Source organism: Diospyros lotus, chromosome 11, assembly GCF_014633365.1.
Source record: "Diospyros lotus cultivar Yz01 chromosome 11, ASM1463336v1, whole genome shotgun sequence".
In the NCBI taxonomy this organism is placed as follows: domain Eukaryota; kingdom Viridiplantae; phylum Streptophyta; class Magnoliopsida; order Ericales; family Ebenaceae; genus Diospyros; species Diospyros lotus.
The window spans coordinates 16,595,060-16,667,148 of record NC_068348.1 but is presented as its reverse complement, the minus strand read 5'-3'; the positions used below and the strand labels follow the sequence as shown (position 1 = coordinate 16,667,148).

General features: G+C 37.0%; 2 protein-coding genes across 4 annotated transcripts; one reads left to right on the top strand and one right to left on the bottom strand.

Annotated features, from left to right (window-relative positions):
* The first annotated feature begins 5,509 nt into the window (after window positions 1-5,509).
* Window positions 5,510-6,827, top strand: LOC127813316 (uncharacterized). The gene has a single exon (XM_052354237.1). The coding sequence runs from the start codon at window positions 5,750-5,752 to the stop codon at window positions 6,587-6,589; it is 840 nt and encodes a 279-aa protein (XP_052210197.1). The 5' UTR covers window positions 5,510-5,749; the 3' UTR covers window positions 6,590-6,827.
* A 32,930-nt stretch (window positions 6,828-39,757) lies between these two features.
* Window positions 39,758-69,951, bottom strand: LOC127812614 (adenine phosphoribosyltransferase 3-like). 3 transcript variants are annotated; one of them, XM_052353051.1, is made up of 7 exons: window positions 69,695-69,951; window positions 69,479-69,589; window positions 67,457-67,549; window positions 65,377-65,526; window positions 41,776-41,834; window positions 41,128-41,205; window positions 39,758-39,815 (listed from the first exon to the last, which is right to left on the bottom strand). In XM_052353051.1, the coding sequence occupies exons 1-6, from the start codon at window positions 69,774-69,776 to the stop codon at window positions 41,152-41,154; spliced, it is 549 nt and encodes a 182-aa protein (XP_052209011.1). In that variant the 5' UTR covers window positions 69,777-69,951; the 3' UTR covers window positions 39,758-39,815; window positions 41,128-41,151. The 3 variants fall into 3 exon arrangements, with proteins under 3 accessions (XP_052209011.1, XP_052209012.1, XP_052209010.1); XM_052353052.1 differs by lacking the exon at window positions 39,758-39,815 and adding an exon at window positions 40,096-40,366; XM_052353050.1 differs by lacking the exon at window positions 39,758-39,815 and having other exon boundaries at window positions 40,891-41,205.
* Window positions 69,952-72,089: the final 2,138 nt, after the last annotated feature.

The window sequence follows — 72,089 nt, the reverse complement described above, 5'->3', positions numbered from 1 at the left end:
GCCTCAAGCAAGACCGCAACCCACCCGCCTACCATCCATACGCCTCACTTTGCTAAAAACTAGCGTATCCCAACCCCTTGTCTTTTGTCATTAGCCACCACAATCATCTACCTCATCCACTACTGGCACCACTACAACCCAACCTTTTTTCTTCCTCCACCAAAGGTTACCAAAAATCACACATTCCACAACCTTCTATTTCATGTGCCTAGATCTACCAAAAATTGGCACGTCCCAACCCCCCTACTTCTACCCTCAGCTACCATGACTATTCATCTCCTCTGTTACTGGCACCACCAGAACCCTTTATCTTCCTCTACCTCTTCACCACCGTATTCCATTGCAAAACCACCATCTCATTCTATTTTTTACTTAATTTTAATTGATTATTTTTATGTAAAGAAGGCTAAAAATAATTGTTTTCTCACATATTTGGTAATTATATGATTATTTTGAATTAAATATCTTTTTACAAGATTTTGTTATTTTTATAATGTAAAATGACATTTTCATCAATTGGTTGATTTATACCATTTCATTTCATAAAAATGAAGGTGTACCAAACATAATAATCAAATGAAATGGTCGTTCCATTCCTGCTTGTATCGAACATAGCAATGGAATGAAGTAGCCATTCCATTTCCCTTTTTCCTTTCCCTCCATCTAATCATGCCAAACGTAGCCTTAATAAAAATACTTAGGCTCCATTTGTTTGGAAGAAAGTGTTTTCTTTAAAAGAATTTTCCTCAAATGTGTTTTATATTATTTGGCTATAACTTGAAAATGTTGCTAGAAAACCATTTCTAGTGTTTGGTTGATACTTAGAAAATTATATATTTTTATCATCAAATATATAACATAAAAATAAAAAAACATAATAAATAGAGAGAGAGAGAGAGAGCAAGCTAGATGGCATATGGCAATCGGCAAGAGGCGAAGCAAGACAGAGAAGGTGACAACAATGTAAATGGAGACTGAGAGAGACAGAACGCAAGTAAGACAAAGAGAGGTGGAGCACAACAGAGACAGATAGAGAGTGACAGGGTTGGAGATAGGTGAAGCATGTCAGTGATAGAGACAAGCGAAGCTCGATGGAGACAACAAAGTACACAACAACATATACTTAGATTGAGAGAGCCAAAGTGCAATGAAGTCAGAGAGAGATGGAGATGGCAAAATGTACAGTGACACAATTGGAGATTGAGAAAGGCGAAGCATGACAAATATGGTGATGCAAATGGAGAGAGGCAAAGCGCGATGGAGACAGAGAAAGGTGGAGCGATGTAGGTAAATAAAGGTAGAGACAAGCGGATAAAGGTGTAGCGGGTGGTTGTTTCTAGAAAATTATTTTCTTTTTTGGGGATTAAAGGTCATTTTCCTAAAAAATGCATCATTTTATAACTTGCTTTTTCATTGATTGGAAACCATTTTCCGTTGAGTTCTTTGTTTTCCTATCCCAAACACAAGAAAATAGGGAAAAATTTTTCTCCCAAACAAACAGAGCCTTAAACAATTTGTAACTGTAAAAAGGTTAGGTGACAGGATAGAAATGTCATTAATATATTATGTTGTTTCTTAATTTATGTGTAATTTTTGTTAAAGATATCATTGTCTATTATGGCTATTTTAGGTTGATTGTTTAAAAAGAATAGGAAATTATTAAAGATTTCATTCATAGAAATAAGAAAAAATGGTTAGAAGTGAGAAAATGTCTAATATTTTATCCGAATGTAAAATTTATTTTTATTTAAAAATTTTATTTAATAACTATAACCTCTTTATGTTTTGGTTCAAAGTTTTAAGTAATAACATTTGCAAAATACAACAAATTAAAATGAAAAAATGTTGCAAGGAGTGGTGATTATACATACAAAAAAAAGAAAAAAAAATGAAGATAATAATAAAAACAGGAATATACTTGAGAAGGTTGGATCGGAGATTATTAAAAATAACATGTGATACATAATTAAAATAGTTTAAACAATAATAACAACAATAATAAACTAAGTCCCTATTTCACTTTACGATGATTTGGTATATAAATTTTAATTTTTTCCTCTCGTTTCTACCAATCACATTATTTTGTAAAGCCTATATAACTAATATGAAACTTAAGTGTCTCTCGTCGTCAAGTTTTTTCGTGATCTTCTTTGGTTTTCAATAGTATTATGTAAAGGGTAAATTGTAAAGAAAACTCTTAAAATTTGCAAGACATTCCTTGATATTTGAGAAATGACAATAACCATTCTTACTATTAAATAAAGAGATAAAATAACTAATTTATTCTTTATCCTTCTCTTATATATCTCCTCAAATTATATTTAGTAGAATAAATCTAAACCCTAAATCAAATCCTAAACGCTGAATCATAAATAAATAGAGGCAAATTAAACCCTACCTTGCAATCTCTGAGTTGGACCCTTGAGTTGTCGTTGCCAATTGTCTACCATAGTTACAATCACCACCAATCAAACACAATTCAAAACCTTCTCTTGGTGATTTGAAATACTCTTCTATCTAGTAAAATTTGAATTTAATTTAAGATTTACATTTACTTTCAGTAATAGAATATAAACATTATTGAATGACACTTAAATGTTATCAATCGGCCCTTAATCTTAAAATATGATAATATAATTGACTCTTTTAAAAATAAAAAGACTAATTTAACCCTAAACCACGATACATGCTAACTTAGTACTTTGCATAAAAATACAAAAATTGTGAAAGAAGAGACTTTTATATGAATTGATTTTTACGAATAAAAATAAAAATTTTAATTATTACTATTTTAATATAATTGTCGTGCCACCTAACACACATCATAAATCAAAAGGACTTAACTACAAAAGTTCTATTTGAAGAGAAGTGGAACAAATAGATTGAAAATCTAAAGAAAAGAAAAAAAAAAAAAAAAAAAGGTTATTTAGTTGTGACAAATTATTTTTAAATAAAAATTTCATTAAACAGAATCTCAAAATATTTACAGATTGAAAAGGTTTTCAACAAGTAAACAGAAATAAAGTGAAAGAAGAGGTTGAAAGTGTAGGCTTAGTGTGCTAAAATGAGGGGCCGAAAGAGAAAATTTGTCCCACTAACACTACAGATTGGGTTTCAAAAAATCAGGCGGCCTTTAAAGTCAAAATGACAAACAAATATTTATATTGGGGAACTAAATAAATATTGAGCACGCGCGCCCATAAATTAACACGTATCACTGTGCCCTTAAATTAATGCATAAGTTTAAAGACCGTTTTGCCCTTGCACTGACACGAGTTGTTGCCCATTAAGATATGGACAAAACGGTCTTTTTCTTCACACATTAGACCTGCGACTACTATTCGACCGCACTATTATTTTTTGTTTTTTTTTTGGGAGCGATTCATTCAGTGCAACATAACGTGGGTTTAGCAGATTCCAATTCCAAAGCTGTCGCCTTGTGGCGAAACAGCCAGCCCTTGCCCCAATAAAAATAATACGCGCCCACGTCTCGCGTTGGGAAGAATGAAGAGAAGAGCTTCTTAGCCCCGAAACTGTGTCGTTCTGAGCTGCTGCTGTTCCTGTAAATGCTATGGTATGGTACAGTTGCCTGCAGCTTCCATTCTCTTCCGATTTCTGTTCTCTTTCTTCTATTCCGCTCCAAACTTCAACGTAACCTAAGATTCCTCCGGCTTTATAATCATCCCAATTCCCAGCTTTGGAGCCCTCCCTCGTTGGACTGCCAATAATGCCCTTCTTTTCTCCAGTAAATTACGAGATTTGAACACCACATTGTACGTAGAAATACTATAATTAAGAAGACTCTCGAGCCTGAATAATAATATTTATCTCCTTATTTTTTATGATGGTACATGTAACTAAGTGATTAATCTTAAAACCACATGACATAAGCTATAAAATGTATGATTTTTTTAACCCACAGTGACGTGGTATAATGATAAAACATTTGAAATTTTATATAAAATATTGAAGTTCGAATAAGTGTAGTAACTTGAAATATAAAATTATTATTAAAATTAGTATTTAATTAGAAGACAACAATAAAGTTAAAGGCAAATTCTATATGATTTGTGTTAAATGTCCAACTCTAAATGTGTATAAATTATGATTACATATGAATTTATTCGGGATGCATCAAGGGGGAGGTCATCTGCCCCTGAGCATTGGTCGCGTAAATTTTGGACATTTCGAGTAAATAAATAAACGAACGATTTTAACCGCATTAAATGTGATGAGATATTTTTTTAATATTTTGAATATAAGTATTTATTTTTTAAGAGACTATGGGACCAAGTGAAAATAAATGCTCTCCACCAGCCTCGTTTTGATTAGACGACTAAATGAATTCATTGACAGAGAGAGAGAGAGAGAGAGAGAGTTTTTCAGTTGATTTGAAACCTAAATCTTACCAAAGTGGAGAGAGAGAGAGAGAGAGAGGCAACGGAATGGTGGTGGCTTTGGGCTTAAGGGAACACTTAGAGAAGGGGCGGAGGTTAGTTGGAAGAACCAAACAAACGCTTTGGTAACAAAAAAACAAAAAGCTCACTTAACCATTGATTTGGCTCTCCCACCAACCAATCTTAATAATAATTTCTTATGATTGAAAAAGGTCATTTTTATATAATTTTTAATTATTTTCCCACATAATAAATATAAATATATATATTTTTATCTAAATCTCTATTTGTTTTTATGTTATATGTGGACAAAGCTAACTTTTATATTACGCTCAAATCTAAATTTAATTTGGTATAATTGTTATTTATCACATAAAAAAATTTCCCAAACAAAGCCTTATAATAATAATATAGCACGACAAAAAAATATTTTCTTCCGTTGTCTCCTAAAGTAAATTAATTTAGGATAAATTGGTTGAGAAGAGCCGAGCCTATTCATTTAAAATTAAAAAATATATATCTTTAAAAACCCACAAAGAAAACGGAGCCCCGACCAACGTGGGGAACGTTTGTTTACTCAATTACAACAAAGGCCATTAAAGTCATTCTCGTCAGCTGGCATAAAGCCACCTTATGAAATAAGACAAAACCTATATACAAACCGTTATTTAATATATATTAAAAATTGCATGCCCACTATTCTTATAAGAAATTTAAATAGTGGGTCATAAAGGCATATATATGCGTTTAGTCCAAATAATAATTAAAAAAATGGGGCTCTCAAATAATTTTTATTAAAATAGTCGAATGAATAATATAATATAATATAATATAATAATAATAATAATAATAATAATAATAATAATAATAAAAATAAGTTATTTGTACACCATTGTAGACATCTAGTGGAAGGTCAAGCAGTTAGTGGGGTTATTATAATTAAAGATGACATATTTAATGTAATTTTGATATTATATTATAATATTAATTATTATTATTATTATGTTATGTGATTTGTGAAGACCGAGAATATTAGCAGTAAGTATAATTGGCAATTAGGCAATAATAATAATACTCTTTGGGAGGATGGTGGTTGTGCAGCCAGCCAGCCAGCCAGCAAGCATTAGAGGCTCATTTATTAATATCGCGCCATCTTCCCCCTGCGCTTCCAAGTTCCACTTCCATTCTATTATTATTGCTTCTAGCTCTCCATCTCCCCACAAGGCTCAAAAGCCATACAAAGACAGAATAACCAACCCAAATTCTCAAATATATGCATCCCCACCGAGCGAGCAAGCGAGTGAGAGTTGTGCTTAATTAGTGGCTGCAGTTGTTCTGCATTGCCGTCGTTCATGGCGAACGGGTGGTGGGTGAGATCGTTACAGTGCAAATTAAGAGCCTTAGACGACGTCGTTCCCCACAGCCACGCAAACTCGAAGCTGCTTCCCCTCTTACCCGCATCCTCCGGTTGCAGAAAGAGCGCTCAGAGCCTAAAAGATGTCGTCCAAACCGCCAACCAGAATCAGATCAACCCTAGAAGAAGGAAGCACAAACACAAACGCCCGCTTCCACGACCGACCTCCATCCAACCCGAACCCGACTCCCACCCCACCACACGCCGCTCCCGTGTCCCGGATCCAACCTTTCCGGCGCTCTCCGAGCTCCCGGGCGGCCACCCTTCCCGCAACGTCGTGGAGATCATCTTCCACACCAGCTGGTCCCCCAAGGCGTTTTCCGGTCGGATCGAGATGGTCTTCAAGGTCGAGAACCTGCCCCGGACAGTCGCCCGGTTCGAGGAGTACCGGGGGATGGTGAAGTCCCAGGCGGGTGGTGGCGACGGCGGCGAAGACCAGGCCCGGTGTGTGGCGGACGGGAACGAGGTGATGAGGTTCTTCTGCTTGGGCCCGACGGCCGGCGGCCAGGGGTACGAGTGCGGTGGGGGGTGGGCGTTGCAGTCCGGGAAGGCGGGGATTTGCACGTTCTCCGGCAGCGGCGAAGCCCACGAGAGCGCCGGCGGGGGGAGGGGCCGCCGGGCCATGCTGGTGTGCCGGGTCATTGCGGGTAGGGTGCTGAAGGGGCTGGGGTTGGAGGGACGAGTCGGGTTTAACTCGGTGAGTGGGGAGAATGGCGAGTTACTGGTGTTTGATTCACGCGCGGTTTTGCCTTGCTTTCTTATCATCTACAAGTTGTAAAAAACGTAAATTACGGATTGGCTGTAGTCAAAGTGAAAGCGAAAGCGAAAGCGAAAGCGAACATCTCCTCCTAATTTGCAATTTGCATTGCATTTACCAAATCCAATTTCTTTTTTCCTTTTTGTCTGTGTGCTTAGTGTTTACACCAAATTGGTATCACAAATCTTATTTCTCACATTTTATTTTTTCTTTTCAGTCCAAATATTTAAATATATTTTCACAATCAAAGGGGAGATCGGATGACTAAATGCCATTTGTTATTTTTTATTTAAATTTTTTTTCTTGGATATGAAATGAAAAAAAAAAAAATTCAAAAACAAATGTGATTATGTTCTAGAAAAGTTCACCTAAGATAAGATAAAGTGTCAAGTTATTACGCTAGAAGTCAAAAATACTTGGTCAACACATTAGTTGACCTCTAAGGCCTGGTTACATAGAGGAGTTTGGGATAATTTGGATCCCAAACGAATAATACTCCCTAATTATTGGACATAAGCAATTTGAAAAAGCCTAATCGGAGAAAAAGATAGGTACCTTCTAGGTTAGGATACAAATAACCTTTACAAAATATAATTCAAACATAATAAGGTCTCTCGATGTTCTTATCTATGAAGCCCTCCTTTAGAGACAAATTCAATAGAATAAATCCTTAAACACAAGACAATCCCTATAATCTAGTCTAGGAAATAAATAAACCCAAGTCTAAGTATGGAGAAATACATAACAGGCATCTAACTCTCTTGCTGTCACCTATTCCAATCTTGACAAACCCAAGACAAGATATCCATACTCACCTTATAGTCCTAACTCAAATATTTGTGAAACCAATAGGAATCAACTTAATTTGCGAGACAAACTAATTCTCACTATGTCCCTTATCATGAAACTCAACCTAAAAGATATAAAAAGACTCAAGGGGTAAATCGAAGATATGACATTTTACCCTACAGGGGTGGAGCCAGAAATTTTAGGCAAGGTGGGCGAAATTTAAATCTTAAACTCTAAATTATGTATATAATTAAATAATATTAAAAAATTAAAATAATATAATATTAAAAATATATATCAATAAATTATACAATCGACGCATTTTCATATTTTAATAACGTCATATAATAACATCATTATCAATTTTATTAAATTTATATTTTTTAATATACACAACTAAATTGTCTTTCAATCATTAATCTTCAATTCGATTGCATAGTCGAGTCTTGATAAGTTTCATAACAGACTTTCGTTCAATCATTAATCTCCAAAAAATATATTTTCTCTTATAGTTTCATGACAAAATATATATTTTCTCCTATAGTTTCAAATATGTAATTAACAAATTTGTAACAAAAATGAAAAAAATTAATCCATTTAATTAAAACACAGTTATAGAAACGATTAAGAAAGATTAACATACATAAAAGAAAAGTGAGTCAAATTTTCATATATATTATTTTTAATTTTTGGTTAATACTGAAAAAAGCACTGGTAATTGCCACTAGCTGCCATGGCTGATCGTTTTTGGCAATTAGAGGCAACCACTCGACACCCTTGTTCCCATCGACCAACATATCAAAAAATTAGTAAAATCTAACGGCCAAATTTCGAAAATCTAAGCTTAAACTTCTGACCAAACCTAACACGCGTAAACACACTGGTAGTTGCCACCGACCACGGTGGCCGGTGGTTTTCAGCAATCAGAGGCAATCACCAGACACCCTTATTCCCATTGACTAATATACCCAAAATTCAAATTTTTTTAAAAATTCAAGGTAGGCAATTAGAAAATAAAAATTAAAAAATATTAAATTATTATATATAATAATTTTTTAAAAAATGCAGGGTGGACAACTACCCACCCTTGGTTGTACGTGGCTTCGCCACTGTACCCTACTCTTTTAGGCCTATAAACTATCTTTGAAATTATTTGTTGACTTTAATATTGGTGTAACACCCCATTTTTTCGGGTATGTTATAAGTTGAGAATCTTGAGATTTTTTTTTTGTATATATATATATATATATATAACTCAACATAATATAACTCCCAAAATTTTTACCTATCTATCTAGCATGGTAAAGCATTATACAACAAATAAGCTAGACTAGGCATTCATAAATAGCGGAAGCAAAGATCGAACCTAACATTTCAACATTGATCATAAATTAATTCTTACACCATCGACTTTCAAACGTTTAGAGTTCAAGTAGTAGAAATTTAAATACATCACTTTCATTATCAAATACATTTTGTACTTAACAAGTGTCGTCACATGCATCTTCCGTATCTACATCTGCCTCAACAACATCTGGAATGTTTGAATATTCCAGGGACAAACCCCAAGTTAGATGATGAATCATCTAAGTAAGGAAGCAATAAACATATCTTATGCATGGATCCAATTATGCAAAATATCTTATTTCTTATCTTAATTTGAGTCGACCACACCCAACTGCTGCTCCCCATTTTTTTAGCTTTCTTGTCAGGCCGAGATGTATGGGTGCACCCTTGGTAGAGCAGCGATACCAGTCCATAATCCCAAAGCCTTATGCGATGCATGATCAATAATATCATCGTGAACATATGCACATTTCATCATCAATACATGTAAATGCAATCTACAGGATGTTGTTGCACCTTTTTGTATATTAGTTTTGATGATGAAAAATATATATTAAGCTTAATCCCTAAGTCATAAGTCAAGGTTGTGGTTTTCAACATATATCAATTTCAATATCAAGTATCACTTTGTGAAAATGAAAACCAAATGAATTTCAAGTATCAAGATTTCAAAACCCTGTTTTAACTAAGTCTGGAAGGTTAACACCTTATAAGGAGTCATATAAAAAAATATTTTCTTTTTAGAAAACTATCTCCCGGTATTTTGATATCTAACATTCATTGGTGATAAAACGATTTTTAATGAATTTTTCATTAAATAAAAAGTATGTGTTTTGGAGGTGGTAATATTGCTAAACCTTGAGTTTGTACTAAAACTCAAATTCTACTTTTTTATTCTTATGGATTTTAATTTTCTAGATATTTTTATTGAATCCAAATATGGGGTACTTTGTTTCAAAAAAGTACAAACTCAAGCTAGAAAATAACAAATTACCCCACATTTGGATTCAATAAAAATATCTGGAAAATCAAAATCCATAAGAATAAGAAAGTGGAATTTGGGGAGATACGTTAACCGTGCCCCTCTTAAACTAGGACCGTGTTGTGTCAATGTGTTGGTGTGATAATGTTGCCTTTAGAGAGATTGCCCTTTCCCCGTGGTAGGGTTAAGTGGTGTGAGGGATTCTCGTCGGGATATGTTGGTTTATTTCATGTCTTGCATACATTCATGAAAACCTATTTTGATCTCTCACTTAGATGATTCATCATCTAATATGGACTTTGTCCTTGGAATATTCAAACGTTCCAAGTGAAAATAGCGGTGCAAAAGGAAAAAAGATTATCGAGGAGTGACGACGATTAGTGGATAGTTTATAGTATATCGTTTTCAATTATGTTGTGTATTTTGATGACGTCATGTAAAACGATGGTTGATTTTAAGTTATGAATAAGATGGTTTCGGTTGGATACCATTTGAGGTTTCGATCTACCTTCTGCATTTGAGATGATTTACTTGTCTTAGTTTATTAATAATTATGAGTTAATATACTGAGAAGGTGTAACGGGATTGTCGGGGAACATTTTATGCGTTGAGTTTCTGTTGGAAAAAAATATATCCTTGAAATCTTACCTTATCTAATGCCTTGGGAAAGTGGGGTGCTACAATTGGTATTAGAGCAAAGGTTATTTGAGGATTATAGATTCCGTTGGAAATTTAGAAACTATTAATTTGTGGTCAATAGTTGAAATCCTTACACTGAATAATGGGATAACTGGTGGTTATCGAGAATGATCGAGTTAGGAATGATTTGGTTTGGATCGAGGATCCTAGGGATATTGAACTTAGGATGATTCGATAAGTGTTTTTGAGAATAGAGTTTAAGGATTTTGAAGATCGATTTTGAGAATAGGGATCTCGAAATGGATGTTGTAAGGATCAAGGAAAGGTTACCTCAAGGAAATGACTCACGGGAACGAGTCAAGTGTTTTTTGTTCAAATGTTGACTTAGAGAATGAAATGGCCAGGATGTAATATTGAGTCTCGTAAAGGTTATTGGAGATTAGAAATTTTGACTATTCATGATTTGGGATTCGGACATGGTACCCCTAAAATAGTCGTGGGACCTAAAAGAACCATTAGCAAGATTGATATTACGTGGGTAAAAATGTAGTTAAGCAAGGAACAAGAGAAAATGTTGAGAAGTTAATTGATAATCAAGCATCGACATACTACCTTGAGAATTAAGCATGGCTATAGTCAATTAATATTGAGTGATGTTTTGAAGATTAAAGATGAGAGGAATAGTTTGATAATGCAGAATATTGAGGATCAAAGAATGTACGAATTAATTTGATGACAAATAATATTATTTTGAGGAATCAATCCGAAAAATGTCTTAGAGATAAGAATTTAAGATCTCTTGATGAAATAGTTATGCGAGAACGACGCAAGGATATTGGTTAGATTTCGGTTGATATTGGAAGTTGAATACAAAATGAAGATTTGGAGACAGATGGAGTCTATCAATGAATTTTAAGATCTCTTGATGAAATAGTTATATGACATGATTAAAAGATGATTGTAGACAATTAACGAAAACTTGAGGTTATATAGGGTGATAAATATCTATAAGAAGGAAGAAACAACAATTTAGAAGAAACCTCGAATAGATTAACACAAGTAAAGATCAAGCAATGATTAAGTTTGAGGTGACTTAAGGTGAGGCATAGCTAATTTTGAGGACAAAAATCATTCGAGGACTTGATGTAATGCCTTGAGTACAAGATAGTCGACAAAGCAAAGATTGTTCCCGAGGTATTGGGGAGATGCGTTGACTTTGCCCCTCTTAAGCTAGGATTGTGTTATGTCAATGTGTTGGTGTGATAATGTTACCTTTAGAGAGATTGGTCTTTCCCCATGGTAGGGTTAAGCGTTGTGAGGGATTCTCTTGGGCTAGGGCTTGTCAGGATGTGTCGGTTTGTTTCATGTCTTCCATACATTCATGAAAACCTGTTTTGAACTCTCATTTAGATAATTCATCATATAATATGGACTTTGTCCCTAAAATATTTAAACATTTCAGGTGAAGGCAGCGGTGCAAAAGGAAAAGAGATTGTCGAGGAGTGACGGCGATTAGTGGATAGTTTATAGTATGTTATTTTCAATTATGTTGTGTATTTTGATGACATCATGTAAAACGATGGTTGACTTTAAGTTATGAATAAGATGGTTTTGGTTGTATACCATCTGAGGTTTTGATCTGCCTTCCGCATTTGAGATGATTTACATGTCTTAGTTTATTAATGATTATGAGTTGATATACTGAGAAGGTGTAACAGGATTGTCGAGGAACGTTTTATGCGTTGAGTTTTTGTTGGAAAAAAATATATCCTCGAAATCTTACGTTATCTAACGCCCTGGGAAAACGGGGTGTTACAGTAGTTGGGCGAGCATTTAATACACCAGAAACTAGCCATTATATGTTTCAGAGTAACAAATTGTCGACAAATAAATTAGTTAGCACTTAGTCGGCAGATCCTAAGAAAAATCATGCACCTTGTCGACAGCTTTAGAGTTTTTTTAAGATACTTCTTTTAATTTGATTCTTACAAAGACTCATGTTTCTTTGATAAAACTTGAAGCATCATTTCTCATGTTTTTAGAAAAGTTTGAGTATTCATACTTTGTTTTCCAATCTCTAAAACATGATTTAATGTTCCTTTTTGAAAATCATGGTTGATGCTCTCTTTAGAAGAATTCTTTGATACTTAAAGCAAGTATTTTGAGTTTGAATTCTTTTGGCATACAAATTGTTGTTATCAAAACACTTCTTTACAAGAGTAAAATATCGATCTCCCCCCTTTTTGATGATGACAAAATATTTTAAGAAATCATTTCATTGTTACAAAATCAATTTCATTGTTATCTCCCCCTTTTTGTCAAAACAAAAAAAAAAAAATATGGGAGACTCCCCCTTAAGCTAAGAGTAAAATATAAGGCAATACACAAAAATATTAATAGCAATTCATATAAGGCAACATAGAGAGCAAAGAGTAAAATATTAATTCATCCATGACATTCATAGAAACCATCAAAATAAAGTAGTCATTCATAATGCATAGCCATTCATCTGTGGAACAACAGAAGATCCAATACACAAAAACAACCATGTGTTAAAAAATAAATTCAAGCGAAAGACATATAAACATTCATAGACATTGAAAATATATGATAAGGGCAACAACTATGGACCAAGAGAAATGGATGATGGAGAAAACTAAGCTGATGTAGGTGATATTTTACTCTTGAGTATTAAAAGAGTTTTGATAATGACACAAGTTTTTCAATATATGAAAATCAATCTTGAAATCAAAAGAAATAAAATTAAGTGTTTGAATTCAAAATCAATCTCATTTTGATAATCTCAACTTGCTTTCAAAAGAAATAAAGTTGAGAGAATTCAATGTTAAAGAATTTTATGTTTGGAATCCTAGTTATATCAATCAAATATTCTTTTTCATGTTGTCAACTAAGTGTTAAGTTTTTCTAAGAAGATAGTTGACTAAGTGTTTTTGAACTATCGACTAAGTGCTTTATCTGTCGACCATATGTTATGCATCTGTCGACTATGTTTTGATCTGTCGACCAGTCTCATGGTTCTATTGACAGAATAATTTGATCTGTCGACTATCAGTGTGTATTTTAGAAGAAGTTTTCTTCATATTTTTTTTCTATCGACTATGTAAGGGTGGTTGTTGACTATAAGTGAAGTTAGTTGGTTTTCTGTCGACTATGCTTCTGGCTCTGTCGATTATGTCTTAATTTTATTCAAATAATTAGTCGACTAACCTCTTGAGTTTATCGATAGTTTGTTTTACAGAAAGTTATAATGGCTAGTTTTTGGCGCATTTAATACTCGCTCAACCACCCCAACGGTTCGATTTCTGGAAGTATCCATTGGTAACTATATATATGGTATTGAAGAGCATTGAAGGCGATTTTTTAGATCATTGATTGCTCAACGATTGTGCACTAAATCTTTCTATCGCGCTTAAATTTTGTGTTCTCTCATTTACTATTGTATTGAGGCTTTATACTTAATCGATTTCATTCATTTCAAGTCTCAAGATTATTTGTAGAGAGAACTTGTAACTAAGAGTATTCACTCTTAGATTCTCTTATTCATTTTCTTGTATTTACCTAGCATAAGTTAGAGGGCCTATTTGAGTGGGAGGCTTGTAATCTTCTTAGTCACGGACTAGAAGACCTACCTGGCTTAAGTAGGGGGTTTTTAGTAGATTAATTTCAAAATTCTTAGTGGGAAGCTAAAGTAGTGAACTAGGTCTGGAAAGCCGAACCATTATAAATCACTGTCTCTTATAGTTATTTTTTATTTCGGTATTTTCCTTAAGCATTGCCCATTGATTGTCATCTTCATTTTATTAAGCATCATTATCGATCAAGATTTTAAGTAAAATCAAAATTTTAAATTATCCCAATTCATCCCCCCTCTTAGATTTTTGTGCCATTGCTATACATTTATATCAATAGGAGAAGTGGCTGAGGGAAGAGAAGATGATGAAAGAGGAGGAGGGAAGTGAGAGGTCATTAACTGCATGAGGCGTCCCAACTGTGATGAAATCTCCTCTTGTTGCTGATGAAGACTTTGCAAGTCAACTCGAACCTCTTCTCTGAAATTAGAAAAATTTGTTTCTACCCTTGAAAGACTTAACTTAAGATCAACTAAGCCTTGAACCACTAAATCATCTTGAGAGTCAGGTTGAGATGCTGATGATGTTCCTTCTGACTTCATGTTTTTCTGAGGTTTTCTCTTGTTTTTCAGCCTTGACCCATTCCCCATCCTTGTTCACATATCCAATTCTAATGGCCGTGATTCCAGTGATGTGTTGGGATGGGTTTAGGTAAACTTTTCTGGCATGATCCAACTGACCTACCGCTTTATCCAACAACTCACTTACAACTATTCCATATGAGATTGATATGTTCTTCCCAGAAAATGACTCTATCATCAAATTTATCATTAATAGGCAAATATTTGGTCTTCTCTTAACCTTGATACATTGAAGAAGCCATAGATCCAATCTAGTAACAAGAGAGAAACTTTCACTTCTAGGGTAAATCATTTGACAACATATAAGATGAAGTATCCTAGTGTTTAGATCCATCCTATTTGTATCATTGATGTGAGTGGAAATGGTGTCATCCCCAATGACTTACTTACTAGCCTGGACAAAGTCTTGTGTCCAAGAAGCATAGTCTTCACCTTCCAATGGAATTCCAAAATAATTATGGATCAATAAAACAATAACTTCAAAATGACTCGCTCCAATGTTGGTTTTGAATTTCTTATCAGATTTTCGCTTTTGATATGTATTGTTGGCATTGGAATAAAAATCCCTAATGACATCTTCATAAATGCTTCTATGGATAGTTAAGAAATCCCACCACCTGGACTCCTTGATGTTTGAATATATGGGAAATCATTGGATTCTAAGAATGTCAAATCTAAATAGCAGCCTTCTAAGACTTCACGGGATTCAAAATAGACGTAATACCTTTCTTGGAGGCCCTCAGAGTCGAACAACTAGATTTAAGGCCTAGGTTGAGGCAATGGTCCACTTGAAGAAGCTGGTTCCTTATGTTTTTCTTTCCCTTTGCCAGAGTTCTTCATCCTAGCCATTGATTCTCTTGAAATAAAAACGAGAGACTTAGATTTGATGGACTGATTGATTGAGGGAGAGGGAACAAAAGAGTCAAGAAAAAGAGCGAGAGAGAGAGAGCGTGAAATGAGGTATAATCGGCCAAAACATAAATTTTCTAGGGCTTGGAACACGGATGGTTGCCCGACTTATATATATAGATCGACCTACTTAGTCGACAAAGGGATGGGTTTTGTCGACTATCAGAATAATAAAATAGGCTTAGTCGACAAAGGAAGAGCTTTTATTGACCTATTTAAAAGAAAAACAAGATTTAGTCGACAAAGAGAAGATGATTTGTCAACAAAGATGTGCCCAATCTCACTTGTAAATTTTGGCCTAAATACATTCTGTTGACAGATCATTTGATTTGGTTGACAGATTAAGTGCTTAGCCGTAGAACAAGAATAACATAAATACATATATATATATTTAAAATTCAATAAGCTGAAGATAATGTCTAGTCAAATAACACATAGTTAATCATGTAATAATTAACCCTAGCTCTCTCCTAAAAAAATCAAACTTTTATTTGTCAAGGGGCTTTGTAAAGATATCTACTATTTGATGATTGGTATTTATGAATTCAAGGTTTATGTCTCCTTTTTGAACATGGTCTCTAATAAAATGATGTTTTACTTCTATGTGCTTAGTTTTGCATGAAATACAGGATTTAAAGTTAGAGCTATATCACTTGTATTGTCACATTTTATGGGGATATTTTGAAGCTTTATGCCATAATCTTCTATTTGATATTTCATCCATAGGATTTGAGCACAACAACTACCAGTTGCAACATAATCAGCCTTAGTAGATGATAATGCCACAGTATTTTGCTTCCTACTTAACCAAGATACCAAGCAATGTCCTGAGAATTGGCATGAGCACTTGTGCTTTTTCTATCTATTTAACAACCATCATAATCAACATCAGTGTAAGCTATTAGATCAAAGTTATTTGATTTAGGATAAAATAATTCTAAGCTTATAGTTTCTTTTAGGTATCTCAAGATTCTCTTAATTGCTTTTAAATGAGATTCTTTGGGATTGGATTGGAACCTAACACATAAGCATATACTAAACATAATATCAGGTCTACTAGCTGTTAAATAAAGGAGTGATCCAATCATGCTCCTATAAAGTTTGTTGTCTATAGCTTTGCCTAACTCATCTTTTTCAAAGCTTGATGAACCATTCATAGGTGTGGTCACAGGTTTGCAATCTTGTACATCAAATCTCTTAAAAAGATCTCTTATATATTTTTGTTGAGAAATATAAATACCCTTATCTTCTTGTTTTATTTGCAATCCTAGAAAGTATTTCAGTTCACCCATCATGCTCATTTCAAATTCTCTTTACATAAGATTTGCAAATTGATCACATAGAGATTTGTTTGTTGATCCAAATATGATATCGTCTACATACATTAGAATTAACAATGTATCCTTGTCATGATTTCTTATAAATAAGGTTATATCTATTTGACCTCTTTTGAATCCTTTATCTAAGAGAAATTTACTAAGCCTTTCATACCATGCCTTAGAAGCTTGTTTTAGACCATATAAAGCTTTGGAAAGTTTAAACATACGGTCTTCATACTTATGATTTTCAAAATCAAGTGCATGTTCTACATAAACTTCTTCATTGATATATGCATTTAAGAAAGCACTCTTAACATCCATTTGATATAGCTTAAAGTTTTTGTAGCAAGCAAATGCTAATAATATCCTTATAGCCTCTAGTCTAGCAATATGAGCATAGGTTTCATCATAGTCAATACCCTTTTCTTGGTTATATCCTTGAGCCACTAACCTAGCTTTATTTCTAATGACTATACCATTTTTATTCATTTTGTTTCTAAATACCTATTTTGTGCCTATAGTTGGATAGTCTTTTAGTCTTGGCACTAGTTTCCAAACTCCACTTCTTTCAAATTGATTTAATTCTTCTTCATGGAAATAATCCAATTTTCATCATCTAAAGTTTCTTTAACATGTTTAGGTTCAACTTGAGATAAGAAAGCGGCATATTGGCATTCATTTCTAATGGATGATCTAGTTCTAATGCCTTTAGATGGATCTCCTATGATTTCATTTTCTTTGACATATTTTGTAACACCCTCATTTCTACAATTAATATTTATATATCCTTATCTAGGGATGTGACGCCAGCACGGCCACCAACAACTCATAGCGACCTCTTCCTTGGAAACCATAGCCGAGGAATTCAAGGGGAAGCGTCAGAATAGTTGGCACTAGCCAGAGTCTTAATGAAAATAAAACAACTAACATATTTACTTCTGAGATCAAAACTCTTCTATTGCCTCAACAATCCACTTAATACACTCTTAGCATACATTGAGATTAATTACATTAGGCAATACCGAATGTAACACGATATCCTATTACAACATCCATGACAAGAAGACACCACCAGGACCTTTTGGTTGGGACTACTCTGTACACGTTAACCTCGCCTTGAGTATCGCCTATCTCGCCCTTGCCTAGTACCCTGCTCTTACCTAGAATGACGCAAGCAACGTGAGTCACAAGGCCCAGAAGCATAATAGTATGAAGGAAAAAGGTTAGGAATAGCATTTTCCCCATACCACATGTATTCCATGCCAATGTAATAACACATCATGACGTGTATTAGTTATAAATGCATAAACATAAAGTAACTGCACATAGAGGGTTCTTGGGGCCCACATAGGATACACATACTAGCGCCTAAGTTCCACATACAAACCTGCGAGCAGCCCAATATAGGCTACCATATAATCATTCCTGACCTGCCTATTCCTGACCTTAGTTGGATTTTCCTGACATTCATAACATGTTTTTCCTGTCATACATAACATATCGCCATAATTGGCCTTTCCTATCATACATAACTTATCATCATAACATGTCGTTGTCGTGGACCCGTTTCACGGACTTACACCGTGGGCATAATCCACCTCTCAAAACCACTCATCCTCACCATGCAATGGAACACATAAGAAATGTAATGGCATATGCAGCATAAATGTGATGTCAAGGCCCCCATAAACCGAGTATCATGCCATGCTACGCCCACATAAGAATACACACATGAAAAATGCTCTAAATGCATATGCTCACCTAGAGTACCAAAACTGGCTCTTAGGCCAACTAAGTCATGCTAATGCTCACACATCCCATCACGCACAAAACATGTTTCTCCCAATGAATGCAATCCCAATCCCATGCATCACACAATACCATGATATGAACAAGTCAAGGTGGGAATCCAGTAGTACTAACTCTTCTGACCCATTTTCTCGCTTATCTTTACAGCTGATGACAGACGTCCATACATCCAGCCATCGGCTGCCATGACCCACAGTTAATAGTCAGTGGCTTTATACCCCATACCCTTTAATACCTATGGCCAACATTTACTTACATTTTCTTTTAGACTTAGCATTTCATAAGCTTCCCCATGACTCTTCATGCACTTTTCCCTTTGAGACACTTAACATGACCATCCCTTTTGCAAGAAGACATAATTCCTTGCGTACTCTGATCTTAACAATAAAATTTTATTCTTGAAGAATTTGAGGATGAATCAAACCCTCGTTTAGAGTATGAACATAACTCCACCAGAACTTATGTTACAGGTCAAATAAATAAACCGAACTAAACCGTTCATATCGAAGTGAATAATACGAAGAAGACTCGCAACAGGAACTTACACATAGTCAAAAGAGAGAATACATTTAGGTAAGTTTAAGAGTTTTCATAAAAGAAATAGAGAAGGGAAGCTTGCATAAAGGAAACAAAGGAGTAGAAGCTTGCCTGTTTAATGGCGAATTTGACAGTTTTCTACAGAAAACACTAGTTTTTGTAAGCCAAAAATCAAATAGTTTTACACAGGGTTGTAGGGAACTAAAATTTGAGTTCATAAGAAAAATGTTAGACAGAAAGGGGTCATCACGCGCCCACATGCACCTGGGAAAGGTGGCCCACGCACCACCCTTATTTTTCTGCCAACCTTGTGCAATTTTCGTATTTTGGCCATAACTCCCTCGTTTTAACTCTAATTCGACCCCCATTTTTTCCTACACACTCCTCTTTAATCCCCATATAGTAATATCGAGTTAGATCAGAACTTACCTCGCTGCGTTTTGATTGGTTTGGTCTGAACTCCGATGAAGCTTCTATTTTTCTACACAAAGCCCGTTCTCCCTCGCTTCTTCTTCGTTTCTGCTCATTTTTGCAGAATCTCTCCCTATTTCTAAAGAAAAAAATCCTCTCTCTCTTTCCTCCCAAATGACCCAAAATTTCCCCAAAGTTTCCCTATGAAAATGCCTCAAATCCTTTCCCAAGAGCCTTATTTATAGAATGTTCTGGCAAATCATAATCCGCCATGTGTCATCGTAATTATTTGGGATTCATCATTAGTTCCATGTGTTTCCATCCAAATGGTGCCATGTGTCCTATATCATTAATATTTCCATGTGTTTCCATCCAAATAGTGTCATGTGTCCCATATAATCATTACTTCCATGTGTTTCCATCCAAATAGTGCCATGTGTCTCATATAATCATTACTTCCATGTGTTTCCATCCAAATGTTCCATGTGTCCCAAAGTTGGATTTAAATTGGATTTGAAATCCAAAGCCACATTTAAATAGATTTAGAAATCCAAAGCTATATTTAATAAGAGTTTGAAATCCATGACATTTAGGTCCCTAGGCTATTCTCAAATTCCACCAATTTCCAAGACTTTTAGACTTACACTTCTACCCATATTTTGAAATTACGATTTTACCCCTAACCTCCTATGATTCTATTTTCTTGAATATGAAAAATCTCGGATGTCACATATTTCCTTTCTCTTGAAAATGTTGGTTCTTTTTCTTCTTGATACTCTTGTTCTCTTTCAACCGGATCATTCTCTAGAGTGTTTCATTCATTTTGATCTAATGAAAGTCTTTCAAGATTTTGAGTAGCCTCATTTTCACAATCTTCTCTAGGTTTTGGAAAATCAATATTTATATCATCAACTATTACTTGAATTGTTTCTTCTACAACTAAAGTTCTTGTGTTGAATACTCTATAACCTTTGATTTGGGATGAGTAACCTAAAAATATGCCTTCATCACTTTTGGCATCAAATTTGCCTAGAGATTCTTTTCCATTATTAAGAATATAACAAGTACTACCATAAACATGAAAATGACCTATATTAGGTTTCCTTCCTTTGTATAATTCATAAGGGGTTTTCTTCAAAATTGGTCTTATAGAGACTCTATTTAATATATGACAAACGGTATTAATGGCCTCTGCCCAAAAGTATTTAGGTAGGTTTTTATCATAAAGCATTGTTCTAGCCATTTCTTGAAGAGATCTATTCTTTCTTTCTACTACTCCATTTTGTTGAGAAGTTCTAGCACAAGAGAAGCTTGGTCTATACCATTTTCTTCACAATATAATTTGAAGGATTCATTTTCAAATTCTCCTCCATGATCACTTTTAATTTTTGAAATGCAAAAACCTTTTTCTTTTTGAACTCTTTTGCTAAATATTTCAAAAGACTTCAAAGTTTTATTTTTGGTAGCAAGAAAGATTACCCATTTGAATCTAGAATAATCATCCACTATGACCAAAACATATTGCTTTCCTCCTAGACTTAAATTTCTCATTGGACCAAATAGATCTAAGTGTAGTAGTGTTAGAGGTCTAGATGTTGAAACTTCATTTGTAGGTTTGAATGAGACACTAATTTGTTTACCTTTCATGCATGTACCACAAATGTGGTCTCTTTCAAATTTAAGCTTTGGAAAACCATTAACAAGATCACGTTTTACTAGCTTGTTGATTAAGTTCATACTAGCATGCCCTAATTTATTATGCCACAACCAAGTATTTTGAGAAGAGTTAGTTACTAAGCAATTTTTTGTTTTAGATGATTCTAAAAATGTAAGATAAACATTTCCTATTCTATTTCCAATTAGTTTTACTTCTTTTGACAAAGAGCAAATAACTTTACAAGAATTAGCATCAAAGCAAGCTTCATAATTCATATCATATAATTGACTTATATTAATCAAGTTATGTTTAAGACCATTAACAAGAAACACATTATCTAACACAAGATGTTCAAAAGAGATAGAACCCAAACCTATGATCTTACCTTGAGAATTATCACCATAGTATACCTTACCTCCTTCTTTGAAGATGACATTGTTGAGAAGCCCTTGATCTCCCATCATGTGCCTTGAGCACCCACTATCAAGGAACCATTTGCTCCTTGAGCTAAGAGTAGCTAATGCAACCTTGTCTTCAAATTTTGTCATGAAGCAAACGTTGACCACTTCTTCATCTTGAGAATCATCACTTGAGGATAAGTACTCTTCCTCACTCCATGCGGCTAGAGCTTTCTTTTTAACTTTCTTTTCCTTACGATCCTTCTTCTTTAATTGAGGTCATTCGTTCCATATGACCTAACTTTTTACACTCAAAACATCTAATTTCATTAGAAGAGTTAGTATCCTTTTGATCTTTTTCTTTTCTAAAGTTTCTTCTTTGATTAAATTTACTCTTTTTCATGAATCTTTTGAATTTCCTAGCTAGTAAGGCAAAGTCATCATCTTCACTCTCTTGTGAATCTCTATCATTATCTTTTATTTTAAAAGAAACGTTCTTATGTTTCTTTGACTCATCCTCATTGTTTCTTTTCATCATGATTTCATGAGTCATTAAAGAACTTAGAAAACTTTCAAAGGGCAAGTTATCTAAGTCTTTTGCTTCAGTTATGGCAGTCACTTTAGGATCCTATGATCTAGCTAAGCTCCTTAGAATTTTCCTAACCTTTTCACTGTTGGTGTAAGTTTTTCCTAGAGACTCTAAGGTAGAAACTATATCATTAAACCTAGTGTACATGTCCTTAATAGTTTCATCTTCTTTCATGGTGAATAACTCATAATCATGAATAAGAATATTAATTTTTGTTTCTTTTACCTAATTTGTACCTTCATGAGTTACCTTGAGCTTATCCCACGTTTCCTTTGTTGTTTTTCATGTTGAGACACGATTGAACTCTTCTGAGCTAAGAGCACAAATTAATGTGTTCATAGCTTTGGCATTGATTTCCATGTCTCTCATTTCTTTCACTGTCCACGTTTCAATCTTCTCTATATCAAACAACTTTATTTGCTTTTGAATAGCCTGCATCAAACTAGAGTTTTGCATTAAATAAATTTACATCCGTGTTTTCCAGTAGTTATAATTTGTTCCATCAAAAAATGGGGGACGAGTGGTACTTTGACCCTCGGTTTGGGATGTAGATGCAAATTGTGCCATTCAAAAAGATCTTTTTTCCTAGGTTGTTAAACCAATGAAAAATAGAGGGAATCAGGCTCTGATACCAATTGATATAATTGTATAGCAATGTCACGCACTAAGTGGGGGGGTGAATTGGTGTATTAAAAAAAAATTCTTACTAATTTGAAACCCTTTTTCAAAGAGAGATTAAACTATAATAGAAGATATGGATGTAGGAATAGGTTGGAAATGATAAATAATGAAACAAAGATCAACACACAGAAAACACCAACAATTTATAGTGGTTTGGCTAATATGGCTTACGTCCATTCCCTTAGTTACCCACTAAGGTATTTGCATTCAATTCACTTAAAAATAACCCCCTACTTAGCCAAGTAGGTCCTCTAGTCCTCAACTAGGAAAATAAATACAAGCTCCTATCACTTGGATTGGCCCTCAAGCTTACAAGCTTGGAAGAGAAAATACAAGGGAAAATGAAATTGAAACTCTAAGGGTGTGTTTGATTGCATTACATAGAATTTAATTCTAGGTAATGACTGCCTAGAAAACAAAAATCACCCCACCCCCTTGGAAAATGAATTCCATGGAAATAAACTTTAAATGCTTGTACCATAACACATATTTTTCATAGAAAAGTTAAGAGTGTTTGATTGCTTCCATAGAAAATATGTGTAATAATTACACATTTTCTATGGTAAATGTGTGCAATCAAACACACTCTAAGAGCTTATGCTCTTAGTTACATGTTTTCTCGAAATAAAACTAAGAGGCTGAAAATGAGTTTAAACAAATAAGAACAAAACCTCAATATAACAGAAAAATGAGAGAACAAAAATTTAAAGCGCGATGTATCTTGAATGCTCGGTAGGTAAGAATTGAATATTCTTCAATTGCATTCAATGTTTCTCCAACCTCATATATATAGTTGATGGTTCTTGGAGACAAAAATCGAGCCTTTGATGGTAGTTGGGCGAGCATTTAATGCGCCAGAAACTAGCCGTTATATATTTCAGAGTAACAAACTGTCGATAGATAAATTGGTTAGTTGACAGATATGAAATACAATTTTAAGACATAGTCAACAGATAAGAACCATTTGTTGACAAATTTGATGTAAGAAATCTATTAGTTAACAAAGCAAAGAGCTTAATCAACATCAACACAAAATAGTCGACAAAGCAAAGGCCTTAGTCAACAGAACAAGCAAGAGATCAATTTAAGCATACTGATAGTCGACAAATGCAAACATCTTTGTCGACATATCCAAGTTTTGGAACACTATTAGTCGACAAAAGCTTAGCACTTAGTCGACAAATCCTAAGCAAAATCATGCACCTTGTCGACAACTTTAGAGAATGCTAGATTTTTTAAGATACTTCTTTTAATTTGGTTCTTATGAAGACTCATGTTTCTTTGATAAAACTTGAAGCATCATTTCTCATGTTTTTAGAAAAGTTTGAGTATTCATGCTTTGTTTTGCCTATCTCCTAAAACATGATTTAATGTTCCTTTGTGAAAATCATGGATGATGCTCTCTTTAGAAGAATTTTTTGATACTTTAAAGATTTGATATATGAGTTCCTTTTTTATCAAAACTGTAATACCCCAAATCTAAATATGTAATATATCAAAATATCCCATATTTCGTGATGTTAGAGGAGTTAAGTTTAAGGATCTAGGAGAGTTTAATCTTTTTAAATAGCCGAATCAATGGAAGGAACTTCCCCGAAAAATAAATATCTAAGGAAAGTGGTAATACATTGACAAGCGTCTTGAGATGAGATTTATGACGTTGAAAGAAATTAAAATGGAGACAGTATCCGATACCGCTTGAAAAATCGAATGATCGTAAAGTATTTTCGGAAAGCTAACAAAACCCTGAGGGGGTTTCGATTTTATGTAAGGAACAACACTGAAGTAGTTTCGGGACAAAGCAAAGGTCCTGTGAGGACACAGAGATGAAATTGATCATGTTGAGTAAGCCTTGAGTTATTAATTATGGAAATATTTGGAGATTTAAGGAAAAATAATGGTTATATATTCCGGTATTTGAGGTCAATATTGAATATTTAAGGGAAATATTAACTTATATTGACTTGAGGAAATAGGTGGATATTCGGTAAATCTGGGGTACAAGTGGAATAAGCGAAAATGGTAGTTCGGGGTGTAAGTGGAGTTTTCAGAAAATTGGGAGTTGAAGTGTGAATTCGGGAAAGGTTCGTGAGGTTCCTTTAAATATAATAGGGTGTATATATATATTAAAGGAAGGCGTAGGTCTTGGGTTCGAATCGCGCGCTGGGAGGAAAAATGGTTGCATTTTTGCCAGCCACCAGGTCCCTAAAACGGCACCCAAAACAGAGGTTGTGCAGCCTCGCCAAGCGGGCGCTGGCTGCGCCACGCAAGGCCCACCCGGGCCTTACTGCTGCTACCACACGCAAAAGCTTCCACCAGGAAGCTTGCTACCACGCCAAGTGATGCGATCTCGTGCTGCCACGTGGCATTTTGTCACCACTTGCTTCCTAATAGCCTATATATAAATGGGGAGGTTGAGAAGGAATGGAAAAGAGAAGATGGAGGTGCCAATAATCGCAAGTAAGGTAGAAAAGGAAGGGAAAAATAGAAAAAAGAAAAGAAAAGAATAAAAAATAAAGGAAAAAATAAGGAAAAATTATGGAAAAATAGGAAAATATGATATTTCGGAGATTTTGGTCAGGAAATTATTCGAGCGCATATCGAGAAGGCTTTAAAAGTTAAGTCAAGGTGAGTGTTTTTATCTAAACTTGATTTATTTTGAGTAGTTTACTCTAACTTGGTATGACTTTATGTGAAGATTATTTTTCAGATAATGCGCAAATGCTTTATTTGTCATATTGTCATGTGTTATAATGCCTCATACATTTAGAAATGCATTCATATGATGTGTTGTGATGCATATATGCATTCTTAATATGTCTTGGCATGCATCGCATGGAATGGTGATATCGCTAATCTATCACGGATGTTGTAAGCACATCCCGCTCTTGTAAGTAGAGTTGCATAAATGATGATTAGCCACGGAATGATGATATCATGATGTTGTAAGCACATCCCGCCCTTGCATGTGGGGTCGTAAAATGATGAGTAACATGTAAGGAAAGATGATGCATTCTGCATTTGGCATGTCATGCATAAGATTTTGTTAAATAAAACCTCACTTAGATAATTCAACATCTAACTTGGGCTATGACCCTGGAACATTCAAACGTTCTAGATGGGGTTTGCAGCAAGATGGATGAGAAGTAATGACACGAGTTGTCATGTCCGATGAAGTTTTGGCAAGTTATTCCTGCATTTTTCTTTTTCATGAAGATTCGAATATGTTTTAATCATGTTAAGAAACTTATGTTTCGCTGATGATCAATCTTGTAAAATAAAAGAATATCATGTATTACGATTTATGTTTGAGCAACAACCGTGTAATACTGTTATGGTTCAATGTTACTTTGAGGTTCGATTCTTAGCTTCCGCACTTGATATTTATGATGATTCTCATTCGAGATAGATGAATGGTAATTGGAAATTTTGGGAGTATTGTGTTATTGTTTAACTGGAATTTTCTAAGTTATAACACGTCTGGAAAAAATGGGGTGTTACAAAAACACTTCTTGAAACTATGAAACATGACAAATACTCTTTGAACATGTAAACCATATGAAATCATTGAAATTGATTTTTGAGACACTTAGAAGCAAGTATTTTGAGTTTGAGTTCTTTTGGCATACAAATTGTGTAACACCCCACTTCGCTGGAGAGTTAGATAACGTAAGATTCTGGGGATATAAATTTTTTTCAATCAACAGAAACTCAACACAAAACCGTTCCCCGAAGATCCCGTTACACCTTCTCAGTATATCAACTATGAACCATTAATAAACTAAGACAAGTTCACCAACACAAATGCAGAAGCTAGATCGAAACCTTAAAAGGTCATAACTGAAACCACTTTATTTATAATATAAAGTCATACCAACACTTACAATACGTCTTCAAAATAAACAACATTATTGAAAGCGACATATTACAAGCTATCAACTAATCGCCGTCACTCCTCGGTAATTCCCTTTCCTTTTGCATCGCTGTCTTCACCTGGAACATTTGAATATTCCAGGGATATAGTCCAAATTAGATGATGAATCATCTAAATGAGAGTTCAAAAACACATTTTCATGAATGAATGCAAGACATGAAATAAACCAATACAGTCGATAAGCCCTAGCCCAAGAGAATCCCAATTGCTTAACCCTACCACGGGAAAAGAGCAATCTCTCTAAAAGCTATGCCACCATACCGACTTGATGACACGACGACGCGACGTGATTCTAGCTTAAATGGGGCTACCAACGTATCTCACTAGATTACGTTCCCACCTTAAGCATCAAAGAACCACCATGCAATCCCAACTCCAAAATTTCACATGGACCACCTAATCATCCTAGTGCAACTTCCCTGGCCAAACGGCCTGGCACGGAAACCAAGGCGGCTATTCTGACATGCACACCAGCATCAGATACCCCTATTATTCTGTCACGCCCTTGGAGAATTACGGCTACACTATCCATACAACATCCTAGGCTGACATCCCATATGAACAACACAATATGGACCACCTAGTCGTCCTAGTGCAACTTCCCTGACCAAACGGTCTGGCATGGAAACCAAGGCGGCTATCCTGACATGCACACCAGCATCAGATACCCCTATTATTCCATCACGCCCTTAGAAAATTATGGCTACACTATCCAGACAACATCTTAGGCTGGCATTCCATACGAACACACAAAACGCAAGACAATGCCACATTTCACAATTTAATGCATCATATAAACAACAGTTTATAGAATGCAATACACAAGTTCAAAACATTTAGGGACGAACCTCCCTCATGAAAACCAACCGTCACCGGTTACCGTTTGTACCCAACAAAATCATTTTGCATGAAGTCACAACACATTTAGATAGAACAAACACCAAGTTTTTAGGATAGAAGCACTCGTAGTAAATCAAGTTTTGGGGGTGAACACTCACCTCGACGTATTCAGATCATCTCGATCCTCGTGCACAACCTCGTTTTAGGAGTGTCGTGGCTCGAGGTTGAGTACAAGTACAAGTATTTTGCGTGTCCTCTAGAGCAATACGTAACGTAAGATTCTGGGGATATTGTTTTCCAAACAAACAACAGAAACCCATCACAAAACCGTTCCTTGAAGATCCCGTTACACTTTCTCGGTATATCAATTATGAACCATCAATAAACTAAGACAGGTACAGCATCTCAAATGCGGAAGCTAGATCGAAACCTTAACAGGTCATAACCGAAACCACTTTATTCATATTATAAAGTCAAACCAACGTTTACATGATGTCATCAAAAGTAACAACATAATTGAAAACGACATAAAGTAAACTATCCACTAATCGCTGTCACTTCTCAGCAATTCATTTTCCCTTCGCACCGTTACCTTCACCTGGAACGCTTGAATATTCCAAGGACATAGTCCAAATTAGATGATGAATCATCCAAGTGAGAGTTCAAAACACATTTTTCATGAAAGAATGCAAGACATGAAATAAACCAATACACCCGATAAGCCCTAGCCCAAGAGAATCCCAAGCACTTAACCCTACCACGGGAAAAGAGTAATCTCTCTAAAAGCTATGCCACCATACCGACTCGACAACATGACGATGCGACGCGATTCTAGCTTAAATGGGGCTGCCAACGCATCTCACCAGATTACGTTCCCACCTTAAGCATCTAGGAACCACCATGCAATCCCAACTCCAAAATTTCACATGGACCACCTAGTCATCCTGGTGCAACTTTCCTAACCAAACGACCTAGCACAGAAACCAAGGCGGCTATCCTGACATGCACACTAGCATCAGATACCCCTATATTATTCTGTCACGCCCTTGGAGAATTACGGCTACACTATCCAGACAACATCCTAGGCTGACATCCCATATGAACAACACAGTATGGACCACCTAGTCGTCCTAATGCAACTTCCCTGACCAAATGGTTTGGCACAAAAACCAAGGCGGCTATCCTAACATGCACACCAGCATTAGATACCCCTATTATTCCGTCACGCCCTTAGAGAATTATGGCTACACTATCCAGACAACATCTCAGGCTGACATTCCATACGAACGCACAAAATGCAAGATAATGCCACATTTCACAATTTAATGCATCATATAAACAACAGTTTATAGAATGCAATGCACAAGTTTAAAATGTTTAGGGACGAACCTCCCTCATAAAAACCAACCGTCACTGGTTATCGTTTGCACGCAACAAAACCATTTTGCATGAAGTCACAACACATTTAGATAGAACAGACACCAAGTTTTTAGGATAGAAGCACTCGCAGTAAATCAATTTTGGGGGGCGAACATTCACCTAGACATATTCGAATCGCCTCGATCCTCGTGCACAACCTCATTTTGCATATCAAAACAAATACTCGTACTTGTACTCAGCCTTGAGCCACGACACTCCTAAAACACCATATTTAATTAAAGGAGTATCAAAATCCATTTTTCTCAATTTTTTCATAATTTCCTCTAATTTTCTCCTAATTTCCACCTCGATAATTCTAAAATAATTATTTCCTCAACCATTTTTCAAAATATTTCAACACAATAAATTCTAAAATAATTAAAGGAAATTTCTAGAATTAAAATTACCAAAAAGCCCTTTGTCACGAGCCTTCACGCACTCAGCGCATGGGTGCGGGTGGAAGCTAGCTCATGGCTGCATGCGCCACCATCTTCTACCTTTTTTCGGTTGCTAGCGGTTGCTCCAATGGCCACGAAATCGGTACCCTCTTAAATCCCTTGAAAAATCGATCACAATGGCACCAAAATCAGGCCGAAACAACACCGAAAAGCCTTCTAAAAATCGATTTACAAGCAGCCCTAGGCGGTCCGCCTTCCACTCATAGCCAAGCTTTGATTGGCCACCAAATGAACACGAAAATGACTCAAAATTCTCCCAAAATGATCCTTGATGCCTCCCAACCAAAGGCCCTCTATCCCTTGCCTTCGATTCTCACCAAAACGCGAGCTACTTGATGCCAAAAACTCGAAACTCTCAGCCTCTATTTATACCCGAAATTCGATCACCTCACGACCAATCAACGGCCAAAGCTTGGTCCCCAAGCTTCGTACAACCGAATATGACCTCCCCCAAGCCACCCTCGGTCATCCCATCACCGGAAACGGCGGCCATGTGCATGGCAGTGCGGCGGTCGTCTTCTCCCCTTGCGTTCACACTGCAATTTTTTGTTTTATTGCACTTTCACCCCATGTTGTCATCTAACCTCATTTTGGCCCCTTTCATGATACCCTTGATCTTTCCAACACCATCACTAAGGCCCACCATTTTAGTACTATCCATTTCATCCTCGAAATTCCCAAAAAATTACCATTCTGACCTCCCTTGGGCAAATTTAGAAAATTACACTTAGGCCTGGTTGATTGATTTGACATTAAATTCATTCGTTTTAACCCGAAATCACTTAAGGGTTGTTCTATACATAAAATCTAGGTCCTTGACACGCTCCGTTGACCTTCTGGACGTCTCCTACGTCGATTCAGTTTTCTCAGCCCGGTCGACAGTTGTACCGAAACCTGTTCCCGATCCAATTTCTTTTATCACTAAAAATCATAACTTAAATAACTCATCGATACTATACTATTTTCCTTAATCGTCTAGGGTCCAGGATACTCCCTTCGACTAATTCGATCGTCTAAAGATTCGTTAGTGTACCCTATAGTCTCACTTTTCTGCAAATTCCATTTATGCCCTTCATTAAATACCGTTCATATTCTCAAATCATTCCTGGGTATTACAAATTGTCATTATCAAAAAACTTATTTACAAGAGTAAAATATCACTCTCGACATAAGGATAGACACTTGAGGAAGGACAACCTACACTCTTAGGAGGAAAAGGCATGACTCTAGAAGGGAATGCCAATCCCAAAAAGATTATTGTGCCTCCCAAAAAAATGAAGATAAGCCCTTTTAGAGGGAAAAACCTTGACATTCTTAAGAAGATGATCCCAAATATCAACGCTCGAAAAGTGCATTGTACTAATTTTGATGATGATAATTGGTTTTACAAATATTTAATAAAACATTCATTTTGGAGTCAAAACGGTCGACCATATTTTTAAGACTGTCAACCAATCTTTGCAAACTATTGATCGATTCATAAAAACTATCGACTAGTAATTTTGCATACTCTCAATTATTTGTTGTCGACTATTATTGCATCATTTCTAGTCAATGGTTCAAGAAATTGTCGATTGACTTTTGCAATCTGTTGACATGTCCTTTTAGACGTTTAAGAATCAATTAACCAGTTCTTGAAAACAATCAACTAGTTTTGTCGCAGAAACTCCAATGACTAACTGTACTTGGTTTTTGTAGGCAAGATTTCTCTATCTCTTTGTCTCTAATAGTTACATCTTTAGGAGGGGACAACGAAGCCTATAAATAGAAAAAGAATTGAAGCTTGAGAAGAGATTAGACAAGTAGGCTTACAAAGTTTTTCATCATTTGTTCTCAAGTTTTATTGTGCTTTTTTTTTACTCTCATTTTTCTATCAAGGCTATTTTATTCATTGTAAAGATTTATCCAAGCCTTGTTCTAGACATATTTTAGAGAGAGTGTTGAGAGATTTATAACTCTTGTTTTTGTATTTTTCCTAGTGGGTTGTGCTAGTAGAAGTAGTTTGGAGCTAGTTGGTATAGAGGGTTATGGTTTGCAACCGATTTTATAGTGGATTGGAATCTATAATGGGGAGGTAGAGTAATCGATGTAGGCTAGGTTAAGATGAACCACTCTAAATTCTTTGTCTCTTGCATACTTTGATTTATATTTTCTTGCTCATAGTTCACTATTTTCATATTTCTCTTGCAAACATTTACAAAATTTAAAAATTATAAACATCCAATTCACCCCCTTATTGGGTGTGTGGTGCCATTATGTTACAAAAACCTATCAAAGTGAGAGTTTAACATCCTCTAAAACTTGAGAAAGGGAAACCCCTTAGGAATGACATCTTCGACACTTGGAAAAGAAGATGGTCGAGATAGAGAAGGGGAAGGAGTCTTGTGGAAAGGGCCTTTCATAACCACTTGGTCGACCATAATGGCTGAAATCCTATCTGATCAATTCTACATCCCAGCTATTAAGTTGTATAATGGCACTAGTGACCTTTCCAACCATTATCAAGCTTTTCACCTTGCATATACTAGTCCAAGTTGCATCAGATGGAATGTGGCGTCGAGTCTTCTCTACCACATTTGATGGGAATGCTCACTATTAGTCTTCTAGTACGCCTGACCACTCTATCCACAATTTATAAGAATTAAATGTGAGTTTCCTCACTTAATACACACCTCTCAATTTCCTTAGGAAAATGATGATGGCGTTGGTTAACATTAAACAAGGACCTAGTGAGTCCTTGAGGGATTATGTGGCTCAGTTCAATGAAGAAGCCCTCGACATCAGGGACTTTGACCAATGGATAGCCATAGTCATGTTCCAGAATGGTCTAAAAGGGTGGACAATTACTCAATTTGCTGGTAAAAACCCACTAGCTTGTTTTTAGGATGTCCTTAACTAAGCCATGAAATATAAAAGCATGGAAGAAGTTTACTAAACGCGAAAGGCAAAAAAGGCCGAAAAGAGAAAAGGAGAAAAAGAAGACATCGGGGTAAGAAAGTAGGCTAGACCCTCGTAAAGGAAAAGTGCAAGACTAAATTGGTCTGCCCAACACATAAAGAAACCCGATCAAATACACTCATTTGAATGCCTTGAGGTCTAAGATCCTTATGGGCATCGACAATAAAAATTATCTTAAGTGGCTAAATAAAATAAAGACCCTTACTTACAAACATGACCAGGAAAAATATTATCAATTCCATAACGACCATGATCATGACACTGAAGATTACAAACAACGAAGGGATGAGATACCAGATTTGTTGAATCGAGGATACCTTTGGTAATTCATTATCTAAGAAATGGAGAGGACCCAAAGAGGGAGCAATCCATCCTGAGCATTGAGTCCAACTCAATAGGATAAGACTCATACTTCACACACATAGAAGGTAAAAGAAAGGTCAATGGCAATCCCACATTAGCATTCTACACCTTAGTTGTTGGGCACATTCCTCGTGGACAACCCGAGGTACAATAACTAAGTGGTAGTGAAAGGAGACATCTTGAGTCTAAGAAAATAACTCAATAAGAAGGAATGTTAACATTCTCAAACGAGGACCTTCTCATCCAACCAAATTTTAATGACCCTTTGGTCATTTATGCCATGGTCGGGGGTTAGGATGTAAGGAGAATCTTGGTTGATACTAGAACTTCCTCAAAAATCTTATATCAAAGGGCTTTCCTTGATATGGGGTATAAGATGGAACAAGTCAACCTTGATAGGGTCCCCTTAATTGTCTTCAATGAAAGAACAATGCAGGTTGATAGCACTATCCAAATCTAGGTGAAGGCAAGCATGAGTTTGGAAGAGTAACCACTAACCTTGACATCATAGTAGCTAATGCCCCACAACCTACAATATGATTCTTTAAAGAAAGTCCCTAAACAATAATGGGAATGATAGGGACTTTAGAGAACATAAGATTAAATTGGATGAGGGTACATGCTCATGTCAGAAGTGACAGTTGGAGAGATATCCTTACTCTTATATCATCATTATTTCTAATTATTTGTGTGTGGACTAGAAGAATCATGTGGACAAATATTTCAGTAGTAACACCCACTCAATGATCTACAAGGTGCAATTTGATGCGGTCTAAGACAAGTTGTATTAGATTGCACACAAAGGTCTTGTTGTAGTGGCACACCCTAGTATGAGGAGGGATACTAAAGGTTAGTCACATTCATATATCTAGGATTCACAATTAGATGGGTACTAGGGAAAGACAAGCCCTAGTGAGATGTAGTGTTTGCAAGGTAAAAAGGGATAACTGAGGGAAATGCCCCTCCAAACATACGGCTTGACATGTTTGTTTGTTATTTGATACTTATTTTATTTTGTAATATCTATTCTATTAAATTATTATGCTTTCATGATGTTTTAGGGTCCTTATTGTCATGTCATCTTCTTGTCATATCTTTGGGCACTCATACTCTTTTTTAATTTTTCTTTTAACCTGAGGATTATATTTGTATCTTTACTAGAATATTCTATTTACTTTCAAATGTATCATATTAAATTGTTATTTTAAACCACTCAACTCTATGTTATAGACGTATTTGATTAATCTTTATATTCTTTACATATTTGGTTAACATTTTGTGTTTCTTACTAGAGTATACTAACTAATGTTTCATGTGTTTTTTGTAGGACTATAGATGTCCCTAATAATTCATATGACATTGGGCTTATTGACGGGTCTATATTATATCTTTAGCATCTACATAGATCAGAATTTGTATGAGAGAGGAAGCTTGCGACTACATTGCAAAGTCAGTATAGACATGTACTAGTTAAAAGGGAGTGGGTGCCCCATGCACAAGTTCTACCTTATGTTGAGACGATCAGATTTACCCATCTATTTCACTTAGCAATTGGTGAGATGACTATTACTTTGCAAGACATTACCATTATCATGGTTTTGTATGTAGATGTTCTTCTAGTCATAGAGATAGCTGACTAGAGGAATTTGGAGTCGTGCCAAGAGTTGCTTGGCTAGTCATCCTCACTAGAGGCCTTGAGTGGTTCATTATTGAGATTCATGTGGTTGTGGAGGCACTTTGTTACCCTCTCTAACAATTTTACTAAGAAGGATGTCCAGAGGTATGCAAGAGCATATGTTTTGTGGGTCATTAGAGTGTTGTTGTTGCTTAATAAGTTAGTAGTGAAGATTTAGTTGATATACCTACCACTACTTCGAGACTTTGACCTCTTTGACAGATTGCATTAAACCAGAGCCACTCTTTGCTTATATGTACAAATCATTATGTATAGTTAGCTACCATGAGGCTAGGGATATTAATGACCTTTTACTATCACATATATGGTAGTGGGAGAGGTTACATGTGATACAACCCACCAAGTTAAACATAGATGTTGACCTTGACATCGATCCTATGGAAGCCTATTGGTAGGTTAGGGTTACATTTAATGAGAATCCTTGCATGCACATTTTTGCAATTAAACTATGACTAGCTTGATTTGCAGAAAGAGCACCAGGTATGTGTCTGATATCATTAATTTTGATTTTACACAATAAATGGAGCAGTATCTAATCTAGTGTGTTTATTTATGTTGCAGGCATGTGTTTAGCCATACAGTAGTACTGTTATCCAATGCATACCTTCGGTTTGTCTTGAAAGATAGGAGATTTAGCAAGTAAAGGTGCTACTCATTTGTTTTAACAAGTTGAGTGGCAACTTCTGTCTCGAATCATGCGTCATTTTGGTATGGTGTAGGACATCCCTCCCACCAAAGATATAAAAGTGGCCTTGCATGATGAGAATAGGTGAGGCAAGGACCATTGCAATTGGGAGGACCATTATTGTCGATTCATTGAGTTAAGGCACAACCATCTTACATCTATCATTCATGGTCTCCAAGGACCATTCTACGTATCACACTATATGATATATATGATTTGGTATAGACATATCACACAACAATATCTCTTTCCCATTGTCAATCATCTACCGATGGTACTCTAGCCTAAGGATAGAGCTAGGCATGCCATGCTAGGATGAATTTCAACTTAATTTTCTTTTTCAGTTTGTATTCTTCCTAGTTTCTTAACACATTTATTTATTTCTTTTTTTTTTTTTTTTTTTACAAGAGGATGGTCTTATGCATGCATATAAGCAACATTTTGCTACATTGAATGCCTTGGAAACATTAAATGGCCAACATGTGAAGGGCACAATAGGCTATTTTGGGTATCGACACCTTTTCACGATAGCTGCAAAGGTTGATGTAGACTACCCACTTTGTAGATGATATCAAGATGGCCTCACAACCACACCACAATCGCTAGATGCCCATGGTGATGATGTTGATATAGATGGTGAGAAGATGAATAGTTAAAGAGTTTCAAGAGACAGTAGGTGAGATGGACATATTAGATATGACTTCACCACTCTCAACTCAGCCCACACAAGTTCTACCATCGACACCTACTATAACGCCCCCCTTTTTATGCTATATCAGTACTAAGACCACACAGAAGCGTTAGGGGAAAATCCTTGACAATGGAAGCTGAGGACCGAACCTAAGTAGCTAGATAGCTAGGATTTCCCAACAATGATACCTTTAACACGAATGTAAAGGACTCCCATACTTATGCATGCACATCTTTAGACTCAAATATATGGATCATAAACTACAGTGCAACACCCTCTAACACGTACAATACATCAAACCCACTAATCTATAGTGTTGCATGGGTAACTTACATACATCATTTGTAGTACAACACGAAACATTTGTGGGATACTCACACACCCCTTACAAACTTTGAGTATCCTAACTGCTATTTACAATACACCAATTAGATTACATGAGTATACAACAATCAAAACTTAAAGCTAATCGAGCACCACTTCTTTTCCCTTTCTAGAACTGGAACCTAGAGTACCTGGCACATTTGGATATGCCGATATGAGATATGAAACATCTCAATGAGATGGTTCAAGAAAAAAGATACATGTGTGTGTATGCAAGTATGTCAAATGTCATGAAATCCTTCTCCTCTGTAGAAGTTGTAGCCAGGATGTTGCAATCACCCCCGTGTCAACATGTCCAAACACCTTAGCCCTATCGCATGGGCATATGGTCCCCGACCACACATGTTGACCCACAAGCTTGCCACAACCACAAATGTTAAGATGCATGGAAGCGAAAATAGAAGAGTATGCTTTATACAAAGAAAAACATGGGATGAAGCCATAAACCACACACAAATGAAACCAAGAATGATCAAGATGAAGCAAGAAGCATGCAAGAACCACTCATCTTGACTATTTACCTTTGGAAGTTACTGTTCACAACAAGCAGGCCTAGGTTTCCGCAAAAAACACTAGTTTCTGTAATTCAAACATCAAATATTTTTACATAATCTTGTTCTACTTGAATTCACAACTTTTTTTGGAAATTTACAGGTCTAGAAGAGGCTAAACACGCCCGTTCGCATTATCGAAAAAGGGTCCATGCGCAGCCTCTGCCAGCGGGTGTTCTACATGCGCTGCCTCCTTCTCCAGCGACGACGAATAACTGCCTCCATTTTTTTGTGTTTTTCTCCTACGTTTTAATTTCGATTCGAATTCCGTTTTTTCCTATAGCTCCCTTTCTCTCTCCTCTATCAAAATATAAGTTTAGATCAGACTTACCTCATTGTTTTCTGGAAGTTTTGGCCTGAACTCCGAAAAGTCCAATGAAGCCCGTTCTCCCTACTTTCTTCTCCAATTCCTCATCTTTTTTTTGCAGAATTTTCCCTTCTCTTTGGAGAACAAAATACTCTCTTCCACTCTTCTCAAATGGCCAAAAATCTAGCCCAAATTCCAACCTAAATGCTTTGTTCTTCACCCCCAGGGCCTTATTTATAATTTTTCGGGCCAATCATCTTCCGCCACCTAGCACCATAATTATTACATTGCCACTTGCCCTTTCCACCTCATGCTCCATTTTGCGTGTCTCATAATTACTTCCAATGGTTAGTTGGTTTAGTTCGTTACTCTAATGGTCTAATTTCATGATTTCAAGAGTTATACCTTGGCCTGAGCTTTTCGGATAATTGCACTTAGACCCCTTACCACTTGGTCCCTGGGCCATCCTTAAATTTCCCTTATGCCCCTAGGGAAAGGATTTATTATGTTAATACCCCAAGGTTTTAGTAAGTTATACTTGTGCCTCGAGTTTTCTTTAAACTACACTTCTACCCTCATTTTGGAGGCTGCTCTTTTGACCAAAAATTTTTGCAACTCTTTGAAATGTTCCATTTCTTTATGTATACAGGCTTTACAAAGTTTTCAAGTATTACATCCCCCCCCCCCCCTTAAAGTAAATTTCGTCCTTGAAATTTCATAGCTTTCATATAGTCAGAAAGGTATAAACATATCTTGCGCATTTTTCTTTCACTTTCCCAAGTAAATTAATTTCCTCATAATCATGATGTTCCATAATACCTTTTCAAAAGGTATCATCATTCCCCAAAACTCACATATTGAGGTAACTCTGGTGGATAACATACCTGCCTTAGTATGCCTCATCTAGTATGGTTTGCCTCAATTCCTTAGCTTTAGGCACATAAATTTGATTAGAAACCAAAGTATTCCATTTGAGAACTAAAATCCTGGTCATCAATCCTGCATCATTCTTATGCCATGTTGGCCATTTGCTGGTATCAGATCTAGAATATATGGTCTTGATTTGGGTTTTGATTTGACTAACTTTGAGGATATTTTAGTCTGTGGTAGGATATTGGAAACGATTTTCACAAGGACCTTATGATGAACTTATAGCTTTACTGTTCATTTAGGTGAAGTTGAGGCACAACGGAGGCAAGTAGGAGACTTGGGAAAGAGATGGTTGAAGCTTAATTTATTTTCTTGCATTCGTATGCCTTGTACTAAAAGTGATGTACTTTCCAATTCCATGTAGTCAATTTCTCCTATAGCACATGGATGTTGTTTTTTCTAAAGGTCGTGTGTTTTCACTTTTATACTTAAACTAAAAAAACCTAGTAGAGACCCTAAGTAATTAAGCGACAGGTTCGATCTGGTGCTCTGTTGTTACGAGTTTCCTTAACGCCCGTGAGATATAATTTTTATGGATATAACCTTACTATGTACCAAGATGTGGGGCGTTACACCTATGCCCTTGGGATTAGTCCAATAGATGTATAATCGTACTTAACGCCATTAGGGTAGGTTCATCATCACAAATTCATCTATCTAACATTCACAAATTGCCATATCATAGATGGGTGACACTAAGGCTGATATTCCAAGACCCACATGAGTGTTTTGGTTGTGATCTTATTGAGATGAATGCTTATTATTTGTTTTTATGTTTCCATATATTCTAGTTGTCTATTTATTGGCTTTACATTACAAGTTTTAGTGCTCTAACTGTGGTCTTGTTGGAGTGAATGTTTGTTATTTGTTTTGTTTTTCTTCCAAAAGTTGAAAAAATAAAGAGTTTTTTTTTCTTTTTTTCTCAAAGCAAGCCTTGTCTTTGATCCATATAGACGTTCCCTTAGAGGAGCATTTATAGTGTTGGATTAGAGCCGTTGGGTGTAGAGTGTTTATAGTACGAACCATGCTACTTGTACATCCAAGGCTACACCTTTAGTTACATATACGTGCACAAATGATTAAAATACCCCTTATGTCTCATCGCCTCGAGCCATCTTGAATGAAAGATATTCTAGTCATGTACCTCACCACCTTGGGTGGCGGATATTTTTATCATTTTAAATGTATTATATAATTCAAGATATAGTCTAACGAGTACAAATAACATTTTCACAAATGTGCAAGCATTATTAAGTATTCACAAGTGTGCGAGGGCTGGCTAATAAATGCTCCAAAGAGGAGCATGCATTTCAGTACCAGCTGAAGAAACATTCCAACAGTAATTTAATTAAATACTAATTAAGTAATAAACCCTTCAAAGTGATAGATTAACAGTAAAAGAGTTTAAGAACATCATATCACGATTTTAGGTTGTAAGTAGTATTTTTAATTTCGTTCATACTTTAGCTTTATCTCTTGGCCAGAAGTGTAGTAGAAGGCAGCTAATACCTGGTCGGATGATGATGATCGTAATCACTCTCTTTTAATATAATTCTCATTCTTGCTCTTTTGTGTGTGTGTGTGTGTGGGGTTTGATAAAATATATATTCAATTCTTGCATTAATGAAAAGAATCTTCCATGATGCAGCTCCGGATGAAGGAATAAATGGAGTGGGTTCAAAGATTCCAATGCCTAAGCTAATTAGCTCCCGTCTTGTCTCCACATGGTGGGGCTGGAAACAGAAGAAGTTAATACATCAGCTTGGTGAGCTTCCCTTGTCGTCACCATTGCATAGCCCATTTAATTAAATTCTCAACAACACCAACACCCCCCCCCCCCCCCCCCCCCCCAAAAAAAAAAAAAAAAAAAAAAAACTAAATAAACAAATAACCATTTTATTTACTCCCAAGATATAACAGGTTATACTTATACCCGAATTCAATCCCAATTTGCATGGGCTTTAATAAGAATTGATGATCTAATTTAATGAGAAAGCAGTGGGTCACTAGACACTAGGGTGGGTGAGATGGAGACAGAAAGGAGTAAGTGCATTCTGAGATTTTTAGAGATTGAATTTAAGAACTGCATTCTGAGACTGAGATTGAGATTGAGATTGAGATCAATCACAGGCCAACAAGAAGTTATCAGTGGATAACACAAGTAACCAGCAGCCAGCAAGCGATCTAATAATAAATCTTGAGTGAGGGGCAATTCAAGACTGGTAGATGCTCTAAGCTTTTCCTTTGATGGAGACTTCATAGCTTCAATCCCATTGAATTCATCCTATTAGAGATTTTTGCGACTCAGTTACAAATAATGAAATTGTTTTCAAAATGGTAGTGCAATGTTCAAAAAAGCTTGGACTTACACGACATCTTTTAATCATTCTTTTTGTTTCTGTCCCTTTGCTTGGGACAAATTGATTTGGGAAAAGGAAAAATAGTTTTTTCTCCCAATGGTCTCCAAAGAAATGATAAAGCAAATAAAGCACAATAATTGAACAAATACGGAAGCTGAAGGATAAGTGATGGCAGAAACCGTGGGTGCTAAATTAACGCCCAAGATAGTAAGATGTGACATATAATTGCGAGTTCTAAAGATGTGAGTTGGGATTATTATGTTGAACTCCATTAATATCAAATACTAATACTCAGATGGTACCACACATCATACCAAGAATAGCTACGATGCATGGGGGATTGAATAACCATAAAATGAGCCTTGACAAAAAAGATTAAATCCCAACACAGAAAACAAAATAATAACAATAATCCCAACACAGAAACAGAAAGAAACCACCCAACCCATGAGGCAAAAAAAGCTGTTTCAGAGAGGCCGATTCGATAACAATATCAAAAACAGGCTATACAAATTAAATCTTGAGACAAAATGAGCTGAGCATTGCCAAAAGAAACCCTTTGCCATAATAAACTCAATGTCAAGTTTCCCCAAAATTCAGATTCACTACGCAAAAGAATAATGAAAGGGTATTCCACAAAAACGGAGCCAAACCATAGTCTTCAAATGTACAGTATGAACAATACCATGCTGCAGCACAGATGGTACTGCTAGTGAGACTCCACAAGCACATACAAGGGCTTCCCATTCAAGCGGTCCCGGCCCTGCAACATTGGATAATACCAATTTAAAGACTAACATGCAACAGAGTTTAAAGCATGACAGATCCGTCACTGTCGACTGCAAGTACTTGTCCCACAAGACTCCATCATTGCCTAGAAAAGGGGCGAGGACCTCTATTTTGGGATAGAAGAAAGTCACTTCTATATACAACCTAACCTTACTTCACAAAAAAGACTATATCCACAACTCAAATAGTGTGACCTTTTAGTCGTGAAGGGTTTGGCCAAATCAACAATCTTATCAGCAGGTTTCCAGAGTGTAGTTTAGCGAACAAAAGGGGAACTTCCCGATTTTGGTCAAAAAACTTTAGGCGTTCAACTGACAAAAATCAAAAAGTTGAGAGGCCAATTTGGCCCTTCTCCATGAAAATATAAATAAGAATAAGAGGTTATCATTACAAATGTGAGAAAAGGATCGATTCAGCTGTACGAACAACTCATGGGGAAAGTGTAAAATAAGCAGCTTTATTTAACCAAAAACAAATATTAACAGAAGTCATTAAATAAATACCTAAGGAGGCGGAGTTAGCCATGAGTAGATAATGTACGCACCTTTAAATCAGGTAACTCGATTACACATGCACATTCAACAACTTGAGCCCCAGCACGTTCTGACAAAAGACATCAACTAAATAGAACCACTTTTCACAATAATATGCATTCAGCAAGGGTAGCAATCAGAAATCAGTAATTACAAAGATATTCAAAGTGCTCGTCAATATGGTCTTGAAAACTTAATGAAAAAGGCTTCAAAAATCCAAGAGGTGAATGATTATGTAACAACAGTTCCAGAATAACTCATTGTCATGATAAAAGGACAAATATTGTTTTCAAGCCAAAATAGATTATTATCATTTTCCGTGATACCAAATGTATCTAGAAGAAAACTGATAAAAAAGTGCTATACAATGCCAAAATGGCATGCCTTTTCCAGGATAATTTTATCAAGCAGTACTTCTCACATTTCATTGAACACTTCAGAGGAAAAATGCAAGAAAAAAAAAAAAGCAGAACCTGAATTAGATAATAAGAAAATGTTTCCAGCTAAACGAGGTGGAAGTTTTTAAGTCTAATAATAAACTCTCACCACAGAATAACATTTTGGATATTTTAAGTTGTAATGACGAAAACAGGTATCTTGCCTTCTAGGTAACATGTGAAAGTACAGCACTCAAAGAATAATGGACTAGTTTACCTTCAGTGGAAGACCAAAATTTTGGGCTAGTACAACATTTGCATTGTCATTATTCGCAATTCCTAGTACCAATTAGAGAACATAGAAAAAGATCATCTTCCTAGAATCTGACATTAAACATAATCCATGTCAAAACACTACTTTCTTAACTCCTAGGTTTTTTTTTTCCATCTTTCAACTATTGTCAAAAGACAAAAGCATTTCTAACTACATCAGACCTGAGATCTTGTAGGCAGAGTAAAAACAGACTAAGGCCTAGTTTAAGGTCCAACCTGGACTGTAATGGCCCCTAAGCAGAATTTATTTTCATGAGTACCAGGAATCATTTCCATTGGGCTCAAAAACACATGTTAGGAATTTTAGTGTTTGTAAATTAATGAACATAACTAGAATTTTGAGATTATCAAAATATGTAAGCGGGCAAAAGTATGAATTACGCTGAGTCTTATAATAGCTTGAAAAAAGAAGTGGCACATTCAAGAATATTAGTTACAAACTGAAACACTTTTAGAGTGGAATTGAAGAAAACTAACAAAATTCCAGATTTACATACTTCAAATGTTTGTTTGTTTCTTTTTTTTTTTTTTTTTTGGCTAGGTAAAAGTTACATATTGTCACATACCTAGGGTTCAACCTAGGGTTTAAGAGATAATTAGAAGGAATTTGGGGAAGATAGATCGGAGGAAATGGGACGGAAATAGGGAAGAACATAAACAGTGAGAGAGAGATTAGGGAGAATGGAGGAAGAGAGGGAAATTGAGAGAGAATTTGAAATCAGATTTTCATTCAATAATATTGTGGTATCTTGAATCAGATTGGATCAGCCTTATATATTGATCCGGCTGCTAGATTTGGTGCCAATAGGATTGCCAATTATTCAAATCAATATAGCTGAAGGCTACTATAATACAACTAAAAGAAATTCATTTATTACCTAATTACTACTATGTCCTTGGGTCATGACAATTCCCCCCCCCCCTCCCCCCCAACTAGAGAGAGTTCTTGTCCCCAAGAACCTGCTGCAATTGGTCTCATTTCTTCATCCAATCCTGACTTGCTCTTCTTCTTCTTTTCCATCCTTCAGTCCTTCCATATATAGTAGCTATTTCCTACACTTGTGACCTGGGTTAAATTGTTCTCCACACCAGTAGCATAGCCCTACCTATCTCCTTTGTTCCATTGAAGAAGATGATGATGCAGAGCCGATCACCCTCTTTTGTCTCGGACCAAGTACCTACAAACGGAGTCGAGGACTCGTTTCTCCGTGATCACTCCAACGTTCAAGTCAGTTCACCGAGTTATCAAAGCTAGAGTATGTAGTTGAAAACTCGAGAAAAAAAAATCCCCTTACTTGTCTTAGTTGCTTCCTTTTATCCTCCTGTCAAGATAATAATTCCCTTTTCGAACTTCCAGGATTCGGATCCCATCCCTTGCAAAACCATGATCTTGATGGAATGGATATGGTAATCGATTTCCGAGGGGCTCGGGATAATCCCTACCTCCATGATCTTCGGAATGATGATTGAGGCCGAGGAATCTGAGGAATCCTCGTTGAGCAAAAGGCTAAGATTCATAGCCGGTTTGTTGAGACGTATCTACCACGTGTCCATCCTGGACTTGGGCTAAATGTCAACCTTGGCTTGGTTTTCTGGCAAACACGTGTCTTTGCTTTTATTGGTTGTTTTCCCAAGGTATTAGGGTAATTACGAGCCCAAAGGCATTCCCCTCATCATTTGTCCCCCCACTCCTCGAGTGATTCAACTTTAATGGCTCAAGGAGTATCGAAGTCGGCTTGTGCCTAGGAAGTGCTTAAGTCTATCATCCCAAAGGAACTTGACTTCCGCACTGTCCATAAAGTTTTTTTCCAAGGGTTCGAGTATAGCGCATCGATTATTTCCGAGGGCGAGCTTCCTTTTCCCCCGAAGGCTGAATTCTAATGGGGAGTCGAGGAGTTTTGTCTTTTCATAGAGTCGCTATTAATTTTTTTGGTGTTGTCCAAATTTTCTCTCTCGAGACTCACAATCTAAAGCAATTAATGCTCATCATTACTCGCCTCTTTATTCTCCGCCCATAAGGCTCTGATATGTGACTTTCACCCTTCTGTTCATTTCTTCTCCCCAATCTGCTTTGTAGTGTTTCCTTTTCTTCTTGCTCCTTTCTCGTCTTCTCTTCAGGCTTCTCTTTCCATGGCAATTACCGGATCTGGAAGACTCAACTCATTCGGCATAGAGCTAATCAAGTGGGGAACCCACCCTGCTTCTTTCATTCCCTGCCAATGGATGAGTGAGTCGGAATGCCGACATTTCATGGAGAAGTACAATATTCCCTAAGACTAGGAGGTCGAGTTTAACACACATTTGAGGGCATGCCATCCCGTTTCTGGCCGCCTCTGCATCTACAAATGTGCCTTCGACAGGGGCTTTCGTCTGCCCCCCCAAGGGAGGGTCATGTCACTCCTTCAACACCTCACCATCGTTCTAGCCCAACTATCCCCTTTCGGATGGAGGTATTTGATGGGTTTTGTCATTATATGCAGCATCGGCCAGGTAGACCCCTCGGGGGAGCTGTTCGATTATTTCTTCATTCACCACCAATTGCGATCCAGGGGGTTGGATTTCTATATCGTCGAGGGTTGTGAAAGAAAACTGCCTCCTCGTGTCCAAGGAGCGTCCTGGGATTGAGGCCACAGCCACGTCTCTCATGTTCTCTGGGGGATCTAAGGATTCAGATGACTGGAAGGAGCGTTATGTCTTCATCCATCCTGGGGGTTTCGGCTTTGCGCAAAGGGGTCTGGTATATGTGCAACGGGTGGACTTTGGACACCAAACGCAAGCCTCCGAGCGTCGAGGCTATTAAAGAGTTGGCTGGAAGGATCCTAGGTATTAGTAGGGATTAGAAAGAGGAATGGCTTTCAAATCCAATGCTTGCTGAGGTGGGCCTGGATGGTGGGACCTGTAAGTGTTAGCCCTTATCTCTCTTCCCTACTCCCTTATTCTTTTCGTCAATGCCAGACATTTGATTCCATTATTTCTTCAATGCAGTTAAAGACCCTTGGGAGATACTTTACTCCCCCACTACCGAGGGGATGATTTTAGATGTTCCTGAAAGCAAGGGGCCTTCAACCCCTGCAAAACTGAAGAAAGCAGTTGAGAAGGCTCCCAATACCTCTCAAGGTAAAGGACCTTCTGCTCCTTCTAGGTCAAAGAGAACAACCGAGGAAGATCTTAGGACTTTTCAGGAGGCCTCAAAGGGCAGCGCCGAGGCTTGCCCGAGGAGCCCTTCCTCCAAATCCTAAGCTCCGAAGAATAAGAGGGACTCCCAACCTTTCCACTAATCGACAACACCACTTGCTTTATCTCAAGATCCATCCGAAGGTGATGATAAAACTATCGCCCAAGCGCTTGAGGTGGCTAGAGCGGAGGCTCCAAGGGGTCAGCCGTCTGCAGGTATGGAGTCAACCATCATGCAACCTGCCGTTCCAATTCCCTCTATTTTTAGGAGTATACTAACGTCCCTATCACCGAAGGGCTACCCGGAATTAACAGGGAGAGCTTCGCTAGATGAGACCTCAGTGCTATCTGCTAAGGAGATTCTGGCCCTAAGGGTTAAACGGTGAAGGGTTGAAAATACCCCCTCCTCTTCTTTGGCTGACACAACCAAAGCCACTGAAGCAACCGGGGCTTCCGCTAATGTCCGGGCGGCTCCTTCAGTCTCCCCAGGTTCGAGAGTAGACCTTCTTCATCCGACGGTTTCCAGTGTTTCGGCTACTTCTGGCGACATAGATTACTACGTCGAGGCTCTGAAGGTAATGTTAGTTGTTTGATTCCCTTTCGGGCTATTCTTTTTTATGTAATCAAGCTCTGATAATCATTCCTTTTTTGTGTTCTTTCGACAGTGCCTCTCAATCTTCAAGAATTCAGTAGCCCGACAAGAGTTAGAACACCTAGCTCGCATTGCAGCCCTAAATTTGGAAGTCCAAAGGCTTCGGGAGTCCGAGGCCCTCTCTTCCAAGGTAGCGGATCTTGAGCACCATGTACACGTTCTCAATAAATCAGTTGAATTGGCTCGGGAAGAGGCGAAGTTTGCCAACGAGGCTGAGGCTCAACCTCGCCAAGACTTGGAGCTGGCGCAGAATGGGATGCTGGAAGCTCATCAGGTCAACTCCAAGCTCGGGGAGGAGTTAAATGCCGTGAAGACCGCAAATGAGAAGCTCAGGGAAAATGTAAAGAGGCTATCCTCAGAGTTGAAAGAAAGCAAAAAGAGCCAACTTGAAACCATGGAGTCCTACTCCTGGTGCAAGGAAGATCTCTAAGCAGCTAACGCGAAGCTTTGATCCGCCCTTAAAGATACCCGCGTGGCCCTTCAAAATGGTCGCGAGGAATTCCAAAATTTCAAGGCATAAGCCTCGGAAGCCGGTGAGCAGCTTCGTTAGATGCTGAACCTTATTCTCCAAAAGTGCAATACGATATGGAGGGGGAGGAGGATTATCCGGGCTACGCTCCCTCCCCTACTGGCTCCTCGGAGGATTGTTCTGGCTCGGTTCTGAGGAAGGGTTATCGCCAACAGCCCGAGATTAGTGTCTCTTTGTTGCCATAAAAAACTGAGAGGACTTGAACGTAAAGAAAATTGTACTGGGCAGACAGAAAGAAAAAAATGCCTCGGCCCCACGATGGGCACCAAATGATGATGCGAAGCCGATCACCCTCTTCTGTCTCGGACCAAGTACCTGCAAACGGAGTCAGGGACTCGTTCCCCCGTGATCACTCCAACGTTCATGTCAGTTCACCGAGTTATCAAAGCTGAAGTATGTAGTTGAAAACTCAAGGAAAAAAGATCCCCTTACTTGTCTTAGTTGCTTCCTTTTATCCTCCTGTCAAGATAAGAATTCCCTTTTCGAACTTCCAGGATCCGAATCCTGTCCCTTGCGAAACCATAATCTTGATGGAATGGATATGGTAATCGGTTTCCAAGGGGCTCAAGATAATCCCTACCTCCATGATCTTTGGAATGATGATTGAGGCCAATGAATCTGGGGAATCCCCATTGAGCAAAAGGCTAAGATTCCTAGCCGATTTGTTAAGACATATCTGCCACGTGTCCATCCCGAACTTGGGCTAAATGTCGACCTTGGCTTGGTTTTCTAGCGAACACGTGTCTTTGCTTTTATTGGCTATTTTCCCGGGGTATTGGGGTAATTACGAGCTCGAAGGCATTCCCCTCATCAAGAGACTTGGTTGAATTAGGGTTAGTATAAACCCTATGACTTGGATTTCCTTTCAGCTACAAACTGTTTGCAGGATGAATTTCAGTTAGGAGATGGTGTTTTGTCATAAGGGTTTCCACCGACATCTCTTGCAGTGAAGCACCCTCAGTTGCTTCCTGCATAGTCTTAGGCTTCCACATCTTCACTCTAGGCCTAAGGTCATCGCTCAAGCCACTAATGAAGTTTGAGACAATATTCCTCAGTCATGTAGGGGTTACGGCTTAGCATCAGTGATTTCAACTATAACTCCTTGATATTTTGGGAAAAGAATAAGCGAAAAGGAATTAACTCTATGTTGATTCAGTTGTGGTTCATTAATTATTCGCGGGCTAAGTGGAGCTAAAGGTAGCATGTATCTTATTGGGAGAAAGGGCACATGAGATGTTTGAATAGTCGAAGTAAAAGAACCTAAATTTGATGTTGGAAATTTAAAGTCGAAGGGGAGCACATGTTATTAAGTGGAATTTCCTAAATAGGTGAAAAGGAGGAATAAAGGTAACAATGGAAGGAAAGAGGAAGTCTAGAGAGATGGTGAGGTGGAAGGTAATTGTGGAAGTGGGGGCGTGTTTGGAAGTCAAAGGGAAATGAGGTGGTTGTGCATAGCAAAAATAAGCATAAAGGTGCAATATGGGATGCGTGAGATGGTTAAAGGGAATTTATCAAAATATATAAATGTATGTTCAGGTATCATATATGAGATTGCAAGTTGGCAATGAGGTAGAAAGCAACAACATGAGAGGAGGAAGCTACTAGCAGTTGACAGGTGGGGCGAGGTTGTCGATTGTTTGCTCCAAAATGGGGAAACTGTCGACTGTTTCTTAGAGGTTGTTGACTATTTATAAGCAAGGAGGCCTCAGGCTGTCAACAGATGCCTTTGAGCTGTCAACTGTTTTTTGTTGGGGCACGATTTTCCAGGCCGTTCAGTGTATAAAATGAGGGGGAGAAGTTAGTAGAAGGTTGTAGAAGCTAGTGGAGCAACTGAAAGGCGGTGGGTAGTCTCTCCTTTCCTTTTTCTTCTTCTCTTTTCCTTTTCTTTTTCTTCTTCTCCTTGATCCTTTCTCATTTTCTCCTTCTTCCTTGGATATTTTCTACTTCTAGATAAGGGGAGTGCAAGTTCCAGCAAGTTGTTTCTTCTCTTCAGGTTCGGCCATCCGAAATCTCTAAAGGCAAGCTCCTTGTTTATCTTTCTCCTTATTTCTTGGCAAGTTCTTCCATCTTTCTTCCTATTTGGCAACTTGTTTTTCCCTTTATGGGTTTGAATTCCCTATTTCCTAAACCCTACTAGTTCTATGGATTTTGGGTTCTAGTTTGGTGTAGCTTGGAATATCTTTGAAGAATCCTTTTCTATACCTTGTATAGGGTTTGGATCTCCCTATGTTTCTGATGAGGGAATATTTACAGGGGGTAATTTTACTGTACTACCCCTGGGAGGTTACCATTAACTTGGAGCCATGTGTGCCAGTAAAGGCTAATATGCGATCGCCACGTGTCAAGTCTTAGGAGCTCCATGTGTCTTTATAATCTCTATTATGATTTTGAACTGGAAAGAGATAGAAAGGAAGATTCAGTCAACCAAGAATATCTCCAACATCCCAAGAATTATCTCTATTGGGGAAGGTTATCTTTTCTCCCCATGGAAAGGGGATGGGCCTCTATTTTTGAAAGATATCTTATCTCCTAAGGGAAAGGTCAAGGGACATCTACAAATAGAGGACAGCCTCTACAGGTATGGGTATCTGACCCCTAAGGGACTTTTCTATTTTTGTCTATTATTATCTCCAATTTATAACCTTGTGAACTGACTTAAGCGTCGGAGTGATCACGGGGAGCAAGTCCCCACCCTTTTTGCAGGTACTTGGTTCAAGACAGAAGAAGGTGATCAGCTCTACATCATCAGTTTCTGTGGAATGATGCCTAACTATGTTGGGATAGGTTCCTAGAGGTTATGGGGGTGTTGTGTGTGCATTTCGGGTGTGTTGTATGTGAATTTAAGGATGTGAGTTACAGGAATTATCGACCGGTTGGTCTAAGCTGTCGATCGTTTGGGTGTCTTGCGAGAGGAAACTGTTGACCGGCTCGAGAAGCTGTCAACCGATTCCCTTATAGACATAAGCTGTCAACCGATTGTTGGCAATTGTCGACCGGCTCCGCCAATATTTATTGTTTAGCATTGCATGGTAGCATTGGGCTTTGGGATTGCATTACAAGTGGATCATTTAATATGTGTGCTTGGGCACAGGCAATGTAGGGTGAGTAAGAGCACTAGCATTGCATCGAATGTGAATGACTACGTGGGCAAAGCATGGCCTGATGCCTGGTTTATGGGGGCCATGGTATCACGTTTATGCTTATGCGCGTGGCGGATTTATCTGCGGGGTACCCGCAAGCTTTGGCTTGAGAGGATGTTATACGAGCGTTGGCTCGAGATGATGTTATGGGCGCTTCAACCCATGATGATGATATGGGAGCTATGGCTCATGGTGGTGTTGGGGGAGCTTTGGCTCGAGATGAGGATATGTGCTAGCCAGTTCATGGCTGCAAATAGGTTTGTATACAAAACCCTAGGTGCCAGTGTGTGTGTCTATGTGGGCCCCTTGGTTCATTATATGCGCATTGGTGTATTTGTGACCGGTGGGTTGAGTTGTGTTTCATGGCATGGTTTGTATGTGGTGTAAGGGTGAGTTTGTTCTTAACCTTGTTTCCATTTTGTTTCTTTATGCTTGCCGAGTCTTGTAACTCACTTTTATTTTACATCATTCCAGGTAAAGGCAAAGAGGAAGTCAAGGGTGGGTCCAGTAGAGCTTAGTCTTGGGCCTTTTGCTTTGTTTGTATCCAGAAAAGTCACTGCTTTACCTTATTAGAACGTGCTATTTTGAGTTGTAAGGGCGGGCGGGCCCTGATGTTCTGTCCAAAGAAATTGTGGATTTTATGGTTTTTGCTTCCGTTGTGTAAAGTAATGAAAGGTGGTTGAGAATGTGTCTTTTGTGGTTGCTTCTGTGTCCATTTTGACAAGACCACCTCTCCAGACTCCTATGCTAACGAGACTTTCGAGAGTGGGCCTTGACAGTTTGGTATCAAGGCTCGTATAAAAGAAATTAAGGAAAATTTCCGGTCATTATATCAGCTCCTTGAATCCGAGTAGATATTCATGTATTGTCCCATCTTGTTTCAACTTATTAAATTCTTCAACAATATCCATCATGCCATGATCTTTGAACCTCTCACACAGCCCCTTGACAAACTCATCCCAATTGTAGCCATCTCTAACCCTGGACCATCCCTAAAACCACACAGCCCCTTGACAAACTCATCCCAATTGCAGCCATCTCTAACCCTGGACCATCCCTAAAACCACACATCCCCAGTGTCGTTGGGATAGGCAGATGCCCAAGACACTCTTTGGCTTTCGACCACCTGGTGAATGCTAAATAACTTCTCGCATCGTCTTACCCACCATCAAGGCTTTTATCCCTCAAACAAAGGTAATTCCAATTTTGGTACTAGAAAACTGAATTGATGTGGTGTAGATTGTCTCCTATCGCCTCCCAACCATATTTTCTCCCATCGTGGCCGAATCCACCTCAAACTCCGACGATCTAGCATTTCGGTTATTGGTTCCAATTCCCAATAGGATTGGTTCTAGCCTATCTCTAGGGGAAAAATCAAGCAAAAATCTTACTTGATTTTTAATGGAAAACACGAGCATGAACTACTACATTTGATCGCGCAGCATGTTACTCTGCTCCCATATTTCCTCCCGCATGTGATCGTGCATATCTCCATGCAATCTCTCTGCAACTGCATCCAACTTCCTATCTACCACCCAACCCAACATCTCCTGCATGGATCCTAGTCAATTTTGTATCTCCGCCATCATCGTCGTAACTTGTTGCAAATGTGACTCCATTTGTTTCATTTGGGTACCATCGGCCATCGTAACTGATTGCCTGAAAAGCAAATTCACAGGCTAGGAGCTTGCTTTGAATTTTTCTTCTTTGTTCACTACAGTTGTTCGCCACTGATTGTGGCCACGAAAGATCAACAATCCTCCAGTTCTGAAACCTCACTTCGTCGAATCTGCCAATCTTGGCGTTGCCCTTCAATTCCGACCTAAATTACCAAAATCCACAATAGTCACGGAGCATTGGAAAACGCAGTTGCAAATCACCACAACAATCGCCTAGGGTTACAGAGTCAATTCTCTAAAACCGCTTCTTAAATCTGCTTTGCCTTCTTTGATCGACTGCCACAATGCCTTAAAATCACTGTTGAGTCGCCTACAATTTTGAGTTGAGATTCGCTTGCTCCTCTCGGTTTCGATCAATCCTTGCTTCCTTCTGACTTAGATCTGAAATGTGGAAAGATCAATGCTTGATCACTTCGGTAGAGTCAATGGATTTCGCTTGTAGATCGCCTTCGTACAAATGGCTTCCAATGCACAACTCTGATTATCGCTTAACCTCAATTCATCAGAAGTGAGAATCGACCATAGCAGTTGTCTATGAAACCACTTCCAATTCACAATCGAATGCCAGTGTCTCCTTCATAACCGAGATCGCCAGAGTTGAGGAATCAGCCTATATCGCTAAACTCGCCTACTACTACCAATTTCCGTACTCGCCTTCAAATTTCGAGAATCAACTGTTTCGAAAGCAGCGGTCGATATCCGTCAGAAATTAATCAATAGAGGAACCGCCTAGGAACGATTGCTCTAATACCAAATTGTCACATACCTTGGGTTCAACCTAGGGTTAAGAGATAATTGGAGGAATTTGGGAAACATCGATCAGAGGAAATAGGAGGGAATTAGGGAAGAACAAAAACAGTGAGAAAGAGATTAGGGAGAACAGAGGAAGAAAGGGAAATTGAGAGAGAGTTTGAAATTAGATTTTCATTCAATAATATTGTTGTATCTTGAATCAGATTAGATCAACCTTATATATTGATCCAGTTGCTAGGTTTAGCGGGAATAGGGCTGCCAATTATTCAAATGAATATAGCTGAAGGTTACTACAATACAACTAAAGAAATTCATTTATTACCTAATTATTACTATGTCCTTGGGTCATGACACATTTTGAGAATAACTATTTCATCTGAGATCTAATTGATATGATTCTTCTACCAATGGAAAAGAAGAATCAGAGAGCTACATGATAGGGATATTTTGATATGCTTTCTATTATGATTTTAAAAATAAGATTTAGATTAGGTTTTATCTTGTTCTGTTTTGAAGTATCATAGTTGTTTAGATGATATAATTTTATTTGATTTAGGGACTAGATAGAGTTATATCTGATTTTAGAGATTATAACCATTCTTTGATAAGTTGTTATCTTCTAGATAGGTTATCTTTTAATTTCCTATAAATAGGCAACATACTGTAACCCTTTATTTAGCTTTGGATGATTAAATATATCATTTCCCCTTCTTGAGTCTCTCTCTCTCAACTTTCTGTGATTCCTTGTTGTCCTGCATCACTAAAACTTTGTTGCGTCACAATGATTTTCAAATTCCAACAATTCAAGGGTCAAAATTGAATTCAAAGTTGGAGCCTTTGTGCTGACCTTAATTTGACCCATATAGAAATTGCTCAAAAAATTTCCTATTCTGCTCAGGAGGGGAATGTTTTCTAGGTCCAATTGTTTAGACCTTTTTTCTATGGATATCTGGTCATGGAGTGATAGATTATATTATTGACAGCTTATACTTTCAAGATTTACAAAAACCTTGAGACACATAAGAGAGATTGTCTGATAATTTCAAGTCTTCAAGCTTTTATTCTTTTATTTTACAGTTCATCTGCATCCATTTTGTGTGTTCTAGTAATACAATCATTGTAGCAACCAAGAGGTTTCTCTTGCAAAAGGATTTCATCCTTTGGTTGTGGATTTATCAACTAAGCAGAATTGTAAGTATTTGTCTTGTAACCAAATAATTTATAGCCCTTAATTTCAAGCAACAGAAAACAGCTTGATAGATTGAGAAAGAATATGTAAAAGGGAACTAGCATTTTTTTAGTTCACATGATTTGCTGGTAACACTAGGGGTACAATAACATATCAAGCCTTAATCCCACTATGTGGGATCAACTACACAAATTCTGGCTCACCAATTATTTCTATCTAAAGCCTTATTTTCTCTAAGGCCCTAATAATACGAATCATACCTAAAGTATCCCACCTTTGCATCTTTCAACAGATCTCACACTCATTGACCTTTTTTTTTTTTTCTTAGCTCCTTCTCTCACTCTCTGTATCACAAAAATCTCATTTTTTTTGGTCACTTCTTTAATCTTTTGAGATCTATTAGAATTGATTTCTGTTCACTCCTTTAATCTTTTGAGATCTGTTATCTTGACTTTCATTCAAATTGAAATCTTGCTTCAATTTGTTGCTTTAATTAGGAGTGTGTATAATCTGGTCCAAACCTTTAAACCAAACCAACTAATTTGGTTTGGTTTAATTTTTTTCAAAAACGAGGTTTGTAAAATGAGCTAATCCCAAGCCTGGATAAAGGAGAAGTGTTGTGTTAGGGAGCCAAGAACTGACATTAAACTTATGAGATCAAACAACATGAATTCTAGACAAATAACAAATCATTGAGGCCCATAACCCACAGGTCCTAGGATCGAAACCTGGCACTAATACCAAATGGTGAGCTTCTAGTGATAGTAGCTTGTATTACTGAAAAGAGAAGGGAATTACAATGCTGGAAATTAACAAAATCAAAGAAAAATGGACATTCGAGAGGTCCAAACTCTCCCACAATATTCACCAAAATATTCCTCCCTTCTACTCTATGTGCTTCTCTATTTATAGGAATCTATTGCCCGCACATGCCCCCCCCCCCCCTGGCTCTTCCCATTCTACCCCTTAACTGAATTTGTTGTCTGCACATGCACCAATTGACCTTCTCCCATTTCAGTATCCCTATTTTGCCCTTATTTCTTATGTCTTTGGTAGCGGAATATTATGAGCTGCTTATCAATACTCGCCCCACGGAACTCACCTTGTCCTCAAGGTGAAAAGCAAGGAATTGTTGTAGGGTTCCCAGTTGGTCCAAGACCAACTTAGGCTTGGAGTATGTGAATCTTGTCTTCAATTCGCTGGGTTGTCTCCATGATTTGCATTAGACTTAATGGCTGTAACACCCTAACTTCTACCTTGATTTTTAGCTTCAACTCGTTAACAAAGAGGCCCTCTAGTATGGCCTCTAAAACTTCGCCCACTGGGGCCGCCAAAGTCTCAAAAAGGAGGTGGTATTCCCGCACGGAGTCATCTTGCCTGAGGGCCAAGAGCCTCTCCTCCATTGATCCCTCCTGCCAAGACCAAAATTGTTTACATAGGTGGAACCGGAATCGTTTACATAAATGGATCTTCAGCTCCTCCCAACTCCTAAATCCCCTTCTCTGTCACTCCCATTGGTACCAAGCTAGGGCTCCTCCTTCGAAACTCAGCGTTGTTGTTTTGATTTTCTCCAACTCTGTTAACCGATTCACTTCGAAATACTTTTCTCCCCAAAACAGCCATTCACACAAGTTGTCTCCGCTGAAGATCGACATCTACAATCTTCTATTACAGACTTCCCCACTCCAATTTTTGTCGCTCACTTCCCCTTTTTCTCTGCTGTAGCTCTCAACACCGTGGGTTGCTCCAACGTTCCCTTGCACTTCCTCTCTCTTTCTTGTTCTTCCCATTTCGATCTCACGAGGCTGAATTGCTCCATCATGATCGACATATTCTTCTCCAAGCTCTACATTCACTGCATCTCCGATTTCAACGAGTCCAGCCCACTGAGCAATCCGTCCAACCACCCTTCTAGACTCCTACTCGCTCAGTGAAGTTTACCATGGGGATCGGTTTTCTACTCTGATACCAAATGGTGAGCTTCTGGTGATAGTATAGCTTGTATTACTGAAAAGGAAAGGGAATTACAATGCTGGAAATTAACAAAATCAAAGAAAAATAGACATTTGAGAGGTTCAAGCTCTCCCACAATATTCACCAAAATATTCCTCCCTTCTACTCTATTTGCTTCTCTATTTATAGGAATTTGTTGCCCGCACATGCTCCCCTCCCTTCGCTCTTCCCATTTTACCCCTTAACTGAATTTGTTATCTGCACATGCACCAATTAGCCTTCTGTCATGACCCAAGGAACAATAGAAGGGCATCATTGTAATAGGGTTGCAATGGTTTGTTAGGATATTTTTACAAGTTGTTAGAAGCACATGGGTGCTGTTAGGATGCTGTTAAAATTCTCTCTCCATCTCCCTCCAATTTCCCTCTCTTTCTCTCATTTCCCCCTAAATCCTCTTCTCTATTCTATTCTCCCTTAATTCCCTCCCTCAATTCCTTCCAATTCCTCTTCATGAACCCTGGGTTCGTGACAAATGGTATCAGAGCAGTCAATCCTTGGTTGTGGTTCCGATTCGATTTGAAGGCTAGTGCAATCAATTTCAATCATTATAGTCCAGGGTTTGGTGATTCAACGAACTCGGTGAGTTCAAGAACTTAAGCGAGTTTGGGTGGGTCTCTCAGCTGAGGATTAATTCTCAGCCACTGATTCTCAGAATTGATTCCGACGCACAAGGAGAAATTGAGTCCGGCAACACAAGGAGCAGAAATCAGCAATTTCGACAGCAAATCAGAGCAAGGCGGTCTTTGGCAGCTGAGACTCCTGTGAGTAAGGAAGCTAGTCTGGAAGCAATTGCCAAATCAAGGCAATGGCATGTGGGATCCAAAGTATTAGTGGCTTAGTGGGAGTCGCGATTTGGACTCGGGAGTGCCACGATGTAGTGGGTTGGATTCGATAGTGTCTCGATACAGTGGGAGTTGCGATTTGGACTCAGGAGTGGGTGCAGCGATTGAACTAGCAGTGAGTTCAGGTGATTTTGGAATTAGAGGTGATCGCAATTGGGCTAGGAGCCTTGGACGGTGATTGGGTTGAGAAGAACCGCCATTAATTTCTGTGGGGGTTCAACTGATCGATTTGGATTGATTGAGACGAAGGTGCCAATTCTGACAAGGAAGGACGGTGTGAAGTGGGAAGAGGTCTGGGTGAGCAGGAAACCAGCGATTGCACTGGCTGATTGGTCTCAAGGGTGATCAAAGTCGGTTCGGCGGAAGTTTGGCAATTCTTGTTATCGTTGGGAGGTGAAGTAGGTCAAGTGAGTCCTCCAACTACTTCTTGGTGGCTCTAAAGGTGGCGGAATAGGTCTAGGTCTTGGCTAAGAAGTCCAGCAATTTCGGTATCTAATTCCAGCAAAGCTCGTAGCAACTGGGAGTGGATTATTGAAGGCGAATTTGGATGGGTGATTCTTGGCTGTGAATTTTGGCCCTCCTTTGCGGTAATTCCGATCCAACTTCATTAAGGCAGATCATAATAGCAACAATTTCAGGCGGTGGATTCCAATTGAAATTCTAGGCTGTGAGTAAGGGGAAACAAAAGGTAATTTCGACTTTGAATTCTGGTTAACTTTGTTTGAATGGGAGAGGCGAAGAAGAGAAGTATGTATATAGCTCCTTGGTCTTCAAAGTATCCTAATTGTGAAAAATCGGCTAAGGGGAGCAGTGCACATAGGGGACCATTGGAGCCTCAATTGCAGCAGAAGAATGCTTCATTTTCAGTTGGAATGAAGCCTCAATGGCAGCCAAAGAAGGCTACATTTTCAGTTGGCAGCAACAGGGACAAGGAGCAGTGTAGCTAGAAGCCTTATGCATGGGAAAAGAAGTTAGATAATCAATTCAGTCAAAGGCGCAAGGACACGAGCAATATGATACATGATACGAGCAAGGAATTTAGCTGTGTGATACACGAGTAATTGCAAGAGTTTGCAATGATACTAATTAAGAAGTATCATTAAAGCTTTCTCGCGAAATTCTTTGATGATTATCGTGGAAATTCTAGCCAAGAGGAGTCCCTTAAAATGGGGCAGCCTAAGGAGAGGTTCGGAGATCGGGGCTTGTCTAATGTGATGGAGGAGTTCAACAAAATCAGGCAGGTAGGGTCAGTGATGGGGTACCAATTGAGGTTTAAAGAGCTAATGGCCTTGATGCTCAATCATAACCACTATTTGACAGAGTCCTATTTCGTTTCAAGCTTCTTAATTAGCTTAAACGAAGTGTTGAGGCCAATGGTGACGGTGCTTCAGCCCAAGACTCTCAAGCATGTTGCTGATAGTGCTAGGCTCCAAGAATTAACATTGGAAGCACTGAAGAAGAAACAGAGAGATAGAGATGTTGATGGAACAACATGGGATCAGGAAAATCCGATTGAAGGATCTGAACAATCTTATATTGTCTCTACAAAAACTAACCCTAAAGCTGATGAACTTGGACTGGCAGTAAGAAAGAAGCTGGAGGTTGAAAAAAGGCATTATTTCAATGGGATTTTGGTTTCGAAGCAGGCTGAACTATCCTTAACTTGGGATAAAATAGGCAACAAGAAGGTGAAGATAGCACTAGCTGGAGGAAAGCTAAGGATATAGCAGAAGAAGACAAAGATTTTGCCGAAGGGAACACAACTTCCGATGCTGTGCTATTTTTTACTTCCACTAGCAAATCCAGGTTGTTGTCTACTGCATTGAGGGATGAATCGATGGCTGATCATGTCCATAGATTGGAGACCAAGCTTGGTTGGATAACTATTACCGGGAGTGGTTGTATTGGGCTTGAACTCGATGAAGTTTTCCCTATGGAAGTTTTGGGTCAACTTAGGCCTGAAATTGATCTTGGAAACCTAAGAATGAAGATGAAGAGGCCTAGAAGGAGAAAGAAGGAAAAAGGAATGAAACAGATTGAGAGAGTTGGTATTGGGTAAGAGCAGTGACCAATTGCTAAAGTTCTTAGGGACAAGAACTCTTTCAAGGAGGGGGGAATTGTCATGACCCAAGGAACAATAGAAAGGCATCATTGTAATAGGGTTGCAATGGTTTGTTAGGATATTTTTACAAGTTGTTAGAAGCACATGGGTGATGTTAGGATGCTGTTAACAGCTAGCTAAGGCCTATATAAAGGCTACTTGTAAGAGATTGGGGACCATGCTTGAATTGATAATGAATATTCTCATTTCTCCCTAAAATTCTCTCTCTATCTCCCTCCAATTTCCCTCTCTTTCTCTCATTTCCCCCTAAATCTTCTTCTCTATTCTGTTCTCCCTTAATTCCCTCCCTCAATTCCTACTAATTCCTCTTCTAACCTATCACGAACCCTAGGTTCATGACACATTCTCCCATTTCAGTATCCCTATTCTACCCTTATTTCTTACATCTTTGGCAGCAGAATGTTATGGGCTGCCTATCACCTTCATAGTGACATGCTATACTACTCAGCATGAAGTGGAAAATGAGCTAGAGCCACTACATTGGCACCCACAAGTAGTGTTAAAATTTGCAAAGGTTCTAACTTTTTCATGAATGAATGTGAGTAAGAAGTTGGTCTAAGATCATAGATTAAGGATTGGATCATGGAATATTGGGGGATTTGAGGGAAAAATCTATGGAAGTGGTGGATGTGAATGTTACAAGAAAGTTCAACATTATGTGCCTCCAAGAGACAAGGTGATTTGAGGAAAAGGCTAAAATGATGACAGAATTTGGAAATAAACTTTGGTATTTAGGGAACGATCAAACAAAGAATCTAGTGAGAATTACTATGGATAAAGTTTTAAGGGATATGGTTGTGTATGTGAAGAATAAGAGATAGGATTATTGTAGATAAAGTTGTTCTAAGAGAAGAAACTATGTATCGTTTGTACATATGCACCGCATATCGGGTTAAGAGATGAGATAAAGACAATTTTCAGAAGATTTAGAGGGGTTGGTACAACAAATACTTAGAGGAGAGAAGATCACTATAAAATTATTTAAATGGTCATTTGAGTCAAGAAGGGGAGGGGTATAGAGATGTACTTGGAGGTTATGCATTTGGTGAAAGAAATAATGAGGGTAAAGCTATTTCAGACTTTAACATAGAATATGAGATCATTATAGCCAACACTATGTTTAAAAAAAATCAGGACAAGCATTTAATCACATATAAAAATAGCTTATCAACCATCCAAAATAGTCTACTTTCTTATGAGAAAATAAGACTGTTTAGGTTTTAAGGATTGTAAAGTTATACTAGGAAAATGCTTGACCACTCAACATAGACCTAAGATAATTGACATCTATATTAAAATATGGAAGAGAAAAAATGATACAAAACAACACCCAAAAATCAAAGGACAATGACAGAGAAACCCACTCAGTTGGTTGAATTGGAAGCCCACTGCATAAGTCAAAAAATGCCCTTGCATTGATTTTCACAATCACTTTCTAAATCATTATCCAAAATCAAATGGGGGGATTTAAAAGGTGAAAAACAAATTACTTTTAGGGAAAAATTTGTGGCAAAAGAGATTGGACCATAGGAGAGACAAGCCCAATATGGATTGAAATTTCAAAAATGATTCTAGGAGAATCAAGGGGAAAAGTTCAAAATAAAGAAGAATCTTTGTGGTTAAATGAAGAGGTATAAGAGAAAATCATAAGTATGAGAGCTTAATACAAGACTTTACATAAATACTGTAATGAAGAAAACCTAAACTAGTGAAAGCAAAGGAAAAGAAAAACAAGGAATTTGAGCCAAGTTAAATGCTAAAAGACGAAAATCAAGAAGTACTAGTAGATGAAGGGGCGGTCAAAGAGAGATGTAGGGGATATTTCTCAAAGTAATTCAATGAATGTAGAGAAATAAATATTATGTTGGGGCATCTTAGATTCTTAGTAACACTGAAAAAGATAGGAATTACACGTTCTACAAACATATATGTCTAGCAGAAATAAAGCAAGCATTGAAAAATATGAAGAAACCCTAACCCTTATTCTTGATCTGCCACCACCATCTGTTTGGGGTATCGGGTTTTTCTTCTGTTATTCTAGTCTGTTCTCACTTCATCAAATCTGAGCTCTCTTCTCTTTCATCTTGTTAGAGCAACCCTCGGTCCAAAGTCCCAACAATGTCATCCACAACCAACAAGGACCGAGGTCTGACTTTCATTGACAACAATCACAGCCTCATCAACAACAATCAACATCCCTTATTTTTCCAGCACACCGATTATCACAACAAAGAAACTGAATGGGGAAAATTATACTACTTGGTCTTTCATTGTGGAAATCTAGTTTCCGGGTCATGAACTTGAGGATCACTTAACGGAGACTATTTCAAATATTCCATCAGGCAATCAACATAACTGGCAGAAAGTGGATATGCAGTTGTTATGTTTGATGTGGCAAACAATTGCACTGAGTTTGATGCCTATTTTTGACCTCTCATTACATGTAGTGCCTTGTGGAACCGTTCCCATGAGCTGTATACTAGTGACATCACTCATATCTATGATGTTATTGGTGCATTATTCCATCTATGATAGAATGAGTTGGACATGACTACATATTTGGGTAAGCTACAGGCTTCAATTACTAAGTTCAATGAAATTATGCCTTTTGATATAGATGTGACAGAGCAACAAGAGTAACGACACAAGATGTTACTGTTCTCTGACTTCATGGAACTCAGCTGAAACTTGAGCCAGTCAAAACACAGATTCTGAGAAGTGTCTCTCTTCCACTCTTGACAGAGGTATTTGCTAGATTACTTATAGCTCCTTCTGCTGTTTGTCATGATGAGAGTGGTCTTCAGGTGGCTGTTATGGCAGTAGACGTTGTTATTGTCGACCCCAGTACACCTACTACAATTGCATATATCGCACAAGAGATACTTGCTATAGCCTGCATGGCTGTCCACCTTGAGCGACTAATACAGCTCAAGTTGCATTTGGTGATTTAGAGACTCAGAATGCCATAATCCCCAGTGACTCTTCTTTGGTGACTATCTCTAAGGGAGAATATGCTCAGTTTCTCCAGTTCCAAGCTCACGAGGCCACTTCATCCATACATGCCTTGCTCACACTAGTAATCAGGGGCAAACACACAGTGGGGGTACTGGGGGCACGCGGCCCCATTGTGAATCCTAGAAACTTCTCAAGGATCGGACTCAAAAGTCCCCATCACCACCACATTTAGAAAAACAAGATCAAGTGCCTCCACAGTATGGTAAGTATGTCTTTCGAAAAAATTAAAAAAGATACCAAACACATCAAAAGTTTTGGCAGGAAACTGGACCCCTAGCATTTGGAAATAGTACCAGCCATGATCTACTAACTTTCAGATATTCCATCTATGCATAAATTTATATGCTTTTTTTTTTCAGTACATGAAAAATAATGGAAAATGTTTACATTAAGAAGTGCAGGAAGGTTCGAACCCACAACCTCATGCTTGTCATAAAGTGTTGGTCACCACATAAGCCACTCTTAAATTTTTTTTATATATTTTTATATTTACATATAAATGTATTTTGTTCCAATGGTGAGACTTGAAAAAGGAAATAAGCTTAATTTTTTTCATATTGAAAACTAATACTTATGATAACATGATTGAATGCATAAAGTATTTAGGTAGGAGAGATGAGAATGGAAAGTATTTAAGCATTTGAACCTCAGAAATGCATTCTTCAATCTCCATGGAACCTATTTTATTAGCTTGTGTGGTTTGAACTCATTGAAATTTGATATGCATGGCATACACATAAAAACCAAAATTTCCTCTAGTTTTTTGTGATTACTTTTTTGTTTAGTTAAAAATTAGGTTAAATGTGCAAAAAAAAAGGTGAAATACATTTTCTATTTTATGTCTAATTAATTTTACTTAATTCAAAATAGCTACGAAGACTTGTAAAGAACAATTATAGTGGAAAAACTCAGTATATGTATTTTTCCTTCTTTTTTCTTTTGAAAATATCAATCAAATATTTAAATTTTTGTATTTGTTAAATAAAAATGTTTTGTTGTATTCGGTTAATATATATTTTAATATGAAATGAAGTTCAATAATTTATAAATTTTGAGAATAATAATTTAAAATTATAAATTGTGCCCCCACTATATAAAATTCTTGGATCCACCCTTTCTAGTAATCCCACTACAGTAGTTACAAAGTCATTGTCTCCTCTACGTCCATGGATTTTTTATTTAGGTGCTATTGATCACATGCCTAGGATTCTTTTTTATTTCACAACAAAAGTTTCAGGGTTCTACCTACTGCTACTCCAGTTGATGGTTCTAAAGCTCAATTAAGGGTATTGGCAGTACAAAACCCTTTCTACTTTTTCCCTTGTCATCTATTTTACTTTTTCCCTTATATATTTTTTCTTGATTTTGTCTTGGTTTAAGAACGGTAGACTAGACGGATGATCAACACAGGGCATACATCTCGAGATTATATTATCCATTTCAATCTATGCTATCCATAGCTTGTACTACTGCTACTTCACCCTTATAAGTATATTGTCAATTAAGGCATCCATCTCTATCTAGTTTGAAGATGGTTCCACGTTTATCAAGTCTTCCTACCTTAGATTGAGAGTTGTGTCGACATGGGAAACACAATCATAGTTTATTTACAAGTAGAGTCAACAAGTGTGTTAGTTTCCCTTTTTCAATTGTTCACTCAAATGTATGGGGTCCTAGTCGTGTTAGTTCAACACTAGGATTCATTATTTTGTCTTTTTTTAATGATTTTTCAAGAACAATGTGGTTATATTTAATGAAAAACAATTTAGAATTATTTTCTAATTTCACCATCTTTTGTATCGAAATTCATATTCAGTTTAATGTGCAAATTTGTGTTCTACATAATGGTAATACACTAGAATGCTTGTCCACATCCTTGAAGTCTTACATGTCATCCAAAGGAATTCTTCACCAATCTTTTTGTCCTAGCACCCCACAACAAAATGGGGTAGTTGAGAGGAAGAATTGTTTTTCAAATGAGATTATGGGTAAACTTCTTATTTAGATGCATGTCCCTGCACGGTATTGGGATGATGTTGTTTAACAGCTTGTTACTAAATAAGGGTAAATTTCACCTACACCTCCAAAGGTTAGGTAATATGTAGGTGAAATATAGGGGACCTTACCTAATTTTCTTACAATTAATATCATATTTAACTATTTCTCATGAATTTCCTTTTTTTGTTTTGTCTATCTTTTTCTTGCTAAGAAAAAAATATTTATTTCATTTTATCCATTTTCCTTCACAAGATTAAATATTTATGCATAAAGTTTATCTATAGATTTTTTTTATTTAAATTTGCATTTTCAAATTTATGCATATATATATTTGAGGAGTAACTCACATGTAAAAAATAAAAAATAAAAATAAAATTTTTTATGATGATTGTAATTTACTTTTTAATTTGTTTAGTCAAAATTTTAAATAAAATAAGTGGAGTTTAAATAAAAATTTTAAATTTTAAATATATTAGAAGAGTTTAAAATAATTTTCACAAAGTTTAAATCTTGTTAATATAATTTTTTTGTTTAATCTTTTTGCAACTTTTCTTTTTTTTTTTCTCATTGAAAAGAAGGGCATTTGTGGGATTATTGGTAAGTTATTTTGGGGCCATTTGCCACATCAACAATTTACTAATGGATATTGATAGAATTGAAATGTAGGGGTGTTTCCAAATCACAAGAATGTGATCACAAATTTCACCTAACTTTAGGGGGAAAATAGTAATTCACCCTAATATATATACACAGAAATACATATACATACCATATATATACAAGTAGCTAATTTTTGAAAAATATTTTCTTATGTAAATTATTTTCCAATGTAAAATATTTTATGTGAAAACAAATGAAGCCTTAATAGAATATAAATTATAATTTCTAACTTGTTGAGAGTGATTTCGTATAATTTGTGCTTAGGTTTTCTAGAGATTCTAACGTACACCTAAAAAGGCAACAAAACCACCTTCCTGCACCCATAGTTATCATAGGATACCCTAGCAACAATGTGAACCTATATGGGAATATGGGATCATGGGCTCTTGTGGCTTATTGATTAAAGTTAGAGGGCTCATCAAGGTGTCACTTGCCCCATTCCCCACAATTCAATCAATTCCCTAAACCAAATGAAGAAAAAGAAAATCTTGGTGTGCCCTCCCTCTCCTAGATTTACCACCAATGTAGCTAATGAAGCATCTGAGCTTCAGCACCACAACCAACAGTGCCCCATGTGCTTTGATTAGACACCACTACTAACATTGGTTGTTACCTCAATTTTCAGGCAAGGCAGAGAACACGTCCACATGTCATTTAGGAATGTACCCAACTAAAAGAAGCCTTTGGCATGACCCTCCTATGCATATACACACATTTTGCAAATGGTCAAGTCATCCACACTAAGGCCATTGAGCTTCAATTGTCCATCTGTAGGGCTTCATAGCTCTCCCTTACTCTTAAGATCATCCTTACTGTAACCTAGCATTCTTGAGTGATCTAGAAGCCATCACAATGAATGTCATACTTCCCAAAAGACTCCTCACACACAAATAGCCCCTGTGAGTAAACTTCATTAGGTCCAATTTATATCAAGTAAATAGGTAGTTTTTGCTTCCTTAATAAGCATAAAATTTTTAAAATCCAGCCAATTCACATTATCATGATATGCATATACCTTCCAATCAAGATTTTTGTTGGTCTTGAAGCCAAAGGTTTTGCAAATGAACACTAGGCTATCTTTTTCAACAAAAGAGGTTCTGAGGAATCAGAAAATAAAGATGAGTCCAAGTGATTACCCAATAAATTCATTGCAGCACAGAGGGTCCCACCAGTAGCTATCAAATCATCAACCACTAAAGCTCGTTCATCAAGTTTAACTGCTCCAACATGCATCTCTAGACAATCTGCTCCATATTCCAAGGTATACTTTTCTGAAAGTACTTTTCCTGTCCAAAAATCAATGAAAACTTAATAGCATCATTATAAGATTTCACAAATGTGTTTCTGCAAGCCATGTAATACATGTATATATATATATATATATATTTTCTATTTCGTTCTTCAGATATCCAAAGGAAATCACAACTGCATATGCAGACATTAAGCTTCCTGGTAAGGAAAACAAATGAAATCAACAGACGAAACTATATTCATATTGCATGGAAGTCAAAATCAGACAATAAGTATGGCTATGTTGCAATACTTTCAAAAAGGGAGGACAAAGCATGGCTGTGTTGCAGTATTGTTTAAAAGAAAGAGTTAAACAACGTTAGCCAGAAGATCTGAAGCATAGGTTTTAGGGACCAAGGAATGAAGATATAGTTTGGAGAAAAAGAAAGAATAACAAAAAAGCCAAACCGGATTAGGAATAGGTCTATGTCATATATAAAATAAACAAGGATTAGGTCTATTTTATATTTTATTAAATATTGAGAATTCTAATTATTAAATTTCTAGTAGGATTATGTTTTTTAGTATAAATAGCAGTACAACCAAGAGGAATACTCAGGTTTGATTGACATTAAAATATACAAAATTTGGATTTCTTCTCTCTTGGTATCTCTCTGCTTTGCTCTTCTTTCCTCTCCTCTCTTTCTCCTCCTCTATTGCTTATTTTCTGCTGCTGTTACTTCTTCTGCAGTCAATTTTATCTCTTGTCCCTCAGTTGCACATCAACATGATTCCAAGCCCTGAGATAGACTTCAAATCTGTAAAACACTAAATGTTCTGGCAAAAATGTCCATGCAAACTGTGTTCTGTTGCACTTTCACATGCAAGATCCAGACACCAACTCATTAAAAAGCAAAAAAACAGGTTGGATTTTGTTGGTTCATGTTGGGTCATCCCCAAGAAATCTAATGTTTTTGCAATCGTGATGCTATTCTGGAGTACTCTGTTACAAAGATTAAACAGAGTTATCATACCTTTGCCTTTTTCTTTTAATTTCTCTCTCTTTAAGGCAGGTGAACAAACAGAATTATAATAAACAATCTTTAATAAGACAGTTCCTAAAACGATGCATGAAGTAAATTAATCAATAGCTTTCTACTACAGTTTATACCACTTCTACTGAAAACCTGATTCTAGGATATTCCTGTAATCAAAACTCATCAATTTTTTGAGTTTGGTGATGTATAATGGAATGGGGCAAGGGTGTCCAAGCTTTTCTAAGAAAAGCTACGAAAAGAAATGATGATATAGATCTGTCAGATGTCTATATCATTTAAAACTCCAATACAGAAGTTTCTGTATTCAAGCAGATAGGGGTGGAAAAAAACAGTATTCAAGCTCCAGGCAAATGGTATCAGCTCCAAAATGCCTTGAAAAGAAATTAGTTGCCATTTCAAAACTACAACAGAACAATAAAAAGACTTGTGGTTATTCCTCACTACTTGTTGAGAAAGGTGGGGAGAAAGAGTCGGACTCAACCATGCATGCATCTCATCAAAATCATTAAAAGACAAATGATCAGAAAATATAAGCCTTCTATACAAAAAACAAAAATGTGGGGCAAAGTAGCAATTGAGTAATCAATATTTCTAATCAGATATTCCACATAAGCAAGAAAGCTAAAAGAAAATAACTGTCATAATCAGGTAAAATACATATACAAGTGCCCACTGATGGTAGCATTAGAGTGCATTGGTCTATGTGCTGAAGCATATGATAAATATAGTGATGAAACAACATATATATGTTTTATTGTTTTAGAAGAAATATATTGAAAGCAAGGCAATAGACCATGAAAGAATCACCAAAAGCCAACAGCATATAAAAAGAATCAGTACTTGTATTCAGAGAGTAACATAAACATTTGGAATCTTCAAAATGAAATATGCTGCAGAAATAGAGATCACAGTGAATGATGAAACATACCGGGCAGCTTCTTCGGCTTTCTCAAGGGGACAAATTTTGCTCCTATTGCTAATGCAATGGGAGGGCCAAATATAAAACCCCGAGCCTCTACTCCTGTAAAAACAAAACAGAACCTCATTTAAGCAAGGAATACACTGGATAACCATTTAGCTCAATCACATAGCATCCCTCCCTCACGGAGTAGGTCAACCAGATACAACATGTCTATTCCACTAACATATCAAAACAAGAAAAGGGAACCAAAAATCTGTTGATGCCTCGTGGACATGACCCCCTTACATGTAAGATTTAAAAAAAAAAAGATTGTTCAGTAGCTATTTCAAATTTTTTAGATTTTTTGAGAGTCAGCAATCAGCTGTCCAATAATGATGAATGATTCATAAAACAATTTATAGAAAGTAAGGTTTTTCTGGAGCTTGACATGGAATATCAACCCAAGTGGACGTGCTACACAGAAAGAATACTCATGGCTGCTACTGATTCTTTCTCGAATGACATCTAGAGTCAAGTCCCAGAAGCAGTGGTTGCAGCGAGCAAAATATAGAACCACTTGAAAAAGAACTAGCAATACATCAGAGTACACTGCAGACCACTAATACAGACATACTAACCCCTTTTTTGGGGGGTTCCTTTCCTTGAGTGGGGGAGGGATTGGCAACCATATATGAAATTATACCTAGGTAAAGACATTCAGAGAAGGTAAAACCATTATAAAGATAAGAAGGCATCTTTCCTTCATAACCAAACAAAGAGACAAATTATAATGGACACCTGATGAGAATGTAAAGATTTAGTATGTCCAGAACCACGTCATGGTTTTCTTTTTTAATGAAATTTGATGAAAAGAAGCTGAGACCCTAGCATGAAGAGTTTATGGAAAATTATTTGAGAGCCGCAAGACTTTTCAAGGGTGATGAGAGTGATAAGAAGCCCTTCAATGTCCAAAAAGATGTTTATATTGTCATATAAATTAATCATGACATGGGATGTCCACTGGCATTTATTATAATCTCAGATCTGCTTCCATTTAGGGAATAACTAGTAATAGTTTCCCGTGTCATATGGAAGGGAACTAACCAAAAGTAGCCGAATGAAAGGAAAGACAGTATGCAATAGCTCTATCTATGATGAGTTTGGTGAAGTTTCAAAAAAGTGCATAATAGCAATGTGCATTATTCACCAAACAACAGTGCAAATGAAAAAGAAATTCCAGTGCTTAAAATGACCTTTGAACCTCAAAGAATAAGCCGTGCAATGATTGTTCATGGAGAGACCAATGGTGAAATAGCATCCAAATGTAAAAACAAAGTAAGAAGCCAAAGGCAAAGGGAAACCAAGGTAATAAATTAAGGATTAGAATGAAATCATCCAACAGTGGATTGTTGAAGTACAAACAGAGTGGGGCCGAAGATATACAGAAGAAAAAGTTGGCCTCTGAACCTCAAGGAATAGCAATATGCATTATTCACCAAGTAACAGTGAAAATGAAAAAGAAACTCCATTGCTTAAAATGACCTCTGAAACTCGAGGAATAAACTGTGCAACGATTGTTCATGGAAAGACCAAAGGCGAAATAGCACCCAAATGAGAACACAAAGGTAACGGGAAACCAAGGCAATAAATTAAGGATTAGAATGAAATATCATCCAACAACGAAATGTTGAAATCCAAAGAGAGTGGAGCCAAATAAAAACATGGCCCAACCTAGACAGGAGTGGGGTCCAAGAGGTGGACATTCATCACAGACGACCATCCACCCAAATTGGATTGCAGCGCATGCCATAGCAACAGTTTTGAACCGCTGGCACTATCTTCATCGAAAAGCAATCAAAGAATAAAAGACTCCACAACGAACTCGTAATGGTTAAACTCAAAATCACTCGGAAACAGCTTCCAGTTCCATAAACGTATGCAATCGCAGCAATTTTCACCAATATATAAAGACGAATGAATGCACTTGTACATATTCATTTCAGAGTTTTGAGAATACAATATACGTACTATATTTGTGTGTACATATACCTGCAACAACTGAGATGTTTTTGTCTCTGTAGCGTTCGACGAACAAATCGATGGTGTCCTTGAAAGCCTTTGGATCGAGTAACAGCGTCGTGATGTCTTGAAACATAATCCCTGTGTTTATTAGTCCATTAACAAGCATATAATACTCGTTAGCTTATTATCATTATATATAAATATAAACCACAGATTGCATTGAGAGAGAGGAATTGCGTGAACCTGGTTTGGGGAAGTCAGGAACAACACGGATTGTGGATTTGATGCCATGGACGCGGGGATCAACCTCTTCGCAAGCCGACATTGCGAAGAATGGGATGTATAGAGAGCGAGAGCGAACGAGAGAGAGAGAGAGGACTGTGTCTCCTCGTATGTAATCTTGTATCCACGGATTCCACTTTTTTATGGTTGGAGGAGAAGTTGCTGCAACAGAGAGAAAGAGGGAGAGAGATGCGGAGGCAAAAGCCAACCAATATTTATATTGGAAGCAGAGTAAGAAAGAGCGCAGAGAGAGAGAGAGAGTGTACGGGCTCAGTTTAGAGAGACAGAAAATGCTCTCAATTTCCTTCCGTAGATGCTTACGTTGCAATGTATCGGTCAGTTTCAAGAGCAGATTTGGTAACTAATTTACACCTTTTCACAATAAAGTCCTCTTAATTATTTCCACCTCCCACCTTCATCTCATCTAAGAGATTTGATCAAACACCACCCTAACACTTAACTAATGGTGACGTAATTAATTTTTTTATCTCTTAAATTCAATAAATAAAAAAAATTATACAAAAAATCAAAAAAAATAAGTAGAACAATTTTAATACTTTAATTAAATAATTGTTAACCATGTACATTATTGCATTGTAAACTATTATTAAAAATGTGTATGGATTATAATTATTAAATTAATAAATTTATATCTATATTCCTTAATTATGGATATTTTATTATTCACCTTAATTTTAAATAAAATAAATTAAAAAACCTACTTACTTCCCCAATCATTAATCGTTCACTTAAATTTATAAATTATAGTATCGACGTTCAGAATTAGTTGATTGTAATTTGTCGGCCCGTACTGATCGAATGATCACGAACACGAGAGGAAGAAAATAATAGCACAATCAACAGATAATACGCGAGAGTTTTCACGTGGTTTGGTCAAAATGATGCTTAATCCATGACTGTTCTCTGATAATTTTGACAAAGTAACAGTATGCATTTTTTCATGTCTGTACAATGAATTTTGACCTTTTATTTATAGTGTGGGGTATTTATAATTTACACAAAATTCAAAACAATGGGCCACATCGTGGTGGGACAATGTGTCCTTATTATCTCCATAAAATTGAGAGAAAAAGTTTCGCACCATCTGGAACCTGGTTTACTACGAATAAGACAGGTGGACAACGTCTCTGATTATCCTACTTTATGGTTTGTTTTACGAGCTAGTCGGGTTGGCCAGCGAGCTAGAGGCGTCGCTAGGAGCTCACTTGCTATCGCAGTCGAAGCTCGTGCTTTAGCAATTATGTGACCTCGCTGAGATATGCTCTACCTTAAGTCCATTAGGTCTTGAGAGGTTGAACTCAATCATTAGACTATTCCCAGCTCGAAATAGTCTAAACAATAGCCCAAAGCGGTCCAAAAAATGCCCGTAACACATAGCTTAAGATCATTTTTGCTTATCTCTATTCTATTTTGAAAAATATTTAATTTTATAATTTAAAATTATAATAATCGACATGTGACATGCCTATATATATAATACAATCAAAATCATTTTACATCATTTTATTTGTTAGTTTGTTAAATCAAACTATAGTCTTGATTACTCATTATTCATTAATTTCATGATTAATTTGAGATTAAAAAATTAATAACAATAAGAGGTAGTTACAAAATTGTTATCGAATTATATCCAAAATAAATCTTAAAAGTAATTAAATCAAATATTGTTATTATGATTTGAAAGTGGCAACTAGATTAAAGTCAACTTCATATAAATTTTTGAGGTCTACAATTCCAATGTCATGGCCTACATAAGACTTGACTTAGCTGCTAATTAAATCTAATATATTTTTTAAAAAATAATGTTAATTTAACTCTTTTTTTAAGGAAAAAATAAATATAGTTAAGTTTGTTTTAGAAAAGTGTATAAATCACTATTCGAGTTAGTTTGTAATCACTTTGTATTTGGTGTTTCTTTCGTCTCTTTATTTTTTTTAAAAAAAAATAATTAAATAAAAATAATATTCTTATACCAAAAAAAGTCATTAACTAAGAAAGATAGTTTTATAAGTTGCAGATAGATTTATATTTGTTAAAATAAGTAAAATAAGACTCTATCAAGATAATTTATTTATAAAATTCATGATAAATTATCTGAATGAAAAAGAGATGAATTTATTCAAGATACGAAGTCACGTGATTTCTTTTTAGAAAATTTAATAAATACAATAAAAAATATTTTTATCTGAGATCTTTTTCTTGGATAATGTTCCATCAAGAATGCCCCTACTATTGAGCCCCACGATTTCAGCAAAAGATGTAAATTAAGAAATCGCAACAATCAAATTTCGAACACAAGCACACCACAAAAGTGAGAGCGAAAAACCTTTTTCCA

Excerpts from the sequence above, each read along its gene's own strand:
- LOC127812614 (XM_052353051.1), bottom strand. The coding sequence starts at position 69,776 with ATGTCGGCTTGCGAAGAGGTTGATCCCCGCGTCCATGGCATCAAATCC. Across the intron at positions 69,590-69,694 it reads TCCTGACTTCCCCAAACCAG|GGATTATGTTTCAAGACATC; the intron begins GTTCACGCAATT and ends TAATAAACACAG. Across the intron at positions 67,550-69,478 it reads AAACATCTCAGTTGTTGCAG|GAGTAGAGGCTCGGGGTTTT; the intron begins GTATATGTACAC and ends TTGTTTTTACAG.
- LOC127813316 (XM_052354237.1), top strand. The coding sequence starts at position 5,750 with ATGGCGAACGGGTGGTGGGTGAGATCGTTACAGTGCAAATTAAGAGCC.